Raw genomic sequence first — 72,089 nt, forward strand, 5'->3', positions numbered from 1 at the left:
AAGGACACAGCTGTGCTGGTCCTTGGGCGGGAAACGAATGCACGCAGGCGCAGGCTGCCACACACGCCGGTGCACCTCCTGCTAGACTGCTTCAAGTTCTGCGCGCTACTGCTGAGAGGAGGGGCGTAACTAAGGCAAAAATCACGTGGCAAAATCACCAATTAGTAACCTCCTCTCGGCACACACAAATAATTAGTAACCTACTCTCAGGAACCTGTGAGAACCTGCTGGATCCCACCTCTGGCTGCTGGTCTGATCATCACAACTCTTTTTACATTCTTAGGATGCTGGACTAGATGGACTACTGGCCTGATCCAGCAGGGCTCTTCTTCTGTCCATTAGAAATTGAAACATATGTAAGTAAATATAAAGAGCATAAGGTTGTGGTTGAGATCTAAAATTCCAGGGCAGCTCTTTTGCTACTTCCATTCCCTAGTAATATATATTAAGCACTGTTGTTTGCTGTTCCATTGTCTCTTACTTTTCAAACCAACTTTGTTGTGCCAGATATTGTATGTATTTTACGGCTTTAGTGCATTGCTCTCTGATTCTGTAATTTTTTTCCTTGCATGTTTTATAATGTTCCCACTCCATTGTTATAATTGTGTAATCTATCTCCAGGCTATGTGATAAAGGCAGACGATGAATGAAGAAAAAAAATAAAATAAAATATGCAGAGCCATGAAAGCATCCCGAGCACAAGATATTCCAGAGCTAAAAGGTAAACATTGACTTGTGCAACTCATCCCATGCTTCCAGTTTGCTGTTATAAGTCCCAGAAACAAGAACCAAAGTTCTTTATGAGCAGACAGTAGCCCTGAGTAGATGAAGAAGAAGAAGAAGAAGAAGAAGAGGAGGAGGAGGAGGAGGAGGAGGAGGAGGAGGAGGAGGAGGAGGAGGAGGAGTTTGGATTTATATCCCCCTTTCCTATAGGAGACTCAGAGGCTTACAATCTCCTTGCCCTTCCCCCCTCACAACAAACAACCTGTGAGGTAGGTGGGGCTGAGAGAGCTCCGAGAAGCTGTGACTAGCCCAAGGTCACCCAGCTGGCGTGTGTGGGAGTGCACAGGCTAATCTGAATTCCCCAGATAAGCCTCCACAGCTCAGGTGGCAGAGCTGGGAATCAAACCCGGTTCCTCCAGATTAGATACACAAGCTCTTAACCTCCTACGCCACTGCTGCACACATCCATGTGTGTACTCAACACATGAGGAGGGAGACAAGCATCCTGCCTCAATTCTGCAGGTCAGGACATGGAAAACTGGGCACAGGAAGAGAATTTTAATGTGTGGATTGGATAGTATGTGGGAAGGTTACATGCGTGAGCAAACCCAGCCTTGCCCTGGATAGGAGCACCAGATGTATGGCAAAATAAATCTTAGTGTTTACCAACAGAGCTTATCTCCATGTGCCAGTACAGCAAAGAGAGCTCAGTTGTGTCTCTTGGCAATTACTACAGCACCAGGGAGCTCCAACCTATGGGCCTCCAGACGTTCATGGACTCAATATTCTCGAATGCAGCTTCACATAGCAAGTTATCCAATTGGCAGGAGCTGATGTGGGAATCATAGTCCTCGAACATCTGGAGGCCCACAGGTTGGAGACTTCTGCTCCAGCACATATTGCTATGCTTCCATGTAGACAAAAAAGGTGCGCTGTGTTTTCATTTAAGAAGTTAGCATACTTTGAAATGACTCTTTCTTTTAGGGGAGTTGTTTTTTAGAAAGGGGCTACAATATCGATATAAATGCTGTCACAGGCATATTGATATGACTGCAACTTAAAGGGCTTTAACAAATCCAGCAATCTTGCAACTACCAGGTGTGATGAGATCTGTGCCTTCAAGTGAGAGTTGATAGGTGGAGTTAAGAGAACGAGGAAAAGCAGAGGCCTATTGAGACTTCAGCAAGCTAGCTGCAGGCCAGGCAATGAATGCCCCCTCCCAAGTAAATAGAGAAACATGAGGAGACAACACTACAGCCCCACTGGGGAATCCAGTAGCTCTGAGGCAGGTAATCAAGGGCCCAAGGTGGCCAACAAGTGTAAGTTTACATGGTGGTTAGTTGTTGCCAAGGATGATGAGATTTTATCTCCAGCAAGCTGGGTACTCTTGACTGACATCAGAAGGATAGAAGACTGAGTTAACCTTGAGCTGGCCACCTAAAACTGACTTCCACCAGATTCGAACTCAGGTAGTGAGCAGAGCATTGACTGCAGTACTACAGCTTACCAGTCTGCGCCACAGGGCTGCCTGTACAGAGGCCTGGAGCTGGGGGGAAATTCGGAACTCGAAAACACCCTTCTAGAGCTAATTATTCTAATCATTTCACCTCTCCACAAAAGCGATAGGATTTTTGACCAAAACAAGCAAGTTACAAAAATAAGTTTATTATAGGATTCACAAAGCAGATGCTCAAATGGGCGGGTCACGCGAGGATAACTTGTGACACAAACGATCATTTGGAAAATTGCAATCAATAATCCACTTCATGAGCCTTGATAAATTAGACGTTCCGTCAAACGTTTCTTAAGAAAGGACGACATTTGATTTTTTTTCCTTTTAAAAAAAAAATCTTTTTCATGAGCGCTTCCCCAATGAAAATTGCTTCTGTGGAAGAACAATGGAGACCTAAATCGAAGAGATTTTTTTTAAAAAATGCAAAAGAGCTAAATTATAGATAATATTCACAGGACTGTACCTCTCTTATGAAAAAAATACTGGCATGCATTATGCGCCAGCATTTCTTAATCCAGTGCTGATATGTGCCATCTTGCAATTGTACGCAATTACAGTTAGCTATAATTAAGAACAATTACAGCTTTTATTTCTCTGCTTGTTCTTTAACAAGCACATTTGTAATAAAACACACCACTTCTCCACCTCCCTCCTTTCCACGTTCTGTGGGGGGTTTTTTTTTTCTCAAAAAGGTGAATGTAATTATACATCCCTATAACATTGCCAATAATTAGTTTGACTCTGGTTTCTTCCAGCACCGCTTTCATTTCATCTGCCATTCTCAAGCATTCAATTCCTTCTCTGGAACTCACTAAGAAAATTCCTCTGTCATTAACCCAGACACCTCTTACAACTGTAAAGAAACTTATATAAAATGGAATACTTTATTACCTAGAAAAGGCATTTTAAATAAACTAAGGTTTAGAGAATGAACTTAGGCAGTTTATCTATTTTCTTCCCCTAAGGGGGGCGGAAAAAAGATGCAAAATGTTTTGTGCTTTACAGATAAATGGCGTTATTGTTATCAAATTGGGGATTCAAATAGTAAAGGGACAATGAAGCATAGTTGTTTTCATTCAGTCTGTCAGTCGTAACTCTTCGTGAAAAGTTTTAAAGGGGGCAGAAGTTTATAACAACGAGAAGGCCTATAAAGTTAGGGCAGAGAACTTCCAGGTCAGACAAAACTCTTTCTTGGTCGCAGGTATTTTAAACAGTTATTGTGCCATCGGGGGTGGAGGGGAGAACTAAACTCCAAAAGGGGTGTTGACCCCAGCGTATTTAAACGCCCCATTTAAGTTACATGCAGAGGTGTCTAGCAGCCTCAGTGTTAAGGAGCCGGGTAGTAGCTGCAATCAGGCGCCAGTATGTCTCTGCAGTGCCATGCTCTCCAGTGCATGGGCTCTCACCAAAAGCAAGCTGAGATTCTTCTGGGGTGGGGATGGCTTAGTCAGCCTCCCGAGCCCTTTCAGTTTGGGACTAGCCCCATTTGCCTGTGGACCCTCAAAAGGGTAGCCCCATCTCCTTAGCAAGGAATGGGGGATGGGGCACCCCCTTTGAGGGTCCATAACTTTGGACCCCCTAAACCAAACTCCATCAATCTTGGGGGGTCCCATAAGGACAGTTTTAAGATGATTCCCTGAAATTTTGGTGCCCATACATCAAAAAAATGCGCCCCCTACAGGAACATCCCAGAAATGTGCCCAAGAATCTTTGTTCTGCATTGAGTTTTCTGTATTGCTGTCAATGGGGGTTGCAGACTGGGGGGGGGGCACATTTCTGAAGGCACAGTCTCAAAACTTTCAGAGTCTCATCAGGAGTCTGCCCTGATGATACCCCCCCAGGTTTGGTGCAGTTTGGTTCAGGGGGGCCAAAGTTATGGACCCTCAAAACTGCAGCCCCCATCTCCTATTAGCTCCCATTGGAAACAATGGGGGATGGGGCACCCCCTCCCTTTGGGAGTCTGTAACTTTGGACTCCTTGAACCAAACCTTACCAAACCTGGGGGGGTAGCATAGGGACCGTCTCCTGATGATACACTGAAATGTTGGTGCTGGGATAAGGTTTGAAATGCACCTTCCAGTAAGCACCAATGTCCCAGAGTAAAAACATTTGGTCGTGTAGTAGAGTGGGCCACCTAAAGCAAGGCGCATCCAACTCCAGGTTTTGCCCTAATAGTTTGCCTCGCTACAATTCCCCAAGATATGTGGAAGAGTGGGGAAATAAACCTCTTTCTCCAGATTAGAGTCCATCTGTTCTTAACTACTACACCACGCTGACTCTTCTATCACTTCCAACGGGACTTCCATCATGCTGGAAAATCACCATCCAGGACAGTAGTTGTGGGTTTGGCAGAGTATGTGCAGGAGACAGGGGGTTATTCAAAGCAGATATTCTTTTTTAAAATTGTGCAATCCAGGGGGTGGGGGCAGAAACCACATTGGATGCATCGGAAGAGTGGTGCCGGCATCCACCCCCTCAGTACCATGACACAGACACCAATGCCGAGGGAACTACCTTGGCAGCCATTTGCTGCAGTGTCTACACCTGGAAGCTGGCCCCTGTGGCAGCACGAAAGGTGGCATTTCAGGGGTGTTCCCGGGGGCTTCAGCTGGCTCCCAAAGGATGGTCTTGTCTGGTAATGCCCCCCTTCAGTGGCGCAGACTGATGTCACCCAGAAGTCATTTTTCACTGTGGCCTTTCCCGGGTCCCCCAGCCCAGCCCAGCCCAGCCCAGCCCAGCCCAGCCCAGCCCAGCCCAGCCCAGCCCAGCCCAGCCCAGCCCAGCCCAGCCCAGCCCAGCCCAGCCCAGCCCAGCCCAGCCCATGCCATTAATTTTATTTTATTAAATTTGATGTCCTGCCCTTTCCTGACTAACACCAGGCTCAGGGCAGCTTACACACATTATAATAAAAACATTTTGCATATGCAATAATAAGAAAGTAACTTAAAACTTTAGAATCATAGAGTTGGAAGAGACCACAAGGGCCATCCAGTTCAACCCCCCTGCCATGCAGGAAGACATAAGAACATAAGAACAAGCCAGCTGGATCAGACCAGAGTCCATCGAGTCCAGCTCTCTGCTACTCGCAGTGGCCCACCAGGTGCCTTTGGGAGCTCACAGGCAGGAGGTGAAAGCAATGGCCTTCTGCTGCTGCTGCTGCTCCCGAGCACCTGGTCTGCTAAGGCATTGGCAATCTGAGATCAAGGAGGATCAAGATTGGTAGCCATAGATCGACTTCTCCTCCATAAATCTGTCCAAGCCCCTTTTAAAGCTATCCAGGCTAGTGGCCACCACCACCTCCTGTGGCAGCATATTCCAAACACCAATCACACGTTGCGTGAAGAAGTGTTTCCTTTTATTAGTCCTAATTCTTCCCCCCAGCATTTTCAATGAATGCCCTCTGGTTCTAGTATTGTGAGAAAGAGAGAAAAAAAGAAAACAATTGTGAGAAAGAGAGAAAAGACACAATTGAAGCACCCTTGACAGATATCAGGAGTGCTCGACAGGGGTTTGGCCTTGATGACCCTTGTCTCTTCCAACTCTATGATTCTATGACTTCATCATGGGTGTTTTATACCATTAGCCATCTTGGAGTCTCTTGCAAGGGCAGAAAAGCAGGATATCCATTTTTCAAATAAATAAAATAACAGTTTAGGATTGGGGAGGTTGCCTGGTTTGTTGCTCTAATGCAGAAGTCTTCAAACTATGGCCCTGCAGATGTTCATGGACTACAATTCCCATCAGCTCTGCCAGCATGGCCAAGTTTGAAGACCCCTGCTCTAATGTTTCAGCCTTACCTATTTTGCATCCTTGTTCAATCTCCAAAGTCTTGTTTGTTTTAATTTGGTGTTACTCTGTATTAATTTGAGTTTCTTTGTACCCTTGCAACGTCACCTGGAAACCAGAACTCGATGCAGTACGTTGTGAGTGTGTATTCGCACAGAAAACCCTGCCAAGAAATGAATGCCACCAACTGTTCAGATGACAAAGTAGTATGTTCGCTCTAATGTAATTGATTCTAAGTGCCTCATGACCTGCCACAATGACTCTGGGACACACATAATACAAGCAAGAACGCTTGCAACGGATGCTATGCAAACATGAATACACACAATCAACAGCTGCTCCGCCACGCTGAAAGGCACCGTGGCATCAACACGGAACGTCTCACTTTTCCGGAACAAATACGAGCAATCATATGAGGTGCTGGATTCAACCAAAAAAACCAAGCATTACTAGTGAGGCAAATACAAGTTAGGAGGGTGTTATCTGCACGGACACTGAGAATTTTTCATTCTGGACATGTTCAACAGCCAAACCTACGGGGTTCGAAGGCGTTAGTCAGATGTGAGTCAGTCCCCCAGCCTGTTTGGGGTTTTGCCAGTCAGTCACAAACAGGTTTGCGCTGGGTTTTTGCAAAACTGACCATGGCAAAGAGGATGCCAGTCTGTCCGAATGTTTAGGCGTTATACTCTTCTTAAACGAATGCCAAAGGGTAGGTTTTTTATTGAAAGCGCAGCATTGATTTATGTGTGATTTATATGATTTGTGACTGCTTTAATTGCCTATCTAAACTATTGCCTGCTGGGCAGAGCAGCTGTACAGTGGAAGAAGAAGAAGAAGAGTTTGGATTTATATCCCCCCTTTCTCTCCTGCAGGAGACTCAAAGGGGTTTACAATCTCCTTGCCCTTCCCCCCTCACAACAAACACCCTGTGAGGTGGGTGGGGCTGAGAGAGCTCAGAAGAGCTGTGACTAGCCCAAGGTCACCCAGCTGGCGTGTGTGGGAGGGCCCAGGCTAATCTGAATTCCCCAGATAAGCTTCCACAGCTCAGGCGGCAGAGCGGGGAATCAAACCCGGTTCCTCCAGATTAGATACATGAGCTCTTAACCTCCTACGCCACTGCTCCTCCTCCTACACCACTGCTGAGGGTTTATGTTTTCGCTGTCAAGTCACAACTGACTTATGGAGACCCCTGGTGGGGCTTTCAAGGCAAAAAACATTCAGAGGTGGTTTGCCATTGCCTGCCTCTGTGTGATAACCCTGGTATTCCTTAGTGGTCTCCCATCCAAATAATGACCTAGGTTGACCTTGTATAGCTTCTGAGATCTGACAAAGGGAACCTTGACCCTCAAAAGCTCATACCCTGAAAATTAATAGAATCATAGAGTTGGAAGAGACCCAAAGGATATTTAGTCCAACCCCCTGCAATGCAGGAACACACAATCCTGACAGATGGCCATCCAGCCTCTCTTTAAAAACCTCCAAAGAAGGAGACTCCACCACACTCCGAGGTACTACATTCCACTGTCAAACAGACTTGACAGTCAGAAAGTTCTTCCTGATGTTTAGGTGGAATCTCTTTTCCTTCACTTTGAACCCATGACTCCTGGTCCTAGTCTCTGAAGCAGCGGAAGACAAGCTTGCTCCCTCGCCCAGATGACATCCCTTCAAACATCTAAACATGGCTATTATGTCACCTTTTAACCTTCTCTTCACCAAACTAAACATACTCAGCTCCCTAAGTCTCTCCCTTGTATATTTGGCTAGAGGTGGGATCTAGTGAAGGTTCTCACTGGTGTCTCCAGAGTGTAGTCACTAATTATTTGTGTGCGCCGAGAGGGGGGTACTAATTGGGTCTACTTTTCCGTTAGAAATTCCATTAGATCCAAAAATCATAAAGTCCTGTTGTTTCCTATGTGGCTGGTTAGAGAAGGTAGAAAACGGGATAATTCTCCCTGTTGGGCTGTTTTAAAAACAAGTTTTAGAAATATGGTAAAGTTCCTTGTTTAAGGAAAGCATCCTTCTTTTGATTTCTAGAAACAAAATTAAGTATTTGAAAGTATTAAGTATTTGACAGGCAGTCAATTAAAGGAGAAGTAGTTGAGTCTGTTGTAGTAGACCATAGACCTCGCCATAAATGAGTCGAACAGGAAGGTGAAAGATACCAGCTGGAAATTAGGAACTTTTTTTAACAGTAAGAGTTTTTTACAGTAACAGAGAAATTATTAATGCCCTGCCCCCGGAATGTCTACTCTACCACTGTCGTCTCCCCGCCTGAGTCCCATTGGCGCTACCCCACTGTTTGAATCCCACCACCATGGGAACCTGTTACTAAAAATTTTGGATCCCACTACTGGGTGGAACCTCTTTTCCTTCACCTTGAACCCATGACTCCTGGTCCCAGTCTCTGGAGCCGCAGAAGACAAGCTTGCTCCCTCGCCCAGATGACATCCCTTCAAACATCTAAACATGGCTATTATGTCACCTTTTAACCTTCTCTTCATCAAACTAAACATACCCAGCTCCCTAAGTCTCTCCTCGTAGGGCTCTAAGGTGTAACTGTGTTGGTCTCTAAGGTGCTACTGGGCTCAAATCTAGCTGGTCTACTACAGACCGATACTATCTGAAACTATCTGCATGATTAGAAAGCAATTAACAATCAGTCAAACTGATGGTTGAAAAAACAGTGTCCCTGACTGGTCAACAGGACATGAGCTAAAGTGTAGAAGCATGTCTGATGGTGGTGGAAAGTACCTAATGAAGTCTGAGCGACTTAAGGGCTACTCCCAAAGGGTCTTTGCAGGGTGGGGGCACTCAGAGTTATTTCACGCTGCTCGCACCCAGGGGAGCTTAGAGATTTCAGAGAGAACTGTGACTGGCTCAAGGTCACCCAGCAGGCTTCACATGGAGGAGCGGGGTATCAAACCCAGTTCTGCAGATTAGAGTCAGCTGCTCTAAGGTCGAATCCCCAATTGAAATTTGCACGCAGAAGCAAACCTGTTCGTTGTGAAACTGTGTCCTCTTCATTGGAGTTTCTTCCTCCCCACCGCAGCGAGCACACAGCAGACACACCCGTTTGCAGAACTCTTAGCAATCCCCACTACCAGGCGAGCTTGCTTCGCCGGTCTCGCCTGATTGGCTGGCATGCCTTGATGGGGCGGGACCTTTTCCCACTGCGGAAACGTACATTGTAGAGGGGTGATAAAAAAAACCAACGTGTAAAAGTTTAACGTTTAGCTGTTTAACTGTGCAAACAGTTAATCGTTAGCTGTGTAAACCATGAATGATTCAAAGTTATGCATTTGGACTGTTTAATGTTTGCATCCCCTTCATATTAGCTTCTCACGGGACCCAGTGCTGAAATGAGTCCAAGGAAAGGCTCTAGTAGCATCGCAGTGCTGATTAGGTTGCCTAAATTCTGCATCACACTCCAGGGCTTAGAAACGAAGTCAGGGTTTCAACCCCCATTCCTCCTTCTCTGGATCAGCTCTGAACTGTGTTAATGGGGTCTGTGCCACTTGCAAGCAGGTCCTGCCAGAACGCAGATTAACGGGGAGAACGAGCACCAGAAACGGAATCTGCCACGCAAGCAATGGGGAGGTCGTCCCTCAAACCTGGTTAGTTTGTGTTCTGAAACCTGGCTAAGACGGTAGTGGGGATTCGACCTAAACCACTACATCATGCTGGCTCTCCTTAAGCATCCCTATTCATATGCAAATACCGGCTTATCCTTAAATGGGCCAGTGTGGGGTAATGGTTAAAAGTGGTGGACTCTAATCTGTAGAACTGGGTATGATTCCCCCCACTCCTCCACCTGAGTGACGGACTCTAATCTGGAGAACCAGGTTTGACTCCACACTCCTCCACATAAGCCGTGGATTCTAATCCAATGAACCTGGTTTGTTTCCCCACTCCTACACCTGATGTCTGCTGGGTGGCCTTGGGCTAGTCACAGTTCTCTCAGAACTCTCTCAGCCCCAACTACCTCCCGGGGAGTCTGTTGTGAAGAGAAGGTGCTTTGAGTCTCCTTAAAAGAGAAAAGGTGGCATATAAATCCAAATTCTTACTCTTCTTCCATTTGGGCCTGCCATTTTTGTGGGCGTGCCCATCGCTTGTCCTGTGGAGATAAATTTGGAATGGAATTTCCATTCCCGTAACAAATACTTCCAGTCATCATTTTGAGCCATGGAGTTTAGACAAAAGACTAGCAGAGGGAAATGGGGAGAGGGAAGAAATAACTGCTGATGTTCCTGCACTTGTTTAGCCAGTAGGGCACTGTTGTAAATATCAGAGACGAACCAATTTCCTTGATGTTTTTCCGAAAGGCAGAGGGAGAAATTCACACTTCCCTGAGAGCCTCTTGAGGCAGGTAAATGTTGCAGCTTTTAGAAGTGCAAATTAAAGGCAATTATAACCCGGCTAACCTGGCTTATCATTAAAATGCCTGGCAGAATTCTGTCTTTGTGAGCTGGAGATAGCGCCTCTTTCAACGTATCCTACTGTGTGGGGTTCACTGTTTCAAAGACTTGATATATGCTGTTTCCCACCCACCCCTCCCCGATAAAAGCAGGAAGAACTGGGGAAAGCCCAAAAAATCCTTTCTCTCTGTAGATTTAGTGATATAAAGATATATAAAATTCACCAGGATATAATAGAGAGAGAGAAAGAGCCCACTTCCATAATAATAAAGTGGAATTGACCAAGACTCATTCTTCTAGCACCAATTTTTCTAAGGGTGAATCATACAATGAAATAAAAATAAATTCTGGAAACTGTCAATCATCTGCGCACAGCAAGAACCGTGAAACTTGAAAATAAAGCTTTTGTGACAATGGAGGTTTCGGTTCGAGTGGGAAAATTACAGTGCGGTGGGTATAGAATATGTTGGCTTAAAAACATTTGCAACTGTGAAACTTCTCCAAATTTGATCTGTCGGCCCAAGGCCATGACATATCAAAAAAGGAACCGGCTGTGTGTGTTTCCTCTCTTCCTTTCACCCATACAAATTACTTCTTTTCTCTTTCTGCTCAATGACAACTTCAAGCAGCTCACATGGTTCTCCTCGGCTGTAACGGTTTTTTTTCACAACAACCCTGTGAAGTTGATTAGGCTGAGAGAGGGTAGCAGGCCCAAAGGAGCAGCAGTGGCGTAGTGGCTAAGAGCAGGTGCACTCTGATCTGGAGGAACCGGGTTTGATTCCCAGCTCTGCCACCTGAGCTGTGGAGGCTTATCTGGGGAATTCAGATTAGCCTGTGCACTCCCGCACACGCCAGCTGGGTGACCTTGGGCTAGTCACAGCTTTTCGGAGCTCTCTCAGCCCCACCCACCTAACAGGGTGTTTGTTGTGAGGGGGGAAGGGCAAGGAGATTGTAAGCCCCTTTGAGTCTCCTACAGGAGAGAAAGGGGGGGATATAAATCCAAACTCCTCCTCCTCCTCCTCTCCTCCTCCTCTCCTCCTCCTCTCCTTCTCCTTCTCCTTCTCCTTCTCCTCCTCCTCTTCCTCTTCCTCCTCCTCCTCTTCTTCTTCTTCTTCTTCTTCTTCTTCTTCTTCTTCTTCTTCTTCTTCTTCTTCTTCTTCTTCTTCTTCTTCTTCTTCTTCTTCTTCTTCTTCTTCTTCTTCTTCTTCTTCTTCTTCTTCTTCTTCTTCTTCTTCTTCTTCTTCTTGTAAGTTTCTATGGCAAACCGGGGGGGGGGGGGGCTCCCATATTTTATCCTGATAAAATACCACACTGTCTTACCACACTGGCTCTCAATAATTTATGATTCAATCCATATTTACTTAATAGGTTTCAACATAGAAGCCCATAGGTCATGGTCTAGTTTACCCCCAACTTCCACATCCCAAACAAGTCCATGAACATATCTGTGTAGCGGTGGAAAACAAATGTCCACGTCACTCAGCTGCCAATCACAAAGGAGAATATGTGTCCATTTTACGACATGTGAAGATCAAGGCCTTTTCTGCACATGCAGAATAATCCACTTTCAATCCAACTTGCAGAATAGCAAAATTCACTTGCAAACAATTGTGAAAGTGGATTGGAAGTCCATTATTCTGCATGTGCGGAAAGGGCCTAAAACCTTGACCAAAAGTGAAAGCGTTTTTTTTTTGCAGATGGATTCTTCAGGTGGGTTCTGCATATTCATTAATTTTTTTTAACCTCAAGTGAAACTCAAACTGATATGCTTCCCTTTCACATGACGCATGAGAAGAAGAAGAAGAAGAAGAAGAAGAAGAAGAAGAAGAAGAAGAAGAAGAAGAAGAAGAAGAAGAAGAAGAAGAAGAAGAAGAGTTTGGATTTATATCCCCCCTTTCTCTCCTGCAGGAGACTCAAAGGGGCTGACAATCTCCTTGCCCTCCCCCCCTCACAACAAACACCCTGTGAGGTAGGTGGAGCTGAGAGAGCTCCGAGAAGCTGTGACTAGCCCAAGGTCACAGAAGAAAGCCAAAGGATTATTTTAGAAGACGAGTTACATTTCTGAAATGGGTTTCGCCCATTGCTGTGCAAGGGCAACATGAATGTATTCCACAAATATACAAAACAGAAGCAGAGATGTGAAGGCTCAGGAAAAATTAGGAAACATTTGAAACATTTTATTACATTTAAACCCCACCCAATTCTTGGCTGACGTTGAGCTCCGGGCCTCTTGCAAAGAAAGGTTAAAATCCAAAACAAGGTCGATTTATGAGTGTCATAGAAGTCTTTACCCATTAAAAACTCCAAACAAGGGTGGCTAATAGCAAGCTAGATTTATTGACATGTCAGGAGGACATGAGGCCTTTCCCCACTTACCTTAAGCCCCGCGCTACTCTCCGAAAGTAGCGCAGGGTCCCCCGGCACTCCCCACGACAGGGGCGGTGACAACGCAGCCGCCCCGATGCTGCCGCTGTCACACCCCCTCAGCGCGCGGCATCCCTGGCGCTCTTTTAAATGGTGCCTTGTGATGACCCCGCGCAGAGCAGCATAGGGGGAATTAAGGTAAGTGAGGAAAGGCCCATGGAGAGAGCTATACCGTGGTACCAACTCTCTGAAGTCTGTATCGCAGTACAGCTCATTTTAAGGTGTTTCTGAACAGACCTTCTGATCACACCTGGCCAATCCTGGCCGGCTGTCGGCTGTCCACTCAGGCTCACAATCTTAACCTTTAACATGATTAACACAATCAGCAGAAGACATTTTTAGGCGCTTTGTCATTAATACAACCAAGACAATAGAATCAGCATCATTTGACTTGATTGCGTATAGGGTTACATATAAATCCCGTTCAGTAAGTAGAATCAGCAAAAAGCAAACGCCTAACTAGTTGGGTGAACCATCTCTGATACTTCAGTGGCCGGGTCAGTACCTACTGTTGATCCATAAGCATACATCTGTTGGTTCTTACAAAATAGCGAACGCAGCGGTTTCAGTAGCATCCAGTTACTGATTTCCTGAGCACAACCGCAAGAAATGTTTTCCAAGCTATGAATATTTCCCAACTGGGGTCTTGCAACAAGCATATCTATATAATTTTATATCAACGAGAAGACAAGAATCCTCGGAAAAGACAACAGGGCTAGGAAAAGTTAAGGCGGCAGGAAAAGAGGAAGACTCAACGTGAGAAGGACTGACTCCATAAAGGAAGCCAGGATCCTCAGCTTGCAAGACCTGAGCCAGGCTATGAACGAGAGGATGTTTTGGAGGACATTGATCCATAGAATCACCATGAGTAAGAAGAAACTCGATGGCACTTAACATACATGGACATTCATTCATTCATTCATTCATTCATTCATTCATTCATTCATTCATTCATTCATTCATTCATTCATTCATTGACTTATATCCCGCCCATCCCCAAAAGGGCTCAGGGCAGTGAACAACAGCTTAAAACTAGATAAAGAGAGCAGAGATAATGAGAGCAGCAGTGGCGTAAGAGGTTAAGAGCTCGTGTATCTAATCTGGAGGAACCGGGTTTGATTCCCAGCTCTGCCGCCTGAGCTGTGGAGGCTTATCTGGGGAATTCAGATTAGCCTGTGCACTCCCACACACGCCAGCTGGGTGACCTTGGGCTAGTCACAGCTCTTCGGAGCTCTCTCAGCCCCACCTACCTCACAGGGTGTTTGTTGTGAGGGGGGAAGGGCAAGGAGATTGTAAGCCCCTTTGAGTCTCCTGCAGGAGAGAAAGGGGGGATATATTCTTCTTCTAAATGGCAAACATACCGATTAAAATTACAGCTAAAATTAAGCACACAGATGGCTATAATAACCTTACCATAAGCACCCATGGGGGTTCAGATGGCCCGGTCAGGCCGGCTGGCCAGATGTGAAAACCTGGCAGAAGAGCTCAGGCTTGCAAGCCCTGTGGAACTCACCGATGTCCCGCGGGGGCCCTGATCTTGGTGGGGAGCTCATTCCACCAGGTGGGGGCCAGGGCAGTGAAAGCCCTGGCCCTCATAGTAGCCAGCCAATTACATTATTTATTTATTTATTTGTTTGTTTGTTTGTTTGTTTGTTTGTTTATATACCGCCCTCCCCAAGGCTCAGGGCGGTGTCCATCAATAATAAAACAATTTAAAACATCATAATATATAATTTACATAAAATAATACATAAAACCAAGACTACAGATGGCTTCAAACCCTCCCCCCCTTAATATACCCACGGGAGGCCAGATGTTCTTATGGCGGAGTTGACATCATCCTGGCTGGCCAAACGCCTGGAGGAACAGGTCCGTTTTACAGGCCCTGCGGAAACTTTGTAAGTCCCGCAGGGCCCTGATCTCACCCGGAAGCCTGTTCCACCAGGTAGGGGCCAGAGCCGTAAAGGCCCTGGCCCTTGGAGAGGCCAGCCGGATCGCCAATACCCAAATATGCTGCTAGTCAGATTGAGACCACATTAGACTATTTGTCCAAACACATCCCTTCCTTAACTCTGAATTTTAATTTTCAGCTTTGATTTTTTTTTTTGCTTGCGTCTCAGCAAAACTCTAAGTTTTGTGCATTAATGCAGCATAGCAAGCCACAGCGAGCTCTGTCTTTAAGGCTGGATGTGTTTGCTATTTTGCCTGAAGAAAACTCACAGAAGATTTGAATTTTACTGGAGGCAAAATTGAAGCCAATGATGTTAGAAGGGTAAAATCCTGCTAAGGATTGGCCTATAAGGCATTTGCGCCTTCAAATTGATGAAATATGCCAAATCTGATATGCTACACAAGTTATAAATGGCGTATTTTATATTTTAGGCCAAAAATATATATATTCAGGCTTGATTATTATTATCTATACTGGAATTCCCCACCACCAAATTTCTGTTTTCTTCCAGAAAACTCCTAACACATTTCAGATCTCTCAGTAGGGCTCATTCCGCACACGCAAAATAATGCACTTTCAAGCTGCTTTCACAACTGTTTTTGCCATTCCGCACAGCTTCAAAGAGCCCTGAAAGCAGCTTGAAAGTGCATTATTCTGCGTGTGCGGAATCAGCCCAGGAGATTAATGTACAGTCCCAGACCTATTTTATTTGGATTGCCCTGCTCTTCCTTGCAAAATTCATAGCATTTTCTACACAAAGAATCCTATTTATGGAGAAAACAGAAATATATTAATCGATATCTTGCCCCAAAGTTGCCTTCATAAATCATTTAGAAATAACCTATAGGAAAAAAAAGCACCACAAATCCTGTACTATTATGGATGCTTTGACAGCCAAACTGAAGAGCATTAAACTAAAAGGACCGTTGGGGATGGCCACACCAAAAAGTAGATTCCAAAAAAGTTTGTAAAACTGGGTGTATAGGGAGCGGAGTTATCTCCGGTGAGCATTCCAAGAAAATTCAACAATCCGTTTGCAAGCCTAACCGAAGAGCTGTGAAGCTCATGAAACATCAGAATCATGAATGTAAGGCGGACTACCCATGTGGATCATTAGAAGTTGACCTTTGAATCTCTAGAAATGCGTGTCAGCTTGGATTTCATCAGCGTGACCCCAATCTGTCCTCTCCTATGCGTGCATAGAACTCTCTATGGCAGCCATAATACCTCCGGCTATGGGATCGTCAGATTTCATAAGCTAAAGAGGGTCAGGTTTGGTCGGTACTTGGTAAGAAAGTTCTGAGGAAAGAATGAAGCCCTTTCAGATTACTGTTCTTAACTGGATGTCGTCCATTGTTGGTCTGAATCCGAGTCGAGCAATACTGGGATCGGTGATTCACGCAGCTTGGCCAATTACTCACAGCGGGGTGTTCCCCGCAATTGCCCTGCTCTGGCGCCAAAAGTCATGTGAGAAGTGCTCTCGTTTTCCCCGTGGAAAATCAGAAGCACGCACGGGGGAAGAAGAAGAAGAAGAAGAAGAAGAAGAAGAAGAAGAAGAAGAAGAAGAAGAAGAAGAAGAAGAAGAAGAAGAAGAAGAAGAAGAAGAAGAAGAAGAAGAAGAAGAAGAGGAAGAGGACGAGGAGGAGGAGTTTGGATTTATATCCCCCCTTTCTCTCCTGTAGGAGACTCAAAGGGGCTTACAATCTCCTTGCCCTTCCCCCCTCACAACAAACACCCTTTGAGGTAGGTGGGGCTGAGAGAGCTCCGAGAAGCTGTGACTAGCCCAAGGTCACCCAGCTGGCATGTGTGGGAGTGTACAGGCTAATCTGAATTCCCCAGATAAGCCTCCACAGCTCAGGCGGCAGAGCTGGGAATCAAACCCGGTTCCTCCAGATTAGATACATGAGCTCTTAACCTCCTACACCACTGCTGCTCCTTGTCAGGACAAGAAATCATGCTCCGATGTGTCTCCTCTCTTTACACACTGCAAAGAGGAAGCGTGTTGGAACAAGATTTTTTGCCCCAAAGTGCTTTCGGTCCCACTGTGTGCCAGAGGATCGGTGGGTAATGGGCCCTTGTTTTGATACCACCTGCAAAGCGCTCCAGCCATTTCAAACAATGCTGCTATTTTTCCCGTCTTTTTCCATGGGGTGTTCCTTTTTCTGCCAATGGTGCTGCTAGAATGCAAATTTTAGAATATTTTTAAAAATCCAATCCAATCCAAAAACCTTTATTAGGCATAAACCAGAAGTACCATACATTCCAAATACAGAAACAGGATCATTGTTACATATCATGTAGAACATGGGTTAAAAATGTAGCAACTGCTTCAGAAATTTCTACATTAGGGCTGTTCAATAGCTTAGACATTTTTTGTTTGTCTGAGAGAAACATAAATTCTAAAGGTAGTAAAGCTCCCAGATCGGTTCTAATATCATTATACCTCGAACAGTAAAGCAGGATATGAGGGATTGAGTCTATAGCATTGGGACCGTACCGACAGCAACGCTCACTTTGTGGGATGCTAAGGAAACGACCTTGAAGATAGACAGAGGGGAATGAGTTGCACCTTGCTCTGGTCATGACCCATCTGCACTTATAATTAACAAGCTGTTCTAAATATACAGCAGGGCTAGATTTCGGGGGTGTGATCCCAAAATATGGAGGGGAACAGGAGCTTTGTGCAGCAGGAGAGATTGGTATTCCTGGTCGTACAGTCTGATCTTTAGATGATGGTAAATTTCCGTGGCGGTAAGCATATGAAAAGACTCCCATGAGAAACCCAAGGAGAAGATTTTTTTTTCAATATGGAGCCACCACTTCGAAAGCTGAAGCTCCCTATATTTTTTAAAAGCTGAGAAAGAACACTGGGTGGCAAAAGGCAGAGAAAAAAAAAACATTGATCCTTTCTGAAGCACTCCGGACCGTTCAAACAGTGCACAAGAATGACTGGACTGAGAGCTACAAAAAAGAACTCAAAATGGGGGAAACCGTTTTGATTAAAAAAATGGCTGCGCCCTGTGATGCCAGCGAGACGCAAGCGGCTTTGTCTGAATGGGTAAAAGAAACCCGATAGTAGCCAGGAGCCGAAATGGTTGTGTCTGAATTGACACAAAAAATGCCGGCTACTCAAACAGATCATGAGGGCGATTTGAAAGGGCCTATCTATCCAAGGAGCTCATGGTTGGCATTAGAACAGAATTCTAGGTTTTGGCCCCTTCCGCACAGGCAGAATAATGCACTTTCAATCCACTTTCAATGCACTTTGCAGCTGGGCGGAATAGCAAAATCCACTTGCAAACAGTTGTGAAAGTGGATTGAAAGTGCATTATTCTGCATGTGCGGACGGGGCCTTTGATGCACAATGTTCTCTGCCTCTGCACTATGTACAGTGAGCCAGCATGGTGTAGTGGTTAAAAACTCTAATCTGGAGAACTGGGTTTGATTCCCCGCTCCATGCATGAAGCCTGCTGGGTGACCTTGGGCCAGTCTCTCAAAACTTTCTGAGCCCATACAGAAGTGGGCAAACCACCTCTGAACATCTCTTGCCTTGGAAACCCTACAGGGTTGACATAAGCGAGCTGCTACTTGATGGCGAACACACACACTATATGGAATGTTGCCATTTCAGTAGCATCGAGAGAAATTCTCTTCAGTTCCTCTCTGTCAATTTCTCACACATTTTGCTTCGTTTCGCCTTTTTAGAAACGGGGAGTCGGTTTCTAATCGATTTGATTTTGATCTGTGGGAAAGGTGAAGAGAGGTACAGCCAAAAAGGAGGTGCTGCCACATTTCAGAATCCCCCTTTCTAGATGATCAGAATCAAGCGATGCTTTCCCGGACCTTTGGACCCTCCTGCCGGAGCAGCACCCTGTGGTGTGTAACATAAAACAGCTACAAGGGTTGAGGTTATAGGAGAGCCTATTGATTTCTCTTCAGCAAGAAGTCAAAGAGAAGTCCCTCTTCTAAGAGAGGGGGGAAAAAACAGAATAAGAGGAATCGATGGCTATACCTTTAAAAAAGTGAATTTTAGAAGAAGATATTCCCTTCCCCAAAACCACAGAGATCTGGCTTTTCCCATGCCTGGGGGCTTGACCAGAGGTGGGATCCAGCAGGTTCTCACAGGTTCCTGAGAGTAGGTTACTAATTATTTGTGTGTACCGAGAGGGGGTTACTAATTGGTGATTTTGCCACGTGATTTTTGCCTTAGTTACGCCCCTCCTCTCAGCAGTAGCACGCAGAACTTGAAGCAGTCTAGCAGGAGGTGCACCGGCGTGCGTGGCAGCCTGCGCCTGCATGCATTCGTTTCCCGCCCAAGGACCGGGGCAGCGGCTGCGTCCTTGCCACAGTCCCACCCAGGAATGCCCCACCCTGTAATGCCCGGCCATTCCCCCATCGTGCCCCACCCAGCCCCATTGGCGATACGCCACAGTTTGAATCCCACCACCATGGGAGCCTGTTACTAAAATGTTGGATCCCACCACTGGGCTTAACAATTATCCAAATTAAAGGTGGTGATCTGAGAGCTTTCTCAAAGATTTCAAATGGGATCTCTCATACGAACATCCAAAGTTTCAACACTATATGATGCCATGAAGTTTGTAAACAAAAGCTCATATCCTGGAAGATTTTGTGGGACTGAGGCCCCTTCCACACATGCAGAATAATGCACTTTCAATCCACTTTCAATGCACTTTGAAGCTGGGTTTTCCTGCGTGGAATAGCATTTGCTAACTACAAATTCCTGAAGCTTCATTCAACGGAGATTTCGAAGATATTTCTCATCTAAGCCGATCCCCAGATTGCAGAGGTCCAAACTCCCCAGCCTGATTTTTCAGGTGGAACTGACACTTCCAGAGTACTCCATTAAAAAAATATATCTGAATTTTATACAATAAATTGTGCAGGTGTAACCCCCATGCTCAGAATGGGTTGACCCAGTAAGGGGTGGAGACTCAGAGCAGCACGAGGCAGCAGACCTCATGTAGTTGGAGGAGACAAGGCTACCAGACTCGGACCTTGATTTCTATAATGATTCTTTCTTTTGTGGTTGTAATGGGTGAGAGTTCTCCTGGAAACCTTCATCATGTTGAATCCTGTTCATCAAGCCCTTGGAGTCTTCAGGAGCCAACCCACTTGCAAAGAAGAAATGGACTTGGCAGTATCAGTAGACTGTAAATATAAGGACTTGAAATTGCAACCTGAACAGGACCTTGAAATGTGATGTTAAATGTTGATGTTATATGTTATGTGTTAAGAAAGTAAACCATTTGTTTTTAAAAATTGCTGTTGCAAACTCATTCCAGGTTCTGCCCCACAGAACCCACAAGCTGAGGTTACACAGGCATAGAAAGCCAGCTTTCTGTTCCTTCAAATGATTTGAATTTTCCCCAGCTTTATTTCACACACTAGACATGCATTGAATGTGTGGTGCTCCACATATGTACAGGAGCATATGTGCGCATCAGTAGAGCATCCAATAAACAATGCTGGTGCAATTACCCATACAGTCACATCATGATGTCTGTCCTGGCTGTGTTATATCCCTGTACACACGAACATCAGTGATGTAGGAGACAAGAGTTCATGTGAACTGACAGGTATGTTTAGCTCCATGATGACAAATAAGATAAATACTGTATTGTCAAAGGCTTTCACGGCCGGAATCACTGGGGTGCTATGTGGTTTCCGGGCTGTATGGCCGTGTTCTAGCAGCATTCTCTCCTGACGTTTTGCCTGCATCTGTAGCTGGCATCTTCAGAGGATCCACAGATGCAGGCGAAACGTCAGGAGAGAATGCTGCTAGAACACGGCCAAACAGCCCGGAAACCACACAGCACCCCAAGATAAATACTCCTGAAACTCTTGAAGTTTCTTTCTTGCTGAATAATTGTATGGCTGATATAACGGAGAAGGTAGCAAAATGTCCGAGATGCCTTTAAATTACATTATGGAAAGATCTGGGAGGCTACTACTAATTTTATTATTCCTGTATCTATGTTATATTTTATACTCTAGATCTCCTTTTATTATTTTTTAAAATGTTGTGTTAAATTCACAAGACAATGTATTTATCATATAACGGAGATGAGAATAAAATGAATAAGTGTGCTGAAAGTTGCCACCAAGGGCTCAGACCCCAGTTCTGGGATTAAGAAGAGAAGAGAAGAAGAGTTTGGATTTATATCCCCCCTTTCTCTCCTGCAGGAGACTCAAAGGGGCTTACAATCTCCTTGCCCTTCCCCCCCTCACAACAAACACCCTGTGAGGTAGGTGGGGCTGAGAGAGCTCCAAGAAGCTGTGACTAGTCCAAGGTCACCCAGCTGGCGTGTGTGGGAGTGTACAGGCTAATCTGAATTCCCCAGATAAGCCTCCACAGCTCAGGCGGCAGAGCTGGGAATCAAACCCGGTTCCTCCAGATTAGATGCACGAGCTCTTAACCTCCTACACCACTCTGCTAATTCAACTCACAAAGGAATGAAATACGGCCCAGAAGGAAATCACACAACAATAAAGGAACGGAGAATGGAAAACCCATTCTGTTATGCAATGAAAACTTGTGCGTTCTTTAAACAGCTAAGGTTTTTCAATGCCTATTCTTTGTCCCCGCAATTTTTTTAAGGTTCCTTTAAATTTGATTCCACCCAACTAAACCCCAGCAGATGTCTGCAATTTTCAATATCCTTCCAGAGCAATCCAGCTCATTCCCTCCGGTTGATTATCCCAGTCACTGGGGATCACTGGCTACGTTAGTGCCCATCAATTGATCATTGGGAAATACATTCAGGACAGACACAAGGAATTAGTAATTGAATCATGGAACTCAATGCCAGTGAAAGTTATAATGGCCTTTGATTGACGTATCTTTAAAGGGAGATTCGTGGAAGAAGCATTCATCAATGGCCACTGGTCATGGTGACTGAAGCGGTACTCTATATAGAAGAAAAAGAAGAAGAAGAAGAAGAAGAAGAAGAAGAAGAAGAAGAAGAAGAAGAAGAAGAGGAGGAGGAGGAGGAGGAGGAGGAGGAGGAGGAGGAGGAGGAGTTTGGATTTATATCCCCCCTTTCTCTGCTGTAGGAGACTCAAAGGGGCAGGAACTTTGGAGTTTCCCCCCCAAGATGTCCCCGGAATGTCTTATTTCTGCTCAAACCATCCTATTTTTAGGATGCTGCAAAGTGTACCTTTTTTCACCGAGCCACCTGCAAGACATTTCCTGCCTGGCAGTGTGGAATGCAGAGCTCAAGAGGCATCACATTTTTCCCCACCTGACCACTTTGCTCTCTGGTCAGTTTCACCCTACGCTTGCACCCAACATTTGTGTGCAGCTGAAAGGATTCAACCTGCCTCCGTTTGCTGAAGTTTGCCCCAGGACGTTTGCTCTGCGGGCTCCGAACCTGGGTGCCTTTTTAGCCTGAAAAGAACACAGTTGAACTTAGCTGGTCCTGCTGATTCTAGCAATATATAGTTTTCCTTTAAAAAAAAACAATTTGGAGGAGCTATATTCGAAGATACGTGGATACGCGAATGAGAATCTTAGCCACTCAAAGGACTCCCATTGAAAAGCCCTGGGACCGTATATGGAAACTGTCCTCCATGGCCTCAGTGCTTTTCAATGGGAGTCCTTTGAGTGTCTAAGATTCTCATACGCGTATCCACGTATCTTCGAATATAGCTCCTCCAAATTGTTTTTTTTTAAAGGAAAACTATATATTGCTGGAATCAGCAGGAGTTGAGTACAACTATGTTCTGGCTGGAAAAGCACCTGGGATTGGAGCCTGCAGAACAAATGTCCTGGGGCAAACTTCAGCAAATGGAGGCAGGAAGAATCCCTTTGCCAGCACACAAAATGTCCGACCCAAGCAGAGGGTGAGACTGACCAGAGAGCAAGATGGTCAGGCAGGAAACAAAAGACGCCTCCTGAGCTCTGCATTCGGCACAGCCAGGCAGGGGATGTCTTGCAGGAGGCTTTAAGGAAAAAAAGAATACACTTTGAAGTGTTTTTAAAAAGACGCCTTGAGCTGAAATAAGGCGTCTTGGGAAAAAAGCTGTGTGGAATTCCTTCCCAAGGTGCCTTTCTTAAAGGTCCTCAGAATGTCTTATTTATGCTGTGCAGAACAGACCAATGCTAGGAAAAGAGGAAAACACAACATGAGATGAAGTGATTCTACAAAGGAAGCCGGGGCCCTCAGTTTGCAAGATCTGATCAAGGCCGAACAACAGGACATTCGGGAGGACATTGATTCGTAGAGTTGCCATAAATCAGAAACAACTTGACGGCTCTTCACACACCCACACCCCATCCCTGACCGACATCTTGGTGGTAGGGGAAACACCCCAAATCCATTTTGGAACCAAAGCAAGAGCAGTTCAACACTTGGCCCCTTCCAGCATCCTTGGATCCCAGCCTTAATGAGCTCCCGTCATCAGCTAATTTTGCTCACCGTGTTACATAAAAGCCCTTTCAGGTAAGGCTTTGTCCTCTGCTTCCCCTCCCCAATCCCAGGAACTGAAATCAGTCAAAACAAAGAAGTGATGGCTCCTCCTCCACCTCGAAGAGGAGGAAGACAAAGGAGGAAGCGGGTGGGGGGACGCCATTGTGCGCAGTTTCCAGCCCACGCACATCCTGTCAATCACACTCGAGGAACAGTTTTTACAAAGATTGAAAGAAGAAAAAGGGGAAAAGAAGGAAAGGGGGGGGAGATGTACCTGCACACGGAGGAGGGAAGGCGTATCTGAGGTTAGAGAAGACAAAGGAACCGCAGAACAATGGAGACGGAAGCCAGCCAAAAGTTTTTCATGGCGTGTGCGCTTATTTCAAAAGAACAGAGGTTGGGTAGGGTGGTCAGTTCCCCGTGAGTGGTGGACTCTGATATGGGGAGTTGGGTTTGGTTCCATGCTGCTGGACGTGAGCGGTGGACTCCGATCTGGAGAACCAGGTTTTGTTTCCCCTCCTCTACATGAAGCCTGCCGGGTGACCGTGAGCCGCTCCCAGTTCTCTCCAAACTCTCTCAGCCCAGATAGAGACAGAAAGTGGCAGGCCACTTCCAAAAAGCTCCTTATGCTTAAATTCTCCTTATGCTGCAATTTAGTTATGTTTAAATATTTGAAGGGATGTCAAGTCGAAGAGGGAGCAAGCTTGTTTTCTGCTGCCTCAGAGACTGGGAATAATGGATCCAAGGTGCAGGAAAAGAGATTCCACCTAAACATTAGGAAGAACTTTCTGACAGTCAGGGCTGTTCGACAGTGGAATTCACTGCCTCAGAGAGTGGTGGAGTCTCCTTCTTTGGTGGTTTTTAAACAGAGGCTGGATGATCATATGTCAAGAGTGCTTTGATTGTGTGTTCCCACATGGTAGGGGGTTGGACTGGATGGCCCTTGTGGTCTCTTCCAACTCTATGGCCATTTCCGCACGGCCATGGTAAGCCGACCCAACTCCTCTGGGACCGTTTGCATGAACGGTCCCAGAATCCCCGGGACGATGGCGCTGAGCTGCGCCGTCGTCAGGTCGCCCTACCTGCTCTGCAGCCCTCCGGCACGTTGCTGAGGCCAGAGGACATGCCCCCTGCCCTGCGCGACCGCTCCGGAGTTGCAGGGCAGAGGGGTGTGTCCCCAGGCCTCGGCGAGGCGCCGGAGGGCCGCAGAGCAGGTAGGGCGACCGGACATGGGGGGAGGGAAGGCGCCTTGGAGCCGCTGCCGTTCGCACGAAGCAGCTGCGCCCCCTGTGCAAACGGCTCCCTGGGGACGGCGTTTTTGCCGTCCCCAGGGCGCTGTATTTGGCCCGTGCGGAAAGGGCCTTTGATTCTTGAAAACCTACAGGGTCACCATAAATCCACTGCAACTTGACAGCAGCTTCCACCCCCACCTCACTACAGTGGTAAGTTGAGAATTCAAAAGACCTGGGTTCAAATCTCCAACCAGTTTTCATGGGGGCCAGGGTCACTCCATAAACCTGTGGCTAATGACTACCTTAACCTGGGGAGAGAGAAGCAGGTCCTGAAACGGGTTAAAAGGTACCACAAATCCTGATTCCCAAGCTCCAAGTCATCTGAAGCGGTAGACTCTTAAGTACAGGGCTACCAAGAGCCCCTATACAAAGATTCTGTATCCCCCCAATACAACCCTAATCCAAACTACTACCCCCATATGACCCTAGGCCAAATCAAGTAGTATAACAAAACATATCACTTTCCTTGCTGGTATCGTGAATGTAGAATAATGGAAGAACCAGACTGTCTATCCATCTGTCCATTTATGGGAGGCATATTTCATCGGAGAATAAAGCAAGGAGATCCAAAATTGGCCACCAGAATTCAGGACAGCAGCAGGAGTTCCAGGGGCCAAAATCAAAGGGCACGGGATCATCCTGGCCCAGGTGAGACCAACCACACAAATACACCTGGTGTTATTTGCAATTGAAGCTAAGGGTGTAACTCATCGATTATACGAGAAATAGCAGCAACCGACTCAACGGGGGCAGCCATTGTGGCTGTGGTGAGCAAAATAGGCAAAGGGTGGTTGCTTGCAAGATGCAGTGCCTAGCAGAAAGCTTGCAGGGATCTGCATTGATTGGCTCCAAGCCCAAAAGGCGGGAGGAGCCAAGGTTTAAAGGACGCCACACCCTGAGCTCGGCCTTCTTGGCTGCCGAGTCTCGGGAACGGCGTGGCCCACTCTCCCTCCCTATGTTTTCAGTGATTGTTGTGTTGCATATGTTTTTGCTTTATATTTTGTTGCAGCCCGGTGGGTTGACAACGGGAGTCGCAACATCTGGGGGAGAAGCCAAGCCAGGCGGCTGGTCTCCCATGCTTGTGCCCTGCGGAAGGGCCGGGGGTGTGGCGGGCCGGTAGGCAAGCCGGTAGGCTTAGCCGGTGCCCGACACCCCAGCAAGTGGAGTTGGGTTGGGCTGGTAGGCTGCCGGTAGGCTTAGCCGGTGCCCGACACCCCAGCAAGCAGGGGAGGACGGCGGGCTGCTAGGCAAGCCGGTAGGCTTAGCCGGTGCCCGCTTCCTCATCAGCAGGAAGGGTTGAAGGTGGGGGTTCGCCCCTGGGGCTCCCAGTTTCCTGCAGGTGGCCCCAATGGAGATTGGGGAATCGCTTGATGTTGCGACCCGTTTGCTGCCCAGCTTCTATGTATATAGTTGTGTTAATATTTAATAAATTGGGCTGTGGCCCAATCCATTTTCCAAGCCTGTCGTTGTTAGTGTATTATTTGCCGGAGAAGGGTCTCACCATCTGCACGCAAATAGATTATACGAAAAATGCAGCCCGAAGCTGGGAAACACTGAAGCATTGTATTGTCGAAGGCTTTCACGGCTGGAATCACTTGGGTGCTGTGTGGTTTCCGGGCTGTATGGCCGTGTTCTAGATCAGATCCTCTGAAGATGCCAGCCACAGATGCAGGCGAAACGTCAGGAGAGAATGCTGCTAGAACACGGCCATACAGCCCGGAAACCACACAGCACCCAACTGAAGCATTGCTTCAACAAATGAGTTTTTAAAAAGAGGACAAATGCCTAACGGCAGCCATGAATCATTTTGAGGGTGTAAGTGTGCACTAACATTGTGGTAAAGGATGGATTGAAAACATTTCACAAACGTTTTAGGTGCTTTGTGCGGAAAGGGCCGTGGTGTAGCTTTAAGTTCTGACTACTGAAAACTGACAGGCAAGGATCTGCCTCAGAATCAATCTTGAATAAACTGAACCAGGAATAAATCTGTCTCTGTGTGTGCGTTTTTAAGCAACTGTTCAAGTTTCTAAAAATGTTATTGTTGAAATGTTAATTAGAAACAGCTTCAGATACAGGGCGCAGAGCCAGCCCCCAAAGATCTCATTTCTCTCTTGGCTCTCAATAACAGACTCACCTGCCTACCATTGGCTTTATTTATTTAAACCTCTGCAGAAACAGAGAAACAGTTAATGAAGCTATTTAAATGTTTAATAACCTATGTCCATAAAGGGGAACTAGTTAAAACTGGGAAAAAATCTCAGGCGCTCTCAAGTCCAATGGATTTTTATTCCCTGAAAAATTTATTCTTTTATTAGACATTATTTATATCCCACCTTTGTCTCCAATGAGGACCCAGAGTGGTTTGCATTACTCTCCTATCCTTCATTTTATTCTCACAACCACTTTATAAGGTAGGTGAGGCTGAGAGTGTGTGATCGTTTCAAGGCTACTTAACAAGCATCCATAGCCAAAGTGGAGATTTAAACCTGGGTCTCCCAGATCTAATTTGGGGCACTGGGTTCAATTCCCCACTCCACCACATGAAGCCTGCTGGGTGACCCAGGCACAGTTCTCTCAGAACTCTTTCAGCCCATGCAGAGGCAGACATTGGCAAACCACCTCCAAATGTCTCTTGCCCTGAAAAACTTACAAGGATGCCATAAGTTAGCTGTGACTTGACAGCACTTTCTACTACCACCATTCTCAGATCTTGGGTCCACATTCTGACTCTATGCAATGTTAGAAAAAGTCCCATGGAGTTATCCCAATCCACAGTTTCTCCTGAACATACTTACTACTACCTAAAACATAAGTAGGTAGTAGTTTGGCCAACAGAGAGGAAGAATGATTCTTCCTGCTCTCCCTTGTCTCCCGTCCTTTTAGACATCTCAGAGACATGGCGCCTTTTAAGAAATATACTTTCCACTAGCAGGGCACCCATGCTTTGCTACACATACTTCATCACAGGCTCTCTATGAATTTTGGGGTGACATTCAACATACTTCTTTACAGCATGTTTGTGAACTTTGGGGTGACATGCAGCATATTTCCTCACAGCCTGTCTGTGAACTGATGGGTTTGATTTCAAATAGGTTCACATGCGTTGTGGAAGGCGGTGTTAGAGTGGTGCACCATGGTAAAGGACATGAAGCTGGTGGTGTTTAACTGTCACCCTTAGAATGTTCGTGCAGCATGTCTGTGGACTGAGGGGCTGGTTTGCCCTTAGAATGTTAGCGCAGATGACCAGAGATGAGCAGTTAAAACAGTAAATGTGTAATAACTCGAGTAAAACTGAATATTTTGAAAAATCCTTTCTTAGTGAGCACCTGAACCACATAATGAACCGGTGTGACAAATTTCAACTTTGTAGGTTGGGTTTTTGAGTTCTTTTGATGAGTCTGTCAGTGAGTCAGTCAGTGGTATTTCGCATTTACAGATATAGATAATGGCCCAGTGTCAGAGGTTAGCCATTCCCAGGTACTCATAGACACCTTGATAAGCCATATAATCAATCAAGATTCCTGTTTTTGGTGGTATATTTGTGCCCTTGGGGGAAAAGAAGCCAGTGAAAAGTAAAGGCAAAGGCCCCTTCCGCACATGCAGAATAATGCACTTTCAATCCACTTTCAATGTACTTTGAAGCTGGATTTACTGTGCAGAATAGCATAATCCATTTTCAAACAATTGTGAAAGTACATTGAATGTGCATTATTCTGCATGTGCGGAAGGGGTCAAAGATAAGGTTCAAACAGAACCTTTACCCAGTTAGTCTTTAAAAGAGGATGTAGGGATAGCCACAGGCACAGACAGCTTTGAAAGAATACTTGCCGTATTTGTGGAGGCTAGGTCTATTAGTACCTATCAACCACTGTGACTAAAGGGAACGGCGATTGTTTGATGCACATGAGATCACACTGTGTGATAAAAAGTATTATATATCTGTTCAAAATTATTTTCTCTCAACCTTTTGGTTCCTAGCTGACATGTGTGCCCCCATGTTGTTGTTTTTTTACGCGATCTGCTTCTATTTGTTTTTAAAACTTATGTATTTATGATGTTTTAAAAGTTTCGTATATTTATAATATTTATTTATTATGCATGTTTTGTTGTGAGCCGCCTTGAGTCATCGGAGATATGGTGGGATACAAATGCAATAAATAAATAGTAAAGGGAACCTCCAAATGCAGAGGCAGTCAACCTTTGAACACCAGGAGGCAATATAAGGGGAAGACCTCAGTCTCCGTTGCTGGCCCTCCATGCCAACTCATTGGCCACTGTGTGAAACAGGATGGTGGACAAAAGGGACCAACTGTGTGACCCAGCAAGGTCCTTCTCAGGTTTTTAAGGAACTGGGAAGAAGCCCAAGCAAAACATTAAGAATTGATTTGAGAAGAAAAACCTAAGACGAAGTTCCTGACACGGTGTCAAACAGAAAACAAGATCTGGTAAACATCCGGAATCAGGAGAAAGGTTCTTAACCTTGAACAGATAATAGCTGAAGCGCCCCTGAATCATCAAAAAAGTGAAAGAATGAAGGATTCACACAAGTCTCTTCATGACCCAGACACATCTAGAAGAACACAGAACAAGGCTTGTTCAAAAACAAGGTTAACCGTGGAAGATATGAAAGGCCGCGGCCTTGAAGAAGGTGAAGGAGGGAACCGTTATGTATCACTCGGAGTAACCTTTCTATTCCGCCCGTCAATCTATGTAACAAGCTTTTTTGGGCTTTCTTTCTGACTGCGTCGCTTCCCCCACCGCACACAAAAGAATGAATCTGCCTGTTCAGAAGAAGGTGAAAAGAGCCAATATCTGAACAAAAACGTATCGTGTATTCCAGGAGAGTTGGGTAGCACGGCCTTGCCTAATGACGTCCCTGAGGATTGGCCGGGGGAACAACGCGCTCTATGGAAAGCTGCCGTACAGCGGTAAATGAACACGGTTTATGATCTTTTCAAAAGACTGTGCCTCCCCCCACTAGCTGGGTTTTTGCAGAATATAAATGAGGCACAGAGGGGACCCTAGAAATACAAGTAAATAAAGAGATGATCTCTGTCTGGCTTAGTGATAAGAGGAAGCTTTGGGATAACATAAGAGTGAATGGTGGTTGATCGACTATCAGAGGTAACGGCAGGCCGGCTAACATGAAAGTGAGCAGTCAGGGTAGAATTGGCTGTTGCGGGATCTGCTGCTGCGCGGTTGCGGGTTTTCTGGACTGGTAGTGTTTACTCCTAATGTTTTGTCTGCATCTACAGCTGGCATCTTCAGAGATAGGTAGCGGTAAGGTATGTTTCTTTTTGTGACACAGTATGGAGTGATTGTGTGATGGGGTGTATATTTGGTCCATTTCACAGGGGCTGAGGCCAGTGGTGGGATTTAGCCGGTTTGCACCACTTCGGCAGAACTGGTTGTTAAAATGATGCCTGTAAACAACCAGTTGTTAAATTATTTGAATCCCACCACTGGAACTGGTTATTAAATTATCTGAATCCCACCACTGGGTGAGGCATATTTGCATGTGTCTGGGCGAAGTTTATTTACAGTTGCAAGCACCTCTTCAATCACATTGCAATCACATTTGCACCTGCAATTGCATTAGGATAGGTCTGGGTGGAGTTCATTTGCAGTTGTATTCGAATACCTCTGCTTTTCGGTTTCACTGTTTTGTAGCACTGATAGCCAGCACTAGTAACTTCACCACACAATCACTCCACACTGTGTCATGGAGAGAAACACATCTTACTGTGACATGTCATCAATATGGGCAACATTTTAGGGCCAAAAATGCCAGACCACAACCACACCACCAATTGATTCTGGCCAGGAAAACTTTTGACAATATAAAGCCAAATTCTTATTCTGGACATGCTGGCTTTCTGCAGAAAGGGAGATTCTGGCATGCAAATTTGAGTCTGTGGCCTGAATGGGCATGTTTTACCCAAAAAGCTTTATTGCTTAATTCTGCTATAAATTGGCCTACCACGGATCTGACAGTGGAACAAAATATGATGTTTGTGGGGCCAAAGACAGGTAACCTGAGCTAAAATGGAATCTTGGGACCTGTCTCCTGCCTCTCCAGTACTATCAGAAGACAACACATTACACTGTTTCCCAAGATAGCAGCCATGGAAACTCTGGTACTGTGAGTGGGTTTCCTGAAACACACTTGCTTCATCCCCACCCCCACAAAACACAATTCTGATTTGTCCCCTCTGTTTGGAAAAGGAGGTGCTTTTTAAGAGGTCAGGAGAAACAGGCCAGCCATTCAGAAATTGCTGGAGGGAGTTCAGCTTCCAACTTCCCATCCTTTTGTGATGGGCCCCAACACACCTAGCAACTATCTTGTGATTTCCCTCCTTTAATGGCCACATTGAGCAAGCACCTGCATCCTGGCCTACCATTCGGAAACTGTGACATGATACACATCATATCGCGGTTCCCAAATCATAGAATCAGCCCTTACTGTCAGGAAGTTTTTCCTGATGTTTAGGTGGAACTGGAATCTCTTTTCCCTCACCTTGAATCCATTCCTCCTAGTCCTAGTCTCCGAAGCAGCAGAAAACAAGTTTGCTCCCTCACCGACATGGCATCCCTTCAAATATCTAAACATGGCTATCATGTCCCCTTTAACCTTCTTTTCACCAAACTAAACATGTCCAGCTCCGTAAGTATCTCCTTGTAGGCAGAGGTGGGATCCAGCAGGTTCTCACCAGTTCCCGAGAGTGGGTTACTAATTATTTGTGTGTGCCGAGAGGGGGTTCCTAATTGGGTCCGCTTTTCCATCTCTGTGCCCTCGCCTCCCCGAGAGGCATCCTGCCTTTGAACGTGAAGGTTCCAAATAGCAATTGCGACTAATAATGTCACTCCCTGAACTGGGTTAATCCCTTCCAGGTGCTGCAATTCATGGATTCTCAGCCTTTCGTACCTTTTATCTCACCAGTCTCTATCAAAGAGCCTGTGTGTTTCACCATTGCTGTGTTCAGATTTGTGAGTTGGGGCATTTTCTATAATGTGATGATGATTTAGAAATGACCTGGTGCAAAAAAAATTTGGGGGGGTTGTGGTGGGGTGGCTGCCCATGGGGGGGCATCCAACTCAGGTTTTGCCCAGGGCTCAGGTTTGCCTAGGTACGCCTCTGCCCCCTTTGCTGAGGGGGGGCTGGCGAGGGAACCTGTTTCTAAAATTTTTGGATCCCACCACTGCTTGTACAGCATGGATTCCAGACCTTTTACCATTTTGGTTGCCCTTCTCTGGACCCGTTCCAGCTTGTCCATATCCTTCTTGTGGGTACCACTGCAATACAGTTGTTGCAGGGGGGAAATCACAAAATAGCTGCTATGGTGTGTTGGGGTGCAACACATTTTGTGAAACTTCACCACATTTTGAGATTGGACACAGTCCTTCGTGGCAGCCATTTTGAGATTGGTCCCATATACCCCATAGAAGCCATTTTATTACAGTACCCACTATTTGCTCTCAACGTTTCAAATATGCCCAAAGGTTCAACAAGGCTGAGAAAGGGTATATGAAAAGTAGACCCCTGTCTATATTAAAAAGAAAGAAGCAATGTTTTGACAGAATAACTTCCATGAACAAAGTTAGGTTTATCTTGAAGATATTTCCTTGTTGCTGAAATGATTGCCCTCCTCACCCCCCCCCCCCAGCAATTCCATTTTTCTCCATCTCTGCAGAGAGCAATTTGTAGATCTACCTCATTTACACCATTAACAACAGTGGAACTGGACAACAACATCCATAAACACAATTCTTGCTCTTATCACACACTGATACTAAAAGGTTGGGAACAATTCCACAGCCTTCAGATCGCTCCGTAAGTAGATCATTGGATATTTATGTTTCAGGTCACACCTCTATGCAAAGAGACTTTGACAACAAAGAAAACATCTATGTTTACTGAACAGGAGGCATTTGGTACGGTAAAAAAAGAGAGACTTCTCTAATTGTTCACCCCTTTATTTGGGCATCCCATTTAACAACTTAACTATGGCCAGATATCTATACTTGGTTCCCCCCAGAGGTGGGTCCAGCAGGTTCTCACAGGTTCCTGAGAGTAGGTTACTAATTATTTGTGTGTGCTGAGAGGGGGTTACTAATTGGTGATTTTGCCACGTGATTTTTGCCTTAGTTACGCCCCTCCTCTCAGCAGTAGCGCGCAGAACATGAAGCAGTCTAGCAGTAGGTACACCGGTGTGTGTGGCAGCCTGCGCCTGCATGCATTCGTTTCCCGCCCAAGGACCAGCGCAGCGGCTGTGTCCTTGCCACAGCCCCGCCCAGGAATGCCCCACCCCCAGAATGCCCCACCCCCGGAATGCCCAGCCATGCCCCCATCATGCCCCGCCCAGCCTCATTGGCGCTACGCCACAGTTTGAATCCCACCACCATGGGAACCTGTTACTAAAATTTTTGGATCCCACCACTGGTTCCCCCTTAACTAAAGCTAAGGCCCCTTCCACACATGCAGAATAATGCACTTTCAATTCACTTTCAATGCACTTTGAAGCTGGATTTTACTGTGCGGAATATCAAAATCCACTTCCGAACAATTGTGAAAGTGGATTGAAAGTGCATTATTCTGCATGTGCCGAAGGGACCTAAGTGATGATGGGCTGTATCACTGGCTAGGGGCAATGTCCTACCTCCAGCTCTCAGATGAAGGAGAAGACTTGGGCTCCCATGCCATGAGAGAAAATGCATTTGTGAGGTTGGCTGGGAAGAGTCTGTCTGGCAAGTTTATTATACTGCCCCTCTTATGCATCTGCAACAGCCAGGCTTTCAGCTCCTTTGCTAACAGATCAAGTGGAGGCAACTAATTCACAAAACAATTATATTTCTTTTAAATAGTGAGAATAATGTGGCCCCTGGAGGCCGTGGACAGATTTTTATGTGAGGTTATTTTCATATGTTCTTAGCTATGTTTTTATTTAACTTGTATTTATGACTTTTTTTTATTCCGATAAAGGTAGTGAAATGAAATGAGACTTTGACAAGGACAGGTTACAACCTCTTTGCATAGTCAAGGTTTGCTCTCTCCATTTAATGTGGCCTCCCATCTAGCCGTACGCGTTGTGATATATTTTTACACTAATGAGATATGTTTCATCTAGAAGGGAAGCCTCCAATTTCGGCTGCTTTGAATCTCCACGTTTTCAAACATGACGCTATCTCCTTCCCAAAGGTAGGTCTCAGCCATTAGTCATTCGCAGACATAGGAGTCTGAATATATGGGGGAGAAACTATAGGACTTAGTAACCTAAAACGGCTGAAGAGTTCTGCGTGCAGCACTTCAGTCCATTTCAGAAGAAGAAGAAGAAGAAGAGTTTGGATTTATATCCCCCCTTTCTCTCCTGTAGGAGACTCAAAGGGGCTTACAATCTCCTTGCCCTTCCCCCCTCACAACAAATACCCTGTGAGGTAGGTGGGGCCGAGAGAGCTCCGAGAAGCTGTGACTAGCCCAAGGTCACCCAGCTGGCGTGTGTGGGAGTGCACAGACTAATCTGAATTCCCCAGGTAAGCCTCCACAGCTCAGGTGGCAGAGCGGGTAATCAAACCCGGTTCCCTCCAGATTAGATACACGAGCTCTTAACCTCCTACGCCACTGCTGCTCCTCCTACGCCACTGCTCCTCCTCCTACACCACTGCTTCAATGACATTTCCATAAATTACAATACTTAAACTGGGATTTATTTATTTATTGAGCCTATCAGAACCAAAATTCCATTTTACTTTTCCCTATTCCAGATATGAGTTGCACAAGCTACCCCGACGAACTTCTCCCATTGGGCACCTGTTCAAGTTTATAGCCTCTGCAAATGGAAACGCTTGCCTGTCAATTACTGAACCACCTTGGGGGATGATTTACAACGGATGCCGGCACCTCACAATTGTGACTTTGGGAGTGTGCTTATGAGAGTCCTTCCCCATCAGCTGAGGGCACACAGACAGCCCTCGTATAATTTTGGGGAGCCACGTTTGATCGGAGCTGTAAACCTTCCCCTCAGTGACAAGATGCTCTGAGGGAAAGTGGAAAGGCATTCGGTTCACTGCCATGAAGTTATGTTTTGGGGGTGAGCAAGACAAACTCGGAAATCGTGGAGGCAGGAGTTGGATGTAAATAGCAAAGATTTATTGATTGTTAGACAGTTTTGCAAGAATAAATCAACAGCACAGCAGATCTCCAGACAATGGAAAGAAAAGCTGGGTGAGGCCATAAATTTGAGCTAGTTAGAGCTCCAAAGTTCGGGGTGGATTCTCTAGGATGCTTGCAGGTTACAAACAGGCTTTTGCGCGTCATTCCTGGTGCTCCTCAAAACGGCGCCTTTTGATGACCCCACACTCGTGGAGAAGCCCAGGAGCCCGCCAGCAATGACATGCGCTGGGAGTAGCTTGCAGCGAAGGGTGGTCGAGGTAAGTGGGGAAACGACCATAGATAGCAATTACACAATGCATCTGCCCAGTGGTGGGATTCAGCCGGTTCGCACCACTTCGGCACAATCGGTTGTTAAAATGGTGCTCGTAAACAACCAGTTGTTAAATTATTTGAATCCCACCACTGCATCCGCCCCATTGAAAATGAAGTATTCACCATGATGGTTCCATGTGGTCCCATGGGCAGAATATCTGCTTCAGAACAAATGGTTCTCTCCTGGAACTCTTCTAGCTGTAAAACACAGGCAGACTTGCTTTTCCACATTAATTGAACAAAAGAAAAGAATTACAGCATGTTTACTTTTAATTTTTATTTGGTCTGCCGTCCCCCAAGGCCCTGGGCAGGTACAATTACACAAACGCATAAAATTAGCCCATTAAAATAAAACAAATATTATTGTTTTCAGCCATTAGTCATCTTTTGACAAGAAACCTGAAGTCATACAGTGAATAATTTGGGCACTCTAAAATGTGTTAAATAGAGCACAACTGGCAGAAAAATAAATCCTTACCAGTAGCATGTAACAATTAGTCAGTGTTCCCGGAGTTCAAATGCTTCTCACATGCTACCATGGAAACATTACAACAACCCTTTAAGGTAGTCCAGTATTGCTGTCAGGGATAGACGAACTTAATTTTTTTTTTCTATAGACTACCCAGTTCAATAACTTGTCAACGTGGGCAGCTAATTTTCATTGAGGGAATGGAAGCCATATTTATCTTGGGCTGCACATGCAGAATAATGCACTTTCAAACTGTTTTCAATGCTCTTTGAAGCTGTGCGGAATAGCAAAATCCACTTGCAAACAGTTGTGAAAGTGGTTTGAAAACGCATTATTCTGCGTGTGCGGAAGGGGCCTTAGACTTCTATACCAGTGATGGTGAACCTTTTTGAGACCGAGTGCCCAAATTGCAACCCAAAACCCACTTATTAATCGCAAAGTGCCCACACGGCAATTGAACCTGAATACTTTCAGTTTAGAGAAAACGGTTGGCTCCGAGGCATGCATTACTCAGGAGTAAGCTTGGTGGTAGTCAGTGGCTTTGCTTTGAAGCAACCGTGCAACTCTTCCAACGGGTGAATCATGACCCTAGGAGGGTTTACTCAGAAGCAAGCCCCATTGCCAGCAACCGAGCTTACTCCCAGGTAAAGGATCTTGCAGAACTCTCTCAACCCCGCTGACCTCACAAGGGGCCTGTTGTGGGGAGGGGAACGGGAGGAGTTTGTAATCTGCTTTCCTCTTATTGTTTAGAAAAGCAGGGTATAAATCCAAACTCTTCTCTTCCACGAGGCGTAGGGGTTAAGAGCAGCAGACTCTAATCCGGAGAACCAGGTTCAATTCCCCACTCCTCCACATGAACCTTCTGGGTAACCTTGGGCCAGTCACAGTTCTCTCAGAACTCTCTCCGCCCACCCAGAGGCAGGTAAGGGCAAAGCACCACTGAATATCTCTTGCCTTGAAAACAGAGGCGGGATCCAGCAGGTTCTCACAGGTTCCCGAGAGTAGGTTACTAATTATTTGTGTGTGCCGAGAGGGGGTTACTAATTGCTGACTTTGCCACGTGGTTTTTGCCTTAGTTACGCCTCTCCTCTCAGCAGTAGCGCGCAGAACTTGAAGCAGTCTAGCAGGAGGTGCACCGGCGTGCGTGGCAGCCTGCGCCTGCATGCATTTGTTTCCCGGCCAAGGACCGGCGCAGCGGCTGCGTCCTTGCCAAACCCCCACCCAGGAATACCTCGCACCGGAATGCCTGGCCCCGCCCCCGTCATGCCCTGCCCAGCCCCACTGGCACCACACCACAGTTTGAATCCCACCACCATGGGAACCTGTTGCTAAAATTTTTGGATCCCACCACTGCTTGAAAACCTTACGAACTCACCAAACATCTGCTGTGACATTACAGCAGTGTACTCACACACATATACACACACATTGTGAGGGACAACATGGAAACCAGAAGTCCCACACGACCAGGAGACCGGGAAGTCAATGACTCCCTGTGAACACCACTGAGCAACCAAATGGCAGAAGCGAGGTCCACAAGCACATCATAAGAACAACTTTAGAATTTATTCGAGGGGGAGCAGGAGAGTGGACCGAGATATTTCAACTGTTTTTCCCCTTGCTTTTAATATGCGGAGACAACTGGTGCCCAAAAGGGAACAGACTCTATAAAAATTCTTTGCAAATATGATTACACATAAAAACCATATAAACTGCACAAAATGATAGATGAACCCAAAGAGAACAGCTGTGTTTTTTCATTTGTTTTGGAACCAAGCAGAGAGAAACATGTATAGAGAATGATGGCAGTTAAAAAAAAAAGATCTTCTGGGCTTAATTGAATTATGCCTCTGTTGGGATTTTAAACTTTCAAAAGGAATATCATGTTTCAGGTAAATTGAATTCCACATTGCTGAAATAAAGAACAGTTCATAAAATATTAGCAGCAAGGCAGATATATTTCAATAAAGCTGCTTTAGAAAAGGACGGCAAAGTCAAGTGCGGTATATTTGCTTTTGAAAAAAGTTGCCCCAGCTCTAATCCTGGGAAATCTGAAGACATTTTGGATTCAAAACAGATGTAAAAGAAGCATCCGAGTTCCCAGATGCTGATTTTGCAGATGCTCTTAAAATTCATAGGCACTGTTTTGTTAGTATCTGCTACTATCCACTCCATCTGGAACCTGAATACCTCTCTTTAAAAGGAAAGCATCCCAGATAGGATAAAATTTTAAAAATTGCATCAACACTACTTTGGAGGAAAACTGGAAGGTTGACTCAAACTTGAGCCAACTACCAGAAACTGGCCTCTGAACTCAAGCTTTAAGCAAACTTTGACTGCACTATGGCAGCTTACCACTCTGTGCCGGGGCGTATCGAACCAGAGGTGGGATCCAGCAGGTTCTCACCAGTTCCCGAGAGTGGGTTACTCATTATTTGTGTGTGCCGAGAGGGGGTTACTAATTGGGTCTGCTTTTCCGTTAGAAATGCCATTAGGCCCAAAAATCATAAAGTCCTGTTGTCTCCTATGTGGCTGGTTAGTGAAGGTAGAAAACGGGATCAATCTCCCTGTTGGCCTGTTTTAAAAACATGTTTTAGAAATATGGTGAAGTTCCTTGTTTGAGGAAAGTATCTTTCTTTTGATTTCTAGAAACAAAATTAAGTATTTGAAAGTATTAAGTATTTGACAGGCAATTAGAGGAGAAGTAGTTGTTTCTGTTGGCAGTAGACGATAGGACTTGCTTTAATGAGTTTGAATTATGGACAGAAAGATACCAGCTGGAAATTAGGAACTTTTTTTTTACAGTAAGAGTTTTTTACAGTAATAGAAAAATTATTAATGCCCCATCCCCAGAATGCCCGGCCACGCCCCTGTCATGCCTCGCCCAGTCCCATTGGCGCTACGCCACTGTTTGAATCCCACCACCATGGGAACCTGTTACTAAAATTTTTGGATCCCACCACTGTAATCTAACCATCCCACTGAGAACAATGAAAACTGATGCTGAATATGAGGATACTAAAAGACTAAATCTGATAAGAGTTGCCAGTTCTAATTTTGGAAAATCCTGGAGAAGTAAGGTATGGAAGGGGAGGGACTTCCCCTGGGTAGGGGAGGGACTTCCCCTGGGTATAATGCTATCGAGTTGGCCCTCCAAAGCAGCAATCCAGGACACAGAGAAAGAATGTGTTTGTGTCTCACCTTGTTTTATGGTAGGGCTGGACAGGATCGAAAAGAAAACACTTCTTCACACAACGTGTGATTGGTGTTTGGAATATGCTGCCACAGGAGGTGGGGATGGCCACACACCTGGATAGCTTTAAAAAGGGCTTGGACAGATTTAGGGAGGAGAAGTCGATCTATGGCTACCAATCTTGATCCTCCTTGATCTGAGATTGCAAATACCTCAGCAGACCAGGTGCTCGGGAGCAGCAGCAGCAGCTGCAGAAGGCCATTGCTTTCACATCCTGCATGGGAGCTCCCAAAGGCACCTGGTGGGCCACTGCGAGTAGCAGAGTGCTGGACTAGATGGACTCTGGTCTGATCCAGCAGGCTAGTTCTCATGTTCTTAACACCAGAGGCATAGATCCAAGGGGGCATGGGGCACGACACACTGGGCGCATACCACTGTGGGGAGGTGGTAAGGGCATTCCGAGGACGTTCTGAGGACGTTCCGGGGGCGTGGCAGGGGCATTCCAGGGCGGAGGACGCACCAGTGCACCGAGCGCTTTCCCCCCTTGCTACGCCTCTGCAGAACACTGTCATAAGAATGCAAGCATCACTGCACTGGACCGCACCAATAATGTGTCCTATGATCCAGCATCTTGTTTCCCAAACTAAACAAACCGACGTACCGAAAAAAGCTCACAAAACCAAACATTCTTCCCTCCGGTGTATCTAAAGGGAGCAAAACATTTCTCTCCTGTGACAAGCCTCAAGGCAGTTTACAAACTCATTTCCTTCCCCCCCCCCCTCTCTCTCTCCACAAGAGGAACCTTGTGAGGCAGGTGGAGCTGATGTTGAATATCAGGATTTTGACATGTTATCGCAATCCATAAGATTTACTACCACCAGCACCTTTAAGCTCAGCAAGATTGCCAAGGTACACACTTTTGAGCGCCTGCGCTCTTTCATCCAATACCGAACTGGACGACAAGGGCGTTGACTTCTGAAAGCGGATACCCTGAAAATCTTGTTGGTCTAAGGTTCTCCTTGACTTGAATCTTGTTCCCCTGCTGCACAGCCACACAGGTACCCGCTTGAAAACATCACAAACTGTGACAAACATTTTTTTTTATTTCCCAGCCCCTGTAGATATAAAAGGAGGACAGACCCAAAGCGTTTTACATGTTTCTGTTTCTGCTTCTGCAATTTGTTTGTTTGTTTGCTTGCTTGTTTGTTTGAGATACCGCCCTATCCCCGAAGGGCTCTGGGCGGTGTACAACATAAAACATCATATATAAAATCATCACAAATACATCATCACTAGAGGAGTGAATAAATAATTATGATTAATATCCAAGCTCCATCACTATAAAATTAATCCCATTTAAAACAGAGGTTATTTCCTAACATAGGCATCCCACAAAAAACCCTTACTTAAATTTAACCCTCCCAGAAAAGGAGTGGGGGGGGGGTGGAGACGGTGGGTCCCAATGATGTTAAGCGACCCCTATGTAGAAAGAGGAGGGGACAGGGGGAACACTCAGCGGCTGGTCTCTACGAAGGCCCGGTGGAATAACTCAGTCTTACAGGCCCTGCAGAAATCACCAGGGTCCTGCAAGGCCCGGACAGCTGGAAGGAGAGTGTTCCACCAGGCAGGGGCCAGTGCCGTAAAGGCCCTGGCCCGAGTGGAGGCCGAGTGGAGGCATCATTGAGGGGCCAGGGACCTCCGGTAGAGGTCACTACAAAGTGCTATTTACATTTCCAAGTAATCTCGCTTTTCACTAGAGCTGCACATGCTTCCGAACATAAGCAAGGATGCCCTTCTAAGCCTCCCTTTTTTAACTTAGCAAACACAAACACAAACTCACCAATTAATACCACAATAATCGATACAATTGCTTTATGAATCGTAAATTTTCCCTCTCTCCTAAGCGGCTTATTCCAATTGCGAAACCAAACCACTCCCTTCTTTCAAACTCTGCAGCTCCGATTACACCAGAACAGCTTAATTAATACGCATTGATTGTGCTCATTGACTGCTGCAAATTTTATTAAATATTAACAGCATTTTGTATATTTTATACATCTCATGAAATTTTTATAGCTCTGCCCTGCAGCTGCAGTAGGCTTTATGTAAGCCTGTAAACATGAGCGACCGGGACCGCTAACACGCCAGAGTATAGCCATAAATAAAAATCAAACTCATTTAGGGATATGTCATCATGTGTCCACAAATTTGTACACGCACTCACTGTATGACAAAGCTGACGCTCGAAATGCAATACTTGGAGGAGGAAGCGATCCCTGCTGAGAATCTGTTAGAAGAAAATAAAGATTTGGGTCCCGTGGGTCCCCTCTATCAGCTCAACAGCGGGTTCTCTGCTGGAAAGACTTTTTTGTTTGCACAGGTGGGGGACGGAGAACAGTTTTTGCCAATTCTCTCTCAAGAAGAAGAAGAGGAGGAGGAGTTTGGGTTTATACCCCACCTTTCTCTCCTGTAAGGAAACTCAAGGTGGCTTACAAGCTCCTTGCCCTTCCTCTCCCCACCACAGACACCTTGTGAGGTAGGTGGGGCTAAGAGAGTCCTGAAGAACTGTGATTAGCCCAAGGTGACCCAGCAGGAATGCAGGAGTGTGGAAACACATCTGGTTCACCAGATAAGCCTCTGCCACTCCAGTGGAGGAGTGGGGAATCAAACCCGGGAATCAAACTCGGTTCTCCAGATGAGAACCCACCTGCTCTTAACCACTACACCACGCTGCCTGCCACAGGTTCCCAGTTTTCTCCAGGCACTGTTGCCCAGATCCATTAACCTGCAGGAGCTCAGTTTAGGGTAGCACAGAAGGAGGGTTGCCAGGTCTACCCTGACCATTAGCAGGAGATATTGGGTGGGGGAAGATTGCCAGATCCAGTTGGAAACCCCTGGGGATTTGGGGGGTGGAGCCTGGGGAGGGGAGGGGCCTCAGTAGGGTGCAGTGCTATGGAGTCCATTCTCTAAAGCACAGGTGTCAAACTCGCGGCCCTCCAGATGTTATGGACTACAGTCCCCATCATCCCCTGCCAGCATGAGCAATTACCCATGCTGGCAGGGAATGATGGGAACTGTAGTCCATAACATCTGGAGGGCGGCGAGTCTGACACCTGTGCTTAAAGCATCCATTTTCTCCAGTGCAGCAGACTTCTGCAGTCTGAAGATTTGGAGGCAGTGCATGGGAAAGGAAATTCTGAAGGGATGGGACATCACAGAGTCAAGCTGCTATTTTCTGCAGGGGAATGGGTCTCTGGACAACGAAGACCAATTGTAATCCGGGTAGAACTTTGGGCCCCTCCTGGAGGTTGGCAACCCTATGTGTTGGGGGAGTGGCCTAATTCTAGCTCAGACCTGCTCGTATTACTTAGGATCCAACCCAAAGTTCCCACCTATTGTATAAACAAACAAATACGACATTTGGGTTTTTTTCATTTCCCCCCGCCTTCCTTTCCTGTAAGGAATCTCAAAGCAGTGGGGTGCTGTGTGGTTTCTGGGCTGTATGGCCGTGTTCTAGCAGCATTCTCTCCTGACGTTTCGCCTGCATCTGCGGCTGGCATCTTCAGAGGATCTGATAGTAGGAATGGAAAGCAAGTGGAGTATATATACTGTGAGGTCAAAAGGTGAGGCCCTCTGAATAGAGTAGCCTGGTATGTGAGTCACAAAGAAGTCTGTAGCCTGGGAGTAACAATGAAGATAGCAAGGTCAATAGGTGAATGCATCTAATAGAAGTATCCTGGTCTTTGTTTGCTATCCTTTGATTGCTATTGTCTATAGTTGTCCTGTGTTTGTGTGGAGCTGATTAGTCACTGTCTTGATTCTAGAGTTTTTCAAAACTGGCAGCCAAACTCTGTTCATTTTCATGGTTTTTTCATTGTTACTCCCAGGCTACAGACTTCTTTGTGACTCACATACCAGGCTACTCTATTCAGAGGGCCTCACCTTTTGACCTCACAGTATATATACTCCATTTTCTTTCCATTCCTACTATCAGATCCTCTGAAGATGCCAGCCACAGATGCAGGCGAAATGTCAAGAGAGAATGCTGCTAGAACATGGCCAGACAGCCCGGAAACCACACAGCACCCCAGTGATTCCAGTCGTGAAAGCCTTCGACAATAAATCTCAAAGCAGCTTACAAACATCTTCCCTTCCTCTCCCCACAACAGTCGTCTGGAATTAAGCTGTGGCAATCATTTTGTGGCAGGCTCCACCACCTGCGGCAGCCATTTCTGGCAGCCATTTTGTTGTTGTGCCCACGATGCCACGTCAGAATTCCAAACATGCTTGAAGGCTTAAAAAGGTCGGGGACCCCAAGCTTAGAGCAATGAAAAAAGCTTCAACGTTGCTATTTTAAATGCAAACGCTTCCCGGTATCCTTGAGTGGCAAATTTGGGACAAAGCGTTATCAGATACACAGTTACCAAACAAATGGGAACAGTCCTAGTTTTAATCCTAGGTAAAAAACTTTCCATCTCTTTTCAGGCAAGAGAGAGAAAATCATTTTACAGCTAGATGAGTTGTCTTGTCTCCTGTTACTAGTGGAAAGGGGAGCAAGAAAATATATTGCTTCCTACTGCCAGACAGCTGAAGGGAAACCATTTTCATATAACCAAGAGATAGTCCAAAAGGTGTGTATTCCCTTCTAAGATCAAGCCAGCAGCTTTTGGAAAACATTTTTGCCCACGTTCACCTGCTTCCAACCCTAGAGAGCACAAGGGCGCCAGCATAGCCACCTCTTAGCCTTGGCCTGTGAGTAAATTAAATCGGCATCTTAGCCATGTTGCCCGGAGGAAGTCATTCAATTATTTACAGGGCAATAATAGGGTTTCTTCACTTGCGGGGGGGGGGGGAGCAGCTACCAAACAACTTTCTAAACTGAAGAAAAATGGACCGAGGCAAGTTAGATTATTAAAAAAACAAAGACTGGCCACTGCATCTATGAGTGTAGCGCCCCCCCCCCCCCCGGCTTCTCACATTCCCTCACTAACTGAGAAACAGGATAATGTACCTTGGCTCTCCCCCTGTCCTCGCATGACAAACTTGAAAAGTTCATCTCCGTTTCTCTGAAGACAGTGCCCAAGTTAAGAAGTAAACAGCTTCCAGACCTTGCAAACATTTAAAAGAAGCATCTGGGCTCCCTAGTTTAAACGCCATTGAAAGTGATGCTGTTTGGGGTGGATTCCAATAGGGGGCGCCCAGGGACATAGGATACCCCAAATACGCCACTGCCTGAGACTCCTAGGGGAATTGGTGAAGATTAAGCTGGATTCAACCCCATGACACTTCTAGCCAGTACTGGAGGTGTTTTGTGAGAGATGATGCTGACATTGGTTTGGTAAATGTTTTGCTGGGGGTGATTTGTGGGAGATTTACATGCTTAATACCCTTCAGGGGTGGGCGGTATACAAAATTAAATAACAGTAGCAACAACAAAAACAACAGTCCTAGATGCTTGAGAAGTGTCCGATGTGTGATTTAATATAAAATCCAGCATAGTGATCTTGTTTGCTGTGTATAACTGTTTTTGTATCAGTAACAACAACCAACTACCACCACCACCACCACCACCACCACCACCACCACCACCACCACCACAATAATAATAATAATAATAATAATAATAATAATAATAATAATAATAATAATAATAATAATAATAATAAACCAGTGTGGTATGGCAGAGTATTTAATGAAGATCTGAGAGTCTTCAGGTCAAATCTTCACTGTGCCATGGAAGCTTGCTGGGTGATATGACTCAGTGGTAGAGAGCATCTGCTTAGCATGCAAGAAGTTCCAGGTTCAATCCCAGGCATCTCCACTTAGAAGGATCAAATAATACAGTGGTTCTCAACCTGGTGGTCGGGACCCCTTTGGGGGTTGAACGATCCTTTCACAGGGGTTGCCTAAGACTCTCTGCATCAGTGTTCTCCATCTGTAAAATGGATTAATGTTAGGGTTGGGGGTCACCACAACATGAGGAACTGTATGAAAGGGTTGCGGCATTACGAAGGTTGAGAACCACTGAAATAATACATGATGTGAAAGATCTGAGACTTGGGAGAGCTGCTGCCAGTTAGAGTAGACAATACTGACCTTGGCTGTCTGCTTCAGTATAAGGCAGTTTCACTAGTTCATGTGACCATTCAACCTTTAACACCCAAAGAGCCATTTGGACCCATCTTCGACTGCCATCGATCCCTGACCCCCCATTCAAGGGGGGCAGACTGAGGTTAGGATTGAGCTAAAAATATGCACTCCTGAAACTCCTTCCTGTTTCCCGCCCTTTGCTGCTCACCTGTTCAAGAGAATCCACCAGCAGTGCTCCGCCCCTGCCCCGCGCCATTATCACCAGCATCAGCCAACCAGGCAGCTGGGACAGGAAAGCCAGAAGTGGCTTGAGACAGCTATCTCGGGCTGTGCCTTTCTAGGAACGGGGACTCTTTCCCATTAACCCTTAGGGTGACTCTCCGAAGGATGCTGAGAGGACCCAAGCCATGCAGAGCCGCAGTGCAAGGACGAAAGAGCCGCATGCGGCTCTGGAGCTGCGGGTTGCAAACCCCTGAGCTAGTCACACCCTTTCAACCGACCCTACCCCATAAGATTGTTGTGCAAACAAATAAAAGAAAAAATGAAGAAAGCTACTTTGGATCCCCAGTAAAAACCACTGGGGGTGGGGGAGAGAATAAATGTTAGCGGTACTCTTATAAAAATGCACTGGCTCTCCTGCATTTAGTGCTTAAGTATATTTTGAGCAGCGATTCAGCGTTTTGCGAAGGGAAAAAAATCATTTTAACTTACAGTCCTTGTGATGTCCCTCTGTGTCAGGGTGAAGTTTGTTCTCCACATAAAATATTTGGGATGATAAAAAAAAAAGATACGGTATGCTGAAAAACACAGTAATGGATTGGACATGGGGGAGATAAAAGGGAAAAACGCCCAACTGTTAGATTTGAATTTCGTATCTTTGAAACAGGACGGTTTTTATCTTCCCAACTACACAGTCTTTGGCTAGCAGCCAAGAGAGTTTACAGGTGTTAGAACTTGCCCCCAGCAGGTTCTCGGCTCCCTCTTTCCCCCAAATGCAGATGAAATTCTCTCTCAGGTTCACAGCGAGAGCTGCCATGCCTGAAAAGCTACATGCAAATCCAATTTATCTCCCAGTGCGTCCTCGCTTTTGGAATAAACACATGGAAAGGGATGATTAAGAAAAACAAGAACCCTCGGCCCCTTTAAGCTAGGCTTTAAAAAAAGAGACGCCACTGAACCACTGACTCCCAGTTCTCCCTGGCAAAGCCGTACCACGTATCAGCTCCGGTGGTAGCGCACAAGGTGTGGATGCAGAACGTCTTGGGTTCAGTCCAGTGGTTGGATTTAGCAGGTTTGCACCTCTTTGGCAGAACCGGTTGTTAAAATGGTGCTTGTAAACAACCGGTTGTTAAATGATTTGAATCCCACCACCAGAACCGGTTGTTAAATGATTTGAATCCCACCACTGGCTTCAATCCCTGGGGCCTCTAGTCGAAGGACCTTCTCTGCCCTGGACCCAGGAGAGTTATGGCCAATCAAGGTAATTTCAAAGGGCAGTCATGTTGGTTTGCAGTAGAATTGATAGATTTGAGCCCAGCAGTACTTTACAGCAGGGGCGTAGCCAGGTTCTAAAGTTAGGAGGAATGAGCAAATAAAAAGGCGCGATGACACATACCAAGTGGCGGCATGGGTCAGAACCTAGGGAGGAAGAGCCTGGTTTTGGGAGTGGGGCTTGGGCTGGAAGCCAAGGGAGGGGATTTTTGAAAAAGCACCCCTTTTCAAAAATGTGTCCAAGGGGAGCAGTTGCTTCCCTTGTACCCCCATTAGCTACGCCATTGCTTTAGAAAAAGAAGAGGAGGAGGAGGGGGAGGAGGGGGAGTAGTAGTAGTAGTTTGGATTTATATCCCCCCTTTCTCTCCTGCAGGAGACTCAAAGGGGCTTACAATCTCCTTGCCCTTCCCCCACTCACAACAAACACCCTGTGAGGTAGGTGGAGCTGAGAGAACTCCAAGAAGCTGTGACTAGCCCAAGGTCACCCAGCTGGTGTGTGTGGGAGTGTACTCCCCAGATGTGAATTCCCCAGATAAGCCTCCACAGCTCAGGCAGCAGAGCTGGGAATCAAACCCGGTTCCTCCAGATTAGATACACGAGCTCTTAACCTCCTACGCCACTGCTGCTCCTACAAGATTAGAAACTTACAATATTTTTTGGGAGTACAATCTTCTGAGAGTCAAAGATCCCTACATCAGAAACATGTGAGAATGGAGATCCCCGAGTCCTTATACACCAATCAAAGGCGCATCAGCGAGCCTGATGGCCTAAAAGTAGAAGGAACCTTCCAGAAAGACCAGCGGGTATATCTAACAGTGAAAATTTAGACTGAAAACACTTTGGATTTCAAGTTTAGTGGGCACAAAGACCAAGGCCCTTGCTATTAAAATCAACCTTGGCGAACACAGGAGTGGGAGACATTAGATTACTGTCGACAGACAACAGGAATTAAGCTCCGGCACTCGATTTTGTCAAAACCACTCAGATTCCACATAACTTTCCCTCCTGCTTGCTTCGTAAGTACGTTTGCCTTCCTCGTTCTCTCTTTGTTTGCCATGAATCACTACTTTTCCGCTTTATAACTCACACAGACCTGAAATCAATGTTAACTTGCTCGGCCTCCAGTCTGGCAGACAAAGGACATTCACAGGGCAAAGTGTGTGTGGGGGGGAGGGGAGACACCACTTCCTATTTATTTGGAAAAACAGAAGAGTTGCGTGCAAATCTATGAAACTTTCAGAAGTAGGACGATTTAAAAGGGCAGAAACACAGGACATCAGGTTGGAACGTACAGACCCATCCCACAGATCAGTGTAAGGTTCCCAGTATGGTGTAGTGGTTAAGAGTGGTAATAAGGGTGGACTGTAATCTGGAGAACTGGGTTCAATTCCCCACACTTCCACATGAAGCCTGCTGGGTGACCTTGGGCCAGTTACGGCTCTCTCCAAACTCTCTCAGCCCCACCTACATCACAAGGTGTCTGTGATGGAAAGTAGTTAGCTGAACCATGTATTAGCTAGAAACATGTGATATTATGCAACCAGTGTTATTAGGAAGCTGAAGTATGTGAAGATGGATTTTACAGACTTCATCTCAAAAGGGGCATGTCATGGAAGATGCTATCACTACAGTAAAGGGAAGTCACATATGACTGTGAAAAGCATCTTTGCCTTTTGATCTCCTGGAGGGAGGACAGGAAACTATGCAGAGGTGCCAGGATGAAACTTCAAAGGCCTAAGTTACCTCTGGCACAGGGTTTTCCTGAGAAAGGGAAAACAAAGGTTTTAGAATTCCATCTTGAGATGTGGTCAGAGAAGCATCTCTGGGCCATGGGTTCCCGGAATGGGGACAAAGAACCAAAAGGAATGTAACCAGTTGAGCAATCTCTTACTGCATTTATGTTTTATTTCTTTGTTTTGAACTTTTACAATAAATCCTTGAACAATCAGCTGGTCTGGAGTTATTGGAGAAAAGGACCCAAAGGATTTTACTGAAACAAGCGTGGCTCTCCCAGGCTTGCTTTCATTATAGTGTCTGTTGTGGGAGGGGAAAGGAAGGAGTTTGTAAGTTGCTCTGAGACGCTGTCCGGTTGAGAAACATAGGGTATAAATCCAAACTACTACTACTACTACTCTTCATCTTCAATGGCCTCTCTCTCCTAATTAATTTGTGTTTTGTACGTATTTTAACCATTTCATATGCATTTTAATGCCATCTCTTTTTAAAGGAGTTTTGATGGGGCATATTTGGGAGAGGAATTTTCATGGTTTTATGCTGTATTTTATTGCGGGCGGTTTAAATCGTTAGTCACTTCTGTGGCCCCTGCAAAGGCAGGAATGCAGGATACCAATGGTGGAAATTAATTCAATAAACAGAGACTAGGGCTGGGTGCTGCATTAGTTGTAACAGTTTGGTCCAGGGAATGATGGTATTATAGCCATCACTTCAGTCTGTGTTGCACAGGAAGAAGAAGAAGAAGAAGAAGAAGAAGAAGAAGAGGAGGAGGAGGAGGAGGAGGAGGAGGAGGAGGAGTTTGGATTTATATCCCCCCTTTCTCTCCTGTAGGAGGCTCAAAGGGGCTTACAATCTCCTTGCCCTTTCCCCCTCACAACAAACACCCTGGAAATCCCAATGCCTAAATCAGGGGCCCCCAAATGGTCCCCATGAGTGCAACGATACCCCCTAAACTTTTCTTGGCCCCAGTCAAGTATTTCTAGAAGATGAATGGAGCCAGATGTGGCTTTTCCCCAGCAGGATTTCTGAATGGCTTGCTGTTTTGGCAGCAGCACCTGGCTCTTCCATGTGAGACTCAAGGTGAATTGTGGCAGCCATTTTGTGGCTGGCTCTGCCTCCTGAGGCAGCCATTTTGTGGCTGTGCCCATCACACTGTCTCAAAATTCCAAATGTGCTCGCCAGTTCAGAAAGGTCACAGACCCTTTCCTAGATCCTCTGGTTTAGGTTCCATTTTGGGGCAATTTTGTCACCATTTTCCGCTCTCCCTTGCATCATATAACGAAATAACTGAACCTCAATACTGCTTGTAAAGCTGCCATTTATGGTCAAACCCAGCTGCTTCCACTTATCCCAAATGTAATCTTAATTCAATTCATGCTGTCTGTAAGAATAACCCACGATTCTTTGCGACACATATATGTGACTTCTGTTTACTCAAACCCATGCTCATAACCTTAGCACTGTGTGATAAAACTTAATTTTCCCTCACAGTGTACCGCAGATATTAAATAATTGGGGGTGGAGGCATCGGCCATGCAAACAGATTTACTTTAAATCTTTTCCAACCACATAAAGTAAACCTTCATGGCTTTACTGTTTTTGGAGCAATAAAGGGGGGAAAAATCAAATAAAAAAAATCTTTCATCCAAGTTGTGCTTGTTTTAAAAGAGCAATTTTCAACAGAGGGAAGGAAATGAAATTTGCTCAAAAAGGATTTAATCTCAACAGATATGCACAATATGGGGCAGGAAATTGCAATTCTCACTTATCTGATGGCCCTACATACCTCAAGGCTGTAGGGTGAATAAGCTGTTTGGGGTTTGAACTGCCTACTGTGGAAAATTTTTTGTGTTAGATGATTCTGTAGCATGCTTATCCTAGATAGCTCGCAAGCATTCCTGAGGTGGCATGCTAAAAGCGTACATTAAGAAACACTTTCAGGCCAAATGCAAGATTCAGAGGCGGGGGCAAAAAGGGACATTGCACCCTCTCCCCCCCTGGTGTGGCAGAGGTCACCTGCCCACCTGCAAAGGATGCTGGGACTGCCGGGTGGCCTGCAGTAGGCTACAGAGGCTCAGCCTGGTGGGTGGGAGCGCTGGTGGCTTGGGGAGTCTCCACCACCACTAGCAATGAAGGGAGTACCTGGAGCTGACATGTTTGCTGCGCCCCACAGCCTGAAGGGGGCAGCCACACAGTGCTGGGCCAGACCAGCTGGAGGGAGCAGAGCCAGCTCCCCAGGCAGCCGAAGAGGCTCTGGCCCCGCTTTGATGGCTGAGCCTGCAGGGCGTGGAGCGCTGCCCCAGCAGGTCTTTGGAGAGGCTGCTGTGGTGCCCCGAGAGAGGCTGCTCCTCTTCATGATCACGACTTATTCTCCTCTGCTCCCTTCCTGAAGCCATGCAGCTGCTCCTGGCAGTGGTGCAGAAGCAGGTAGCAGCATTGTTACAAGGGCTTGGCCAGGGAGTCTCCGCCACCCCTAGCCATGGAGGGGGCAGGTGCTGCGTCAACATGAGAGTCTTCGTGGTGTAGTGGTTAAGAGCAGGTAAACTCTAATCTGGAGAACCGGGTTTGATTCTCTGCCACTTGAGCTGGGGAGAATTCTGGGGAATTCAGATTAGGCTGGGCTCTCCCACACACGCCAGCTGGGTGACCTTGGGCTAGTCACAGTTCTTCAGAGCTCTGTCAGTACCACCCACCTGCCCAGAGGGAGGCAAACAAGCTCCAGGTTCCCTGACCTGGTAGAAAAATCCTTCCTGACCCTTTCAAACTGTAGCAGCAAAATAAAATAGGCGGCCAGCGGCACCTTAAATATTAACAATATCCTATTTATTCAACCATTCAGTGACTGACTTGGATGGAACCGGAGGTGGGATCCAGCAGGTTCTCACAGGTTCCCGAGAGTAGGTTACTAATTATTTGTGTGTGCCGAGAAGGGGTTACTAATTGGTGATTTTGCCACGTGATTTTTGCCTTAGTTACGCCCCTCCTTTCAGCAGTAGTGCGCAGAACTTGAAGCAGTCTAGCAGGAGGTGCACTGGCGTGCGTGGCAGCCTGCGCCTGCATGCATTCATTTCCCGTCCTTGCCACAGCCCCGCCCAGGAATGCCCCACCCCCAGAATGCCCGGCCATGCCCCCATCGTGCCCCGCCCAGCCCCATTGGTGCTACGCCACAGTTTGAATCCCACCACCATGGGAACCTGTTACTAAATTTTTTGGATCCCACCACTGGATGGAACCAATCTTACAAATACCATCCTCGATTTCCATTCTTGAATAGAAGCCGCAGGTTTGCATTTTAGTCATTATGCTACACCAACTCTGGTACAGACACCTGTTTGTAAAGCATATCTCCTGCAAGTCAAAGCTATCTTGGCTTGCCCAAAGGATCCTGGGGATTGTAGTTTCATGCAGATTTGGAAAATGCACCTTTTTTTCTGGCCCCCACCAAATGTTTTCAGGAAGTAAAGGGCTCAGACAGGGCTTTTGCCTATCTGATCGGCAACTCTGATAGGCTGTACAGATTTTTTTTTTAAAAAAAAATGTTGCTGTATTGTGTTGCTGGAGTTAAGTCGGCTGTGACAGCCATTTTAGGAAAGCCATTTTGTTGTTCCTTACAGCATGTGGCGTCCAAATTCCAAAAGTGCCCACAGGCTCAAAAGGCTTGGCAGCAGAACAGACACCCAAATACAGGTCACCCAGATTGCAGCCCACCCCTCTAGCCAATGCACCACACTGCCTTCTTGACACTCTGGATTGCAGGGAACTGTACAAGACAGGGAGGGGAGAGGCATGGATGTAGGTAAGAGGGGGGGGGGTTCTCGGGTTTGACCCCCCCATTCATGTCCGAAGCTCCGCCCCTCGGTTTGTGGGTTTTTAAAACATTTTAGTGCTTTTTTGGTTTTTGGCCTGCAGGGGGTGCATTGTTTGGGCTAGCAGCACCAAACTTTCAGGGATTGTTTGGGGGATTCTCTTGATGATACTATCCGGGCTTGGTGAGGTTTGGCTCAGGGGGTGTTATGGACTCCCAAAGGGGGTGCCCCCATCCTCCATTGTTTCCAATGGGAGCTAATAGAAGATGGGGGCTACACCTTTGAGGGTCCATAACTTTGGACACCCTGAACCAAACTTCACCATACCTGGGTGGTATCATTAGGAGAGATACCCCCCCAACCCCCCCCCTCATAAAAATCTATACCTACGTCCCTGGGGAGAGGTATATGTGCCAACTCTGGGATTTTCAACTACCTATTGAAAGTTATGTACAGCAACAGCAAACAGTGTGGAACTTTTCACAGTTCACTTTGCATTTAGAGCAACTGTTTGGGTATATGCGTCAATTTGCATTAACATTTCTCCATCCTACAAAGTCTTTTGTGAAGGGGCACGGGGCGGAGGGAGACATTGCTAAGCTGACAACGAAACTGAGGAAAAGCTGGCACTGGGACTTTAATCAGCAGAAGAACAAGGTATCCCATGACAACCCTTCACTTAGGTTAATTCCTTCAATTGCCTGAAATTTACCTATTAGAAACACAGGGCGAGGGAGGTCAGATCAGAGATGAACGCACTCAGCTCTTGGCGGCTACATTTCGCCTTGGGCTGCTTTCCAGCCATAAAAGTGAAACAAGATATACAAGCAGTGTTTTGGCTCTGGGGGAGAAACGGGAAAGGTGACTGTTTCAACCAACACAGGATGAGTTTTGAGGATCGAGAACGCGAGGCTCAGACTTCATGCATGGAGTTCGCAGAGGCAGAGGCTCCGCTATCCCCCACAGAAGGATTCTCCAACCTTTCTGAGATTGTGGGCGCCTTTCGAATTCTGATCTGGCTCGGTGGGCGCGCCACAACATGGCTGCCACAACATGGCTGCTGCAAGAGGAGGAGCTAGACATGAAATGGCTGCCCCCGGTCACATAGTGAAGGCCTGGTGTTGTGGTGGCAGCTCCGGTCGAAGCAACATTTTAAGAAGTCTACGGCCAATCGGAAGCCTTGATGGGCAAAGCCACATCCGGCCCCACCAGCTTCCTAAAAACACTTGGCAAGTAACAGGACAAATACAAGAAGAAGAAGAAGAAGAAGAAGAAGAAGAAGAAGAAGAAGAAGAAGAGGAAGAAGAGGAAGAAGAGGAGGAGGAGGAGGAGGAGGAGGAGTTTGGATTTATATCCCCCCTTTCCCTCCTGCAGGAGACTCAAAGGGGCTTACAATCTCCTTGCCCTTCCCCCCCACACAACAAACACCCTGTGAGGTGGGTGGGGCTGAGAGAGCTCCGAAAAGCTGCGATTAGCCCAAGGTCACCCAGCTGGCATGTGTGGGAGTGCACAGGCTAATCTGAATTCCCCAGATAAGTCTCCATAGCTCAAGCGGCAGAGCGGGGAATCAAACCCGGTTCTTCCAGATTAGGATGCACCTGCTCTTAACCACTATGCCACTGCTGCTCCCCAATAATAGGTTTGGGTGAGGGGGGTTACTGCATTTATTACCCCCACTGGGAAACAGTTGCCCTTTCTTTCATGCCCATGGTAACACTGATCCCCACTTTGTGGCCATGAAGAATTTTTCCTCTGGGCCACCTTGACCAGGGCACGAACAAAGAAGGGGAACAAAAACTTAACCCTGTAACAATGAAATCAATTGTTATTGGGTTAAGTTTTGTCTGGAGAGAGGATGTTACCGCGAATTGCCAGGTAACAATAAGTGATTTCAGCTCAGCAACTTAATGAGGCGCAGGAAGCCGGCGTTTCTTCAAAGCAGGAAGGATTTTATTGCAAGTGATCTCTTGGCACAGCTCAGCAGAAAGGAACCCCACATGGCTGTGCATCAGCCCTTTATACATTTCCCAGTAACCCAGAAAAGGGGTGTAGGGCAGTCCCACCCCCACAGTGCAAAACCCAGGAAGGGGGCGGTCTCCTTCCATCTAATATCCTAGAACACAAAAGGGAGAAAACAGTCCCTTTGCACATGCTGATGAAATCAAATCCCAGAAGAAAAGCTAGCACCTTCTTGCCTGAGGTGGTTCCTTGGGAGTTGGGTGCTGTGTGGTTTCCGGCTGTATGGCCGTGTTCTAGCAGCATTCTCTCCTGACGTTTCGCCTGCATCTGTGGCTGGCATCTTCAGATGATCCTCTGAAGATGCCAGCCACAGACGCAGGTGAAACGTCAGGAGAGAATGCTGCTAGAACACGGCCATACAGCCCGGAAACCACACAGCACCCAAGTGATTCCGGCCGTGAAAGCCTTCGACAATACATTCCTTGGGAGTGTTAGACAGAGACAAGTTCAAATGATCCAATGAATTCTTGGATCCTGAAAGTAAGGATGTGAACAGTCCAATGAGCTTCTGGATCCTGAGAGTAAAACTTCAAACAGTCCAATAGCAAAACAGGGTGACATCTTCCAAGGCTGGGTGACCCTTGGATGCTGGCAACAGATTCAATTAGCAAGTCCAAAGAGGGTCGTTGTTCTTGTCAAAAGGTCGGCTGGGCGTTGGTCTAAGCAGCATTCCAGAGTCAACTTCCTTGTTACTTAATATCAGACCTTAACTGGCTATTGCTTCTATTCTCAGACACAAATTTCAAAAATAACATTTCTAACTTAAACATTAGGAAAACCTTAAAGGATAAACACACATACTTATACTTATAGGCAGGACTGTACATCTACCTACTGGCAGGGCTCGCTTAAAACTAATAGAACCTTAACCTAACAGAAGAACCTTATTAAACTAAAATCCTAAACTACAGGCATAAACTTAACTAAGAGGAGCGTTTACAACATCCTAGAATGACACAAACACAAGGGAAATCATATAGCATTGGCACAAACATACATATGCGTTCTCTGTGAACCTTATGGAGGCTTCTGAACCACACAAGTCTCCGTGTCCAGGCAAGGAGCCAGTGTAGCCAGGCAACCTGATTTCAGGAAAATATTTTGTTTATTTTCCCATCGGTAACAAGGAGGCTGGAATAAATTTCCTGGATTGGGCAGCGGGTTGGACTAGCTGACCCTTGAAGTGCCTTCCAGCTCTCTGTTTCTCTGTTTTTATTATTGCCATGGAAGGCCCCCAATTCAGATTGCAGCTACTAATTGGAGGAGATGAGCTGAACCTGGTGCTATTTTCCAAACCTTAAATGGTCTCTTGGTAGTGGGACTAGCTCCCATGGGAAAACATGAAAGGCTTCTACTCGCACATTTTCCCTAGAAGAACAAAACGGCAGTACCAGGAAGCAGCTTGAGAGGTTACAAAAATGGTGAAGAAGAAGAAGAAGAAGAAGAAGAAGAAGAAGAAGAAGAAGAAGAAGAAGAAGAAGAAGAAGAAGAAGAAGAAGAAGAAGAAGAAGAAGAAGAAGAAGAAGAAGAAGAAGACGAGGAGGAGGAGGAGGAATGAACTGCAGGCACAGGAAACATCTGTGGGGGATCTCCCCAGAGAACCTCCTGCAACGCAGAAAATGGCAGGTGCGAGCAGCAGAAACAAAAGAAAGAGGTTTGGGTGGGAGAAATAAAGCATTTATTTCTGCTTGCGTTCACTCAGGAGACAGAATCGTCTTCAACCCAGGTTGGGGGGGGGAGAGGAGGAGGAGGAGGAGGAGAAGAGGAGGAGTTGGAGTTTGGATTTATATCCCCCCTTTCTCTCCTATAGGAGACTCAAAGGGACTTACAATCTCCTTGCCCTTCCCCCCTCACAACAAACACCCTGTGAGGTAGGTGGGGCTGAGAGAGCTCCGAGAAGCTGTGACTAGCCCAAGGTCACCCAGCTGGCGAGTGTGGGAGTACACAGGCTAATCTGAATTTCCCAGATAAGCCTCCACAGCTCAGGCAGCAGAGCTGGGAATCAAACCCGGTTCCTCCAGATCAGAGTACACCTGCTCTTAGCCACTACGCCACTGCTGCTCTTAGGGCTTCTATCTCCAGGTTGGGAAGCTCAGGGGGATTTGGGGATGAAACCTAGGGAGGGAAAGGTACTGTGCAGGGTATCATGTCAGATAAGCAGCCGTTTTCTCCAGGGGAGCCTGCTCTTCAGTCTGGAGATCAGTGGTAATTCTGGGAGATCTCCAGGCCTGACCTGGAAGTTGGCAACCATATGTAGGAGAAATGGGTTCCCCTTCCCCCACCCCCGAACCGTGCTCCAACTTGCGCAACCTCCAGCCAGCCAGCCCTGAGCAACAGAAACCGCCAAAGAGATCCATCTGTCAATCTGGCAGCATCAGGCCTACTTTGACCCGTCACTTGTAATTTTATTGTAAATCACACTTTAATATATTCTTGGGGGTGGGGGGGAGAAGAAATGTGTATTCAGTGCCGACCAATGACATGCTTTAAGAGGCTTCTCCCGCTCTCCGAGAGGGATTGTCTAACACTTCTGGGAGAATGATGAATCACCCAGAAACATATGCGGGCTCTCCAGCCCTTCCTCCGCAAGAGGGTCTGGCGCATTATTCTCAGGAAACATAATTCCATGGTACGAGGCTTTCTGACATTTGGAAAGATAAAGCGATCTTCTGGAATGCTCCAGGCGCTATTAAAAAAGAAAATCGCAGCATGCTCAGATTAAGACCGAGCAATAAAATGCGACTCTTAAGTTATTCGTCTCCCCCATTTCAGATTGAAACAAAGATTCTGTAATAACTGTATTACTGGGAGGGGGGAGGGGGAGGAACAACAAAATGAAGAGCTATCACAAGCAAAACATACACATAGCACAGAGGAGCCTCCCCTAGACACCAGAACTTCAGAACGGCCTTCTCTGGATCGCAGCCTTCCCCTAACACAACGTGATGACGTTGAAAAGGTTTCAGAAGGTGTCTCCAGTATACTTGTGAGAGGCATGGAGAGAAATTTAGGAATATGGAAGCCATGCAGTTCAAGAAAGCGTAAATTCTATGTCTGTGCTCTTCGGGGGGGAAAAACACAAAGGTGGAAGGGACTGCAGGGGTTACCTAGCCCACCAGAGATTGATGCTGTCCAGAGGTGGGATCCAGCAGGTTCTCACCAATTCCCGAGAGTGGGTTACTAGTTATTTGTGTGTGCCGAGAGGGGGTTACTAATTGGGTCCGCTTTCCCATCTCCACGCCCTCGCCTCCCCGAGAGGCATCCTGCCTTTGAACGTGAAGGTTCCATATGGCAATTGCAACTAATAATGTAACTCCCTGAACTGGGTGAATCCCTTCCAGGTACTGCAATTCATGGATTCTCAGCCTTTCGTACCTTTTATCTCACCAGTCTCTATCAAAGAGCCTGTGTGTTTCACCATTGCTGTGTTCAGATTTGTGAGTTGGGGCATTTTCTATAATGTGATGATGATTTAGAAATGACCGGGTGCAACAATTTTTGGGAAGGTCGTGGGGTGGCTGCCCGGGGGGGGCATCCAACTCAGGTTTTGCCCAGGGCTCAGGTTTGCCTAGGTACGCCTCTGCCCCCTTTGCTGAGGGGGGGCTGGCGAGGGAACCTGTTACTAAAATTTTTGGATCCCACCACTGAGCCCAACCCTTGTACAATGCAGGAAATTCTCAGCTATGTTCTCGTCCCTGCAGTGACCTCTGCTCTATGCCCAGAGGAAGACAACAAATTGTGGGTCAATAACACAGTGCTGTGTTGTGATAGCTGTGTGGCCGATCTGATCTCCAGAAAATCTATCCAAAGCCTTGCTGGGCAAAAGCTCTTCCTGGCACACCTACTTTCTAAATACACTTGGCAGGCACCATATAAGATGTTGGCAGATGTTACGGCACCTACAGGAATCAATTTGGGGACCCCTGCTCTAGGTACTGCTGCAACCAATGTTTCTCAGTTGCTGAATATTTGCTGGCAAGAGGGCCAGACACAAGCTGTAAATATGCCCCCTTCTTCCAAGTCTGCTGCCCACACTACCCCTCAGAGCATTTTCAGATGGGACAGCATCAGTGGTGGGATCCAAAAATTTTGGTAACAGGTTCCCATGGTGGTGGGATTCAAACTGTGGTGTAGCGCCAATGGGGCTGGGCGGGGCATGACGGGGGCGTGGCCGGGCATTGCTGGGCGGGACTGTGGCAAGGACACAGCCGCTGTGCCGGTCCTTGGGCAAGAAACGAATGCACGTAGGCGCAGGCTGCCACGCACGCTGGTGCACCTCCTGCTAGACTGCTTCAAGTTCTGCGCACTACTGCTGAGAGGAGGGGCGTAACTAAGGCAAAAATCACATGGCAAAATCACCAATTAGTAACCCCCTCTCGGCACACACAAATAATTAGTAACCTACTCTTGGGAACCTGTGAGAACCTGCTGGATCCCACCTCTGGACAGCATCAATAGTATCTTGCTGTTTGAGTGTTTTTCAAGGATCTCAGAGATCCCCATTCCAACTGTACAGTGTTATGGAAGCTCGCTGGATTATCCTGAGCCACTCATACCCTCTCAGTCTGATCTCCCTCACAGGGTTGTTGGAAGCAGACAGGGAAGAATGTTGTATGTTACTTTGGGCCTCCCATTGGGAACAAAATCACAGTATAAACAGCTAAGGAAATAAATGTCATCTCTCCCTTTGCAAACCTGCATGATTATCCCATGCTGAAAAAGGAAATATTGCAAAACCTCGGGACTGGCAATGCATCGAATTGAGTGTATAAAACACAGTTAAGTGACAGACAATTTATGACAACCCCAGCAAGGAGCTTTCAAGGCAAGTGAGAAGCAGAGGTGTTATTCTATTGCCATCCTCTGCAGAGTCTTCCTTGGTGCCTCTCTTCCAAGAACTGACCCTGGTTAGCTTCTGAGATCTGACCAGATTGGGCTATACCTTGTCACCTTCTCTCCACACAATGGATCAATAGAGACAGACAATATCTACATTTTGGGAGACTACTCTATTTCAGTCTGTAGTAGTGCACTGCTGACCCAGCAGCACCGTGGTAGAATGTTGGGACGCCAACGGACCTACGGCCTTCTGGTCGCACCGCACCCCCACTCCTCATCCCCCTATGAGTCACGGGTCATGAACTATCTGGCTCAGTCACCGGGCGCAGGGACAATGGTCTTGCCCCCAGGTGAGGATTAGGCTCAGACGCTTACGCTCCTCTCCGCACGTAGCCAGGTGAGATCATGCATCACATGATGATCTCCCGACCTCCCGCCTCCCGCTCTCCCGGAACTCCCCCCGGTCCTCCCTCCTACACGCCCCCGATAGAATAACAATAAAAGGTGCCAGGAACCAGCACGCGAGAGACTCGCTAGGAACACGGACCTCCGGGCTCCCGCTGCTGGCGATCTCCACCAGATGTTATCTCCGCGTCTCGTCTCGTTCTTACGCTGACCACGTGGGTCGACTACACAGTCAGTGACTTGAAGTCTGAAGCAGAGGTGGGATCCAGCAGGTCCTCACAGGTTCCCGAGAGTAGGTGACTAATTATTTGTGGGTGCCGAGAGGGGGTTACTAATTGGTGATTTTGCCACGTGATTTTTGCCTTAGTTACACCCCTCCTCTCAGCAGTAGTGCGCAGAACTTGAAGCAGTCTAGCAGGAGGTGCACCAGCATGCGTGGCAGCCTGCATTCGTTTCTCGCCCAAGGACTGGCGCAGCGCCTGTGTCCTTGCCACAGCCCCGCCCAGCAATGCCACGCCCCCGGAATGCCCCACCCAGCCCCACTGACGCTACGTGACTGTTTGAATCCCACCACCATGGGAATCTGTTACTAATTTTTTTGGATCCCACCACTCACTTGGTCTTTACGCGAGAGCCATGGTGTAGTGGTTAAGATCAGGTGGATTCTAATCTGGAGAACTGAGTTTGATTCCTCACTCCTCCACCTGAGTGGCGTAGGCTTATCTGGTGAACCAGATGTGTTTCTGCACTCCTACATTCCTGCTGTGTTACCTTGGGCTAGTCACTGATCTTCAGAGATCTCTCAGCCCCACTTACTTCTGTTGCGGGGACAGGAAGGAAAAGGAGCTTGTAAGCCACAGTGAGTCTCCTTACAGGAGAGAAAGGTGGGGTATAAATCCAAATTCTTCTTCTATTACATTGCATGCAACATCCCCAAAACAGACATCTCTCATTTTACGATGTGAAAAGAAGTTTACCCCCATTTTCTGTATGGACTAAATAAAATTCAGTGGAGTGACCAGGCTCAGATTAGATTGATTGCAGAACCAGATTTTGTGTACCTGCGTAGGGTATGCTACGCCGGATTTGAAACGGGCCAGCATTGGTTGCAGACAAAAGCATGGATGCAGATGCTGACTGCGTCTTCACTATCAATCCAGTTCATCCAGTTTAAACTTATCTTTACTCGAAGACACCTCCCAATTCCAATGAACCAAGTTGGTTCTTAAGAAGATAAAGTTCATTAGTATTGATATTGAATTGCTGTAAATGTTGGAGGAAAACCAAGTGCACTGCATGATTAAGAGATGATTGCTGGATATAGAATTACAAGAGCTAGAATCCATTCCACCAGGAGTCTGCTCCCCTCGGTCGCTGGGCATTTTGCCATCTTACAGATCAGTAGCCCCTCACTTTAATAATTTAATTTCCTCCCAACAGCGACATGATTTTTCATTAGCCACTATGAATATGTTACCTTCCGCTCTCCTCCGGGAAAGATTTAACAAAATCCCACTTAAAGACAGACTCTGTCCTTGTTCCTCGAAGGAGATAGAAACTGTGCGGCTTCCGTGCCACTGCTTTTATGCAAATGTTCGGAAAACTTTAATTCACCCTCCAATAAACTCATATAGCACCTCATTTGATGTGAGAATTGTGAGATCTATTTATTAGCTGATTTTAACCCAAGTGTTACTAATACAGTAGCTAAATTTCTTGCCTTAGCCGTAAGATTAAGAGAACAGTGTTCGTTAAGTTGATTTTAAAGTTTTGTATTTAACCTTTTATGCCAATAAAGGAGGTGGTGGTGATGAGGATGAGGGGATACAAACTGCTATGTATTAATCCTTAGAGCCAGTGTGTTGTAGTGGTTAAGAGCAGGTGCATTTTAATCTGGAGGAACCGGGTTCGATTCCCCGCTCTGCTGCCTGAGCTATGGAGGCTTATCTGGGGAATTCAGATTAGCTTGTGCACTCCCACACATGCCAGCTGGGTGGCCTTGGGCTAGTCACAGTTCTTCTGAGGTCTCTCAGCCCCACCTACCTCACAGGGTGTTTGTTGTGAGGGGGGAAGGGAAAGGAGATTGTGAGCCCCTTTTGACTCTCCTACAGGAGAGAAAGGGGGGATATAAATCCAGAGGTGGGATCCAGCAGGTTCTCACCCATTCCCGAGAGTGGGTTATTCATTATTTGTGTGTGCCGAGAGGGGGTTACTAATTGGGTCTGCTTTTCCATTAGGTCCAAAAATCATAAAGTCCTGTTGTTTCCTATGTGGCTGGTTAGCGAAGGTAGAAAACGAGATAATTCTCCCGGTTGGGCTGTTTTAAAAACATGTTTTAGAAATATGGTAAAGTTCCTTGTTTAAGGAAAATATCCTTCTTTTGATTTCTAGAAACAAAATTAAGTATTTGAAAGTATTAAGTATTTGACAGGTAGTCAATTAGAAAAGAAGTAGTTGTTTCTGTTGGCAGTAGACGACAGGACTTGCTATAATGAGTTTAAATTATGGACAGAAAGATACCAGCTGGAAATTAGGAACTTTTTTTTACAGTAAAAGTTTTTTACAGTAACAGAGAAATTATTAATGCCCCGCTCCCGGAATGCCCGGCCACGCCCCGATCGTGCCCCGCCCAGCCCCATTGGTGCTACCCCACTGTTTGAATCCCACCACCATGGGAACCTGTTACTAAAATTTATGGATCCCACCACTGTATAAATCCAAACTCTTCTTCTTCTATCACTGAGGCACAGTTCCTCCCCGAGGGGAAATGACTCCTGCTCCAAAGAAGCCATTAATGAGCTCTGCAAAATAAATAATAATAATAAACATATCTAGGGACTGCTGCCAATTTTTTTTTTTAATCTTGCACTTTTGTGAAGATAGCCTTCTGCCCTGATGGAACAAAACAACCCATTAAAAAGAATGGCAAGTAAGATCCCATTCAGAGAGATAAATTGCAGCCTCCTGATTCATGTCAGCCGCACATTGTGCAAAAGCCCCCTTTCCCGAGATAAGCAATGAGTTGATGCACTAAAGAAAACCCAGCTGGAGGCAAACATTATTCACAGGCCAGCTCTTCCCCTCCGCTCCCCAACAACTTCCCCCCTCCCACAAAAATACCAAACGCATTCAATCACGCCTGCAAATATTAGCTTTAATCTTAAGTAAAAAACACAAATCTTACATTTGCTATTGGGCAGTTTAAATGCTTTGGCGAGCTTCCCAGGTAAACCACGGCAGTTTTGGAGAGGAAGAGACCGAGGTAGCCGTTCAAACTTAGCCGGTTCCAACAAAGCACGTCAGATAGCTTTCAAAACGAAAAAAGGTCATGCTTTATGCTAGAGAAACATTTGTAACAATAGGAGGGACAGTGGCGACTTTTGTAATTAAAAAAAAAAAGACTTTATACAGATACCCAGGAAGAAACGAGAGTTCATTCATAGGGCTGTCTTAATAGCATTATAGGCCCCCGGGCAAAGCAGTGAATGAGATACGTACACACGTATATACGTGTGCAGAGGTGACCGTGATACTAAACCAGAGGTGAATATCAATGTTCACTTGTTGAGAGCCAGTATGGTGTAGTGGTTAAGAGCTGGAGCACTCTAGTCTGGAGAAACGGGTTAGATTCCCCACTCTGCCGCTTGAGCTGTGGAGGTTTATCTGGGTAACCAGATTAGCCTGTTGCACTCCAACACATGCCAGCTGGGTGACCTTGGGCTAGTCACAGTTCTTCTGAGCTCTCTCAGCCCCACCCACCTCACAGGGTGTTTGTTGTGGGGGGGGGGGAAAGAAAGGAGATTGTAAGCCCCTTTAAGTCTCCTTACAGGAGAGAAAGGGGGGATATAAATCCAAACTCCTCTTTTTCTTATCATGAAAATTAGCATTCATATTGTTCATTAACTTTGGTAAAACACAAGCTAAATATGCATTTTCCAAAAAACATTTGCAGTTCAGTATAGTATTTATTTATTTATTGACAGCAAGTCACAACAAACATAAATGAGCATGGGATTCCTATGTTGTGGGCCTCCCAAGCAACAGCCCGGTGCCCCTATGCATTAAGACGGCCCTGTTCATTCACAGACATTTCAAATATTCTACATCTGATGGTCCTTTCCAAAAAGAAGCGAAGAAGAAGAGTTTGGATTTATATCCCCCCTTTCTCTCCTATAGGAGACTCAAAGGGGCTTACAATCTCCTTGCCCTTCCCCTGTCACAACAAACACCCTGTGAGGTAGGTGGGGCTGAGAGAGCTCTAAGAAGCTGTGACTAGCCCAAGATCACCCAGCTGGCGTGTGTGGGAGCGCACAGGCTAATCTGAATTCCTCAGATAAGCCTCCACAACTCAAGTGGCAGAGCTGGGAATCAAACCTGGTTCCTCCAGATCAGAGTGCACCTGCTCTTAGCCACTACGCCACTGCTCCTCGGGGATGCTGCACTATTTCCTTTGATTTCCTCTGCTCAGGGATGCTGCACTATTTCCTCTGATTTTGTTGTCACAATCACCCTGAAAGGTAGGCCAAGGAGAGGCCCAGTGATTCTCCAATCCTCCGCCAAGCTTCACGAACGAACAGCGCTTGAAGTTTCCTGGCCCCTCTGCCACTCAGGAACAGCGCTCTCTGTTTAAACTGAGGCTACTGATGGTATATGTTATGTGAAGTGTTAGAAACCCAGCGAATCCATTTAGCGGTAATTGTCGAGATTGAAGGCAACAGAAAAGGGGGGGGGGAGAGAAATCTGACACGTACCATAAGATTTCAGAGCCCAACAGTTACTCCGTCTCTTTCTCACTTCTATCGTTTTCTGGTTTACGACAAGACTGATTTGTAAAAAGCCTTAACACAACCCCCGTGACTCAACCGTTCCCGATGTTTATTGGCATGTTCCAAGAACCGCCAACTGCTTTCAATCTGTGACCTGATTTCACCCTCATTTCCACCCTTTGCTAGCAAGCAGGCCAGGAGAACCAAATCACATAATCAAATTAAATTAGAGTCAGAGACCAGAAACACGGGCTGAGCACCAGCTGGGGGAGGCCAAGGGTCAGCGTCCAGAAGAATCGTCTCCAGCACTGAGGGGCCTCTCTGCTCCATCCTAGAGCTTCTCTTTGCATGCAAGCAAAGAAAGGCAGAAGGTTGGCATGTGGAAACACACAGCTGCCTTATACTGAATCTGACCAATAGTCCACCAGGGTCAGTATTGTCTACTCAGGGTGGAAGCAGCTCTCCAAGGTTTCTGGTTGAGGCCTTTCTCATCACCTATTGCAGTGGTGGCGAACCTTTGGCACTCCAGATGTTATGGACTACAATCCCCATCAGCCCCTGCCAGCATGGCCAATTGACTATGCTGGCAAGGGCTGATGGGAATTGTAGTCCATAACATCGGGAGTACCAAAGGTTTGCCACCACGGACCTATTGCCTGAGCCTTTATTGGAGATGCCAGTAATCGAACCTGGTCCCTTCTGCGTGTCAAACAGATGCTCTCCCCAGAGGTGGGATCCAGCAGGTTCTCACCAGTTCCCGAGAGTGGGTTACTAGTTATTTGTGTGTGCCGAGAGGGGGTTACTAATTGGGTCTGCTTTTCCGTTAGAAATTCCATTAGAAATTCCAAAAATCATAAAGTCCTGTTGTTTCCTATGTGGCTGTTTAGCGAAGGTAGAAAACGGGATAATTCTCCCTGTTGGGCTGTTTTGAAAACATGTTTTAGAAATATGGTAAAGTTCCTTGTTTAAGGCAAGTATCCTTCTTTTGATTTCTAGAAACAAAATTAAGTATTTGAAAGTATTAAGTATTTGACAGGCAGTCAATTAGAGGAGAACTAGTTGTTTCTGTTGGCAGTAGACGATAGGACTTGCTATAATGAGTTTAAATTATGGACAGAAAGATACCAGCTGGAAATTAGGAACTTTTTTTTACAGTATGAGTTTTTTACAGTAACAGAGAAATTATTAATGCCCCGCCCCCGGAATGCCCGCCCCCGCCCCCCGTCATGCCCTGCCCAGCCTCATTGGCGCTACGCCACTGTTTGAATCCCACCACCATGGGAACCTGTTACTAAAATTTTTGGATCCCACCACTGGGTGGAACCTCTTTTCCTTCACCTTGAGCCCATGACTCCTGGTCCTAGTCTCTGGAGCAGCAGAAGACAAGCTTGCTTCCTCGCCCAGATGACATCCCTTCAAACATCTAAACATGGCTATCATGTCACCTTTTAACCTTCTCTTCATCAAACTAAACATCCCATGGAGCCACCACAACTCCCCTTGCATGTCCACTGGAAGCAGGTCCTTTGAAAAGGCAGCACTTGTATACAGTCTGGTGACCCAGCAAGTGAGGATTCATGTTGGCAATGGGTATGATCCAAGGGTTGAAGACCACTGCTGTTATCAGCTACTGACTGGTGATCTCCAGATTCTTTCCATTCTTAGACTCATCCCCAGCTCCATCTGCATAGGCCCTTGCCTCCTCACCATAGGTCCTGGACTGCTCACAGCTCATCTTGCCTTCACACCTTAAGATCTTAAGAACATAAGATGGCCTTTTCTAGATCAGAGCAGTGTTCCATATAGTCCAATGTCCTATCTCACACAGTGGCCAACCAGTTCTTCTGGAAGGCCAACGACAGGGCGTAGAGGTCAAGGCCTGCCCCTGTTGCCTTCTGGCACTAAGATTCAGAGGTTTTCTGCCTCTGAACACAGAGGTTCCCTTTCGTCACCACGGTTCATTTATGTTAATTCTGTTTAGCTTCTGAGATCTGATGAGAATGGGCCAGGTTGGGCTACCTGGCACGCTACCCATCCATAACTACCCATGCAGACTTAGAAGAAGAAGAAGCGTTTGGATTTATATCCCCCCTTTCTCTCCTGCAGGAGACTCAAAGGGGCTTACAATCTCCTTGCCCTTCCCCCACTCACAACAAACACCCTGTGAGGTGGGTGGGGCTGAGAGAGCTCAGAAGAACTGTGACTAGCCCAAGCTCACCCAGCTGGCGTGTGTGGGAGTGTACAGGCTAATCTGAATTCCCCAGATAAGCCTCCACAGCTCAGGCAGCAGAGCTGGGAATCAAACCCGGTTCCTCCAGATTAGATACACGAGCTCTTAACCTCCTATGCCACTGCTGCTCTTTAGGCAGATATACTTCCATGCTTTCAGAACCACATTTGTAAACCACGGATCTTGAACTATGAGATCGCGTTCATCAACCACGCATCAGATCTGTGCGAAGCACGATGGTTACTGGCACCTTTAAGCTGCCAAATTATGGTCCAGCCATTCAGAACACAAGCAAGGTAGATGCAGGAGGATGCTTGGATTGTGAAGTCATAGGCCCCTTCCGCACATGCAGAATAATGCACTTCCAATCCACTTTCAGTGCACTTTGCAGCTGTGCGGAATAGCAAAATCCACTTGCAAACAGTTGTGAAAGTGGATTGAAAGTGCGTTATCCTGCCTGTGCGGATGGAGCCATAGGCAGACATTTCAATCATTGGGTCATACAAGGGTGGGCAGACCAAGCATCAAACTCAACCACCACCACCACCACCTCCACCACCTCTTCCTCTTTCTTCTTCTGAAGCTGCATTACACAGAATCAGACTTTCTGTGAAGGTGAGCCCTCAGCATTGCAAGCCCCCCCCCCCCCCGGTATCCTGTTTAATTTTTTAATTAGCAGTGTCAAAGACTGAGCCTTGGTTGTTCCACATGCAAGACATGTGCTCTGCCACCGAACCGACATCCTAACCCAGCAACATCACTGTGACACATGACAGAGAAATACTGTATACTTTCATTATTATTGCTATGAAAGCGACCTACCCTTCATTTATTAATGCAGAAGCCGTTTCCTCCATAAATGCACATTTTCAAAAACTGAAGAGCAATTTATTTCATTTACATTTGTTCTATTATTTATATTCAGTCAATGGAAAAGCCCGAAGGTGGCTCACAATACTCATTTTTTTTTTAAAAAAAGCAACAAAACATGAACGCGCTCAAATCACAACAGATTTTTTTTTAAAAAAACCCACTATTAGCACAGCAATTTATCAGATAGAATGTAAAGTAGTTCTGTTTTAGCCGGCTGCCCTATCTGCTGCAAATTTTCAATATCCTCTAAAAGTGGATACAGAAAGATGCTGTAGAGCAGGGGTGTCCAACTCTGGCCTTCCAGAGGTCCATGGGCTACAATTCCCATCAGCCCCTGCCAGCATGGGTATTGTAGTCCATGAACTCAGGTGGTATCATCAGGAGAGTCTCCTGAAAAATCCCTCAAATTTTGGTGATGCTAACCTAAAAACTGCGCCCCCTGCAGGCCAAAAACTGAAAAACCACCAAAAATACAAAACACACACAAACGAACTTGAAATTTTTGTGCCTTCCTCTAGGGAGCCCGGGGACATGGGGTACCCCATGTCCCCTGGGCAAATATGCCACTGGTCAGACCACAGCCACACAGCCCAGAAAACCCACAACACCCAACTGATTGCACCTGTGAAAGCCTTGAACAATACATCGGCTACTTCTGAGGTAAACAGGCAGGAAGAGTTTCCCTAAATATTTATTTCTTTTAAGGATTTCTATAGAGCCCACCTGCCACCAGGTTTCTGGAGTGGCAGACAGCAAACAAAAAATCAAGAGTAAAACAGCAGAACAATTTAAAACAAAGGTCCACCAAAATACCAAACCACTCTAAGGGAAACAAACCAAAGTTTGCATGAGGCACACCACTTGGCCTCCACCAAATGCATTCCCATTTTGTTTCACTCCGAGGGAGACCCATTATCCTAATTTTCTCACTTGCAAGTTCTCTCTCTCTGAAGAGTTCTCTTTGTTAAGGGGCAAAGCCGCAAAGCCAAAATAGGCCATAAAAATTATCAACAGCTGGCAGGCTCAAGGGTAGGGCCTCTTGACCCAAAAAGCTGCCCTTGAGGGGGAAAAAATATACTGGAGACGCAAACTGATGAAGCAACAGTGTCATTCTGCACAAAGATTAATGTCTTGTGACTCAAATGGACCCCGGAGCAGCAGCGCAACACTGGGACAAAATCCAGCCAAGCTTTCCTCTTTTCTTTTTCCTCCAGAAATTCGTGGCCACGTTTCCAGGCCAACTACTAAAACAGGAAGTTCCCTTCGCCCATTCTGGATTACACCGGCCTTGGGTTTGGCCAGAGAACAATTGTGACCAGCAAGAGGAAACCAACAAGCATCTTTGCGTGCCGTCAGGGAAGCGTACAAAACATCGGAGAGCTAACTGCTCACCGCGGAAATATTCCAGAATCGTAAATTTTCTTCTTACATCAGTCTGGAATTAATAGCTTTCTAGGTTGACCGCTGGCACAAATTAAAACTCTCCACGACCACAACCACCGGCTTGCTCTGTTCTTCGAGGCACTTATTGTGGCTCATAAATCAATAGAGCCTAAACACGGCTGAACCTTGTAACTAGATAGGAGGATTTTTTTTTTATTGGCATATGGGTTGGTACGGTTACCACGAAAATAAGATTCAAGAGCAAAACAAGGCCTGACATTTCCAGAAATAATTTTACTCCAGATCAGATAAAAATGTTATGGAGAGCAAGATCCAGACAGAAAAACAAACTAGCCGTCCATGGCAAGATTCCTCCCCAAAGGATTGGGAAGGGGGCTGGGGAGGCAAAGAATAATTTATTAAAGCACCGACTCATTTGGAAAAACAATTGGTAACATTGGGGGAGTACGAAACAGAAGCTTCTGGGGTTTTCCATTTTTGAACAAGAGGGATGCTTTTTAAAACAAGTTTTTACTCGCATAAAAAGCATAGTAAGAATATGTGCACGTAAGTCACGAGAGGAGCAGCAGTGGCATAGGAGGTTAAGAGCTCGTGTATCTAATCTGGAGGACCCGGGTTTGATTCCCAGCTCTGCCGCCTGAGCTGTGGAGGCTTATCTGGGGAATTCAGATTAGCCTGGGCACTCCCACACACGCCAGCTGGGTGACCTTGGGCTAGTCACAGTTTCTCGGAGCTCTCTCTCAGCCCCACCTACCTCACAAGGTGTTTGTTGTGAGGGGGGAAGAGACCTTGCTAAGGAGATTGTCAAAAAAGCCCCTTTGGAGTCTCCTGTTGGAGTAGGGGAATATAAATCCAAACTTCTTCATGTCTTCTCTTCTTCATGCAGGCATTAGATGCATCATTTACTTACATATACAATACACATATGTGCAACACAACTCCAAGGATATGAGTATTGTTCAAATGAGAACAATTTCAGCAACAATTAATATAGTTCATGTTTGACTCCCTATAGAAGTGACCAGGGTTCACCATGTTATGAAATTTAAGGTCAGAGCAAACAGACAAAAAAGAAAAATCAGAAAATCACAACATAACAGTTCCCTTGCCAGTTATTGGTGTTTGGAATATGCTGCCACAGGAGGTGGTGATGGCCACTAACCTGGATAGCTTTAAAAAGGGCTTGGACAGATTTATGGAGGAGAAGTCGATCTATGGCTACCAATCTTGATCCTCCTTGATCTCAGATTGCAAATGCCTTAGCAGACCAGGTGCTCAGGAGCAGCAGCAGCAGAAAGCCATTGCTTTCACATCCTGCATGTGAGCTCCAAAAGGCACCTGGTGGGCCTCTGCAAGTAGCAGAATGTTGGACTAGATGGACTCTGGTCTGATCCAGCAGGCTAGTTCTTATGTTCTTATGTTCTTATATTGTATGAAATTCACACCACAGATTAATTTCCTAATATATGGACTAGAGCATAGCAAAAATGGCTCATCGTAACAAAACTATTCATCTGTAGGACTTTTATCAAGAGATTTTAGCTCTGCTTAATCTTAATTGCCATGGCAATAAACTTTGCCATTCGCAACGTTGTCAATTTATTTCTATCCGCGAGGAGTGTCACAAGTTTATTCAAAACCGCTCTCCCTCACAATCGTAATAAGATACTTCCAAGGTATCTTCCCCAATCTGCCGGAAACCTCAGATACCAAAAGGTCACATGGGCCAGATCTTCAATAGATCCGTGGGTGCAACAGCAAAGTCGTCCATCAAATGAAGTCCTATTATCGGGGCCCTTCACTACTGACAGTTTCAAAATGTCTATAGGATCTTTAGAGAATGCTTAGTAATCAGCAAACTATCAAAGTGCAGATTATCAAAGTAAGCCAGAACAGTTGAAGTGGGAGAAAGAAACTTGTATAAAGGAGCTGATTTCAGGATACTAAGTAACTCGAAATCTGCTTGAGCATTTACATCCAGTAGTCTTTGTTTAATTAAAAGCCTGCATATAAGAGGAATCAAAATTCCTTGGGTATTACTCTGAAAACCCTCATTTAGCCACTGAAGACAATATCTCGGTGTGCCATGATTTGCTACTCATCTCCTCATAGGTCAAAGTTATAAACCAGGGGTTGGCAACCTTTAACACTCAAAGAGCCACTTGGACCTGTTTTCCAGGGAAAAGAAAACGCTTGGAGCCGCAAATACTTTTTGACATTTAAAATGAAGATAACACTGTATATATTGTTTTGTTACCTTTACGCTTTGTATAAACAATTATAGTGTGTTATGAAATCCATGAAGTGCTAGGCAGCTGGGACAGGAAAGCTGGAAGTGGCTTGGGATAACTGTCTCGGGCTGTGCCTCTCTAGGAACGGGGACTCTTTCCCATTAACCCTTAGGGCGACTCTCCGAAGGAAGCTGAGAGGACCCAAGCCACAGGGAGCCGCAGTACAAGGACAAAAGAGCCGCATGCGGCTCCGGAGCCGCAGGTTGCAGACCCCTGTAAACGATGACAATAAGAGGAAGATCTTCAGCCAGAACTTAGTAACTTTATGAACTAATGCCACTGTTGGGGGTATGTTTTTGTATGTTTTTATTGTGAGCCCTCCTGAGTTCTATGGGAGATTTGGTGGGATATAAATGTAAAGAATAAAATAACAATAACTCTTACCTAATAACTGATAGAGTTGAACTTCAGGGTGTTTAATTTCACCAGGTTCAGCCAAAGCCTTGACAGGGCAAGCTCCATACAATCCTACCTGTCATTCAATTGATCATTCTTTCCCTAACACAGGGCAGTAGCAAGGGGGAACCACGCCCAGGGCACGTGTGTGCCCTGTGCTCCTGCCATGCCCCTGGAATGCCCCATCCATGCCCCCACCAGGGCACTCGCCTGGTGCATCGTGCCCCCCCACCCCATTGGCACTATAAAAAGGTAAAGTTTCCCCTTCAGTCATGTTCGACCCTGGGGTGTCGCTGCAAGCAGTGATTTTATAGGCAAGCCTCTTTGTGGGGTAGTTTGCCATTGCTTTCCCTGGATATTCTTTACCCCCTAGCTATTTACCGACCAAGAAATGGATGGATGGCTGAGTTGACCATGAGCCAGCTGCCAGGATATCTGACCCACAGGGGGCTCGAACTCCTGACCGAGTGAGTGGCAGTGCAAGCACTTAACCACTACGCCATGCTCCTCCATTGGCACTATGCCACTGCCCTAACAACTTATTTATTTCACAGCAGATCCTTGAAGTGACAACCTTATACAGTATTAACTCTTCATACCGACAAATCAAAAAGTAATGTTTAAAACAACAGGGGCCCATATCTGAATTTAAGCATTTTCTTCTTTGTTACCTCCTTTCATTCTGTCTAAGGGCAGCGTGGTGTAGTAGTTAAAGCATCAAGACACCAATCAGGGAAACCCCAGTTTGAATTGTCACTCTGCCATGGAAGGTTGGATCACTTTCTCTCAGCCTAGCCTACATCGCAGGATTATTGTGAAAATAGAAAGGTGGAGGAAATAATTATTTTGTTGCACTGGAAACTCATGGGGAGAAAAGCCATCGATAAATACCTATATAAAACAAATATGTCAATAAGGTTATTGTCGAAGGCCCAGAAACCACACAACACCCCAATAAGGTTATTGCTGATTTAGTTTTGATTCTTTACAGTAGCCTTTTTAATGCTTCATAGTAGCAAATCCAGGCTTGGCCCATTTCTTTTTCCCAATTGTATCAGACTGAGAAT

The sequence above is a fragment of the Sphaerodactylus townsendi genome, linkage group LG06 (genome assembly GCF_021028975.2).
Source record: "Sphaerodactylus townsendi isolate TG3544 linkage group LG06, MPM_Stown_v2.3, whole genome shotgun sequence".
In the NCBI taxonomy this organism is placed as follows: domain Eukaryota; kingdom Metazoa; phylum Chordata; class Lepidosauria; order Squamata; family Sphaerodactylidae; genus Sphaerodactylus; species Sphaerodactylus townsendi.